This window comes from Phaethon aethereus, assembly GCF_964289735.1.
Source record: "Phaethon aethereus genome assembly, chromosome: 3".
NCBI lineage: Eukaryota > Metazoa > Chordata > Aves > Phaethontiformes > Phaethontidae > Phaethon > Phaethon aethereus.
The window spans coordinates 42,380,818-42,441,765 of record NC_138576.1 but is presented as its reverse complement, the minus strand read 5'-3'; the positions used below and the strand labels follow the sequence as shown (position 1 = coordinate 42,441,765).

The window sequence follows — 60,948 nt, the reverse complement described above, 5'->3', positions numbered from 1 at the left end:
TTGCGGCCATGCAATCCAGGAATAGCTCCTGACAGGCAGGGCCCTGGACAGCCGCTGACCTCCTGAGTGCTGCTGCCTGTCATCTCCACTGCGCTGTGGGCCTGTCAAGATGAAATTGCCTGCCAGAAGCCTTTAGGAGTCCAAGTGTAGTCTACTAGGGTAAGTAAATTTGCTCCAAGCATGTGCTGCAGAAAAAGGTAAATAATACAGGTATTTTGTAAACAAGTCCTTCAGCTCTGTAGTTTTGAAGGAGGGAGGACTACAGCAGGGAGTAGAAAGGAATTAGTGGGAAATGCCTCACTTTATTTTACAGTACAGTTGTTGGCTTCAGAAAAACCTCTAAAATCAGTACTCTGCAGCCAAGTTACTGTCTTAAATTATTGTTCCACTGGCTACCTTGGTAGTGCAGTTCGTATGTGAAGCAGATTAGTTAGTCATAGCCTTTCTGTTTCCCCAGCACTTGTGCAAGCTCAAGAGCCCGTGTGTGACCAGCTGCACAACTCAGTCCTGTGCCAGGAACTTCCGAAATGGTGGGTGCGTGCGTCAGCTAACAAATGGCAGTCCATCCCTGCAGCCTCCTTCAGGACAGACAGTAGACCCCGTTTCCATGTTTCATAGCCACAAACACAAAACATTCGAAGTTGAAGTCCAATTTTCTGCTCCCTCTTCTGAGGCATTTTGTGAGGGCATTTTGTCCATTTTCTCCAGCTAGAAAACATTACACCACAGACTCCCGAGCAATGCAGACTTCTGAGCAACACTTATTTTAATTGCTTGGCAAAACATTCACTTTATCAAGATGATACAAAACTTAAATAGCATGCTTCTGCATTCCTACAGTAGCTTAAACAAAACTGTAAACATATGAAAGTGTCTATATTAGACTACAGAAGTCAGAACAATAAAACTAGTATTTCCATAACAGCAGATACACTTTTCTTGTCTTGATAGTGCATTAATAGGAACTTTAAAAATAGTTATATAATACAATTTTCTCTGCTTTATACATCTGCTAAGAAGATGAAAGCTTAATTACTAATTAGTCAATGGTGTCTTCAATACTGTAAAGTATTCTGTATTGATTTCAGGGCTCCCCAGTACAGAAAAAATTCTCCTTGGCATAACAATACTATCCTCTGTTTGAATTGGTTTTTAACAATTGTTCTATCATGACCTGTTAAGTAAACTTACTTACTTTTCTAACAGAATCTGATGGACCCTTCCCAGAGGTTTAAGGAGGAAACCCTAAAGGGAAGCAGATGCAACGAGGGTAACTGTGCCTCTAGTTTATTCGGAGTCTGTCAGCCTGGACAATGTTGGTCACTGTAAGTTTTGACTTCTAACAAAACACATCTATGAGAACTTTAAAATGTTGTTGAGTTCTATTTTGTGGGACTGCTGGTGAAACCAGTTCTAAGACATGCAGGGTCACCAGGGCCCGGCCTCTCTTTTTAGCAATATAAGGGGAAAAAACAGAGAGAGGAATCATTCAGAGGAACAAAGGAAGACAGTGCGGACAAGATGTCTGGGAGAAAATCCTGACTCTGCAGAAAAAGAAACATTTGAGTACAGGGAACGAAGCTTTCACTTCTTTAGATAAAGGACTTTATCAAGCTTCTTCAGAATTCAGCCATTTGCTGCTTGAAGGAAGAGAGATTTATATAAAAACTATACCTAACCAGTAGAGCATGGTTATGGTAAAATATTTGCCATCCATGCCCCAAACAAAACTTCTCAGTCAGATTATACTAGAGTATAGCTGCAACAACTGTGTAACCACAAGTAGCTTTGCAACTGGGACACCATTTAAGAAAAAAAAGAGACATCTAATTTTGCATTTGTTTTAATAATGTAAAACCAAAAGAAAAGCAAAGTGGCAACTGCAGCCACTGTACCTAATGACTTACCTTAGCATCTCACTTGATAGGAGCCTGGCCTCTCTCAGCTAGAAGCTTGCATCTGTCACCTACGCAGGCTTGTAATTTGAGTTGGTTCTGTAGCTTCTCTCCACTGACTAGAGGGAGGCCATGGGGAGTATCTAAAATAGTATCAGTAGCCCTTAATCACTAAGGAATTTCTGTCAAAAGCTCTCAGACATCCTGGATTTATTCCATTATTACATGTGTTTACATGTAGCATATGGTGGAATCCTCCAGCCACATGTGCCCTATGTGGAAATAAGGAAATTCCCTTTTCAGAAAGCAATTTTGGTTTCTAATGCAGTTTGTTTTCAAGCAGCACCTGGAAATTGAGAGTGCAATATGTAACGGACTTTTGGAAATAACAAAGAAAGGATCTAATCTGCAGCATCTCGTTGTCATCGGTACAGTCTGCATATGAATTCTCCTTGGATCTGGAGTTTCCAAAGTTATTTCTACTCCTGAAAAAAATCATTTTGTTTGGATGTAACAGGCACTACAAATGTATATATCTAACCATACTCCAGATGCCTGTACAGCAGGTTCCAAAGATGGGTCCCATTGTTTGTCTTTACCTGCTCGGTAGATGCTAGCTGTCTTTCTGCACTTTAGTCCTTAATTTGCTGAGCTCCTCTTCTAAGCTTTTAATATGTTCCTTGAGCGCAGCTTTGTCTTGCTGCGCTTTCTGATTAGCTTGGCACCGGGCTTCTTCTATCTTCCGTTCATACCACTTCTCCATCTGTGTGGAAACAGCCTCGAAGAAGTACTGTGTTATCTCCAGGGCCTGGGAGGTGTCTCTGAGTGGAGGGGCAGGCAGCTGTCCCGCGGGCGGGGCGGAGGGCTGCTGCTCCTGGCTCTGATGTGCCCCGGCATGGTGCAGAGCTTTGTGCCTTGACTGCCCGCTTTTGCTGGATTTCTTCGTCTGAGTTCCTTTGTCAATGAAGTAGCTGCTCTGTGGTTCAGTCTTTGCAGGTTCAGTCAGGGGCTGCAAAGCAGCTTGAACCTTAACGTGTCTTAATTTGGATCTCAAAAGTTCAGAGGAGGGCAGCTCCTGCTGGAACCTGTGGAACGTGCTGGCACTAACAGCTTTGTCCTTTGGCCTCACATCTTGAGCAGGGGCTGAAGAAACTGGTCCGCCAGTGATTAACTGTTGCTCTGTACCTACAGAATAAAATATATACATATGTGTTTAGAAAAGCTCTGGGCATTTATTTTAGCATTCAGAAAAGGCATCTTCACAGTCAGGTGGTACAATAAAAAGACATTAAAAGAGAAAAGCTGGCTCAGGCAGAGAGGCACTGCATTGCGGCTGTGGGACTACCGACTGACAATCAAAGGACTTCACCAGAAGAACATGTAACAGACATGGGGCTAGACTGCCAAAGTAGTTTATGTCTGCTGATATTTATTGAACCCTCTTCTTCTACGAGAATTGAAGCCCTACTAATTTTGCAACGGTAACACATTTTGATGCTTCTGAACTGTTCAGTGCAGTATAGCTAACACTTGCGCTGCCACAAGATCTCCTGTGTGGTCTTCTGCCTTTCTAGTCTGACGGGGTATCTGTGACCATGTCTGTTCACTTTGCATAGTGTTTTGGGGGGCATATACAATGTATTTTACAGAAGCACCGGGCTTTGATAGCCCTCTCCTTGGCTGTGGAGACTTAGGCATTCTGCCCATTTCTTTTTTCCGCAAAAGCTTCCCTGGCCAAGCACAGAGAGGTGGCTTGAACCAAGGTCTTCCATATCTTTGGGTGTCCATGATCCCTGAATAGGCTTAGAATCTTCTCAGCTGTTTTGTTCTTGTCAAATGAAGTATTAATTAAACAGACTGTGGTTCAAGGAAAGAGGAAAAGTGAGAGGTTTACTCTAGATCCTTGCAGTCTGAATATTAACAAGGGAAATGAGTATTTTAGGTTCACGTTCTTGCACCCTGCCATTATAGGTTCCGACACATGAAAAGCACTAAATACAATGCACTTTCTTCAGTAGACTTTGGATAATCTGCACACCTTCACGATAGACAATGTGGTGGAAGTAATTCTGACTGGGAAGCTGGAGATATTTCAGAAAACAGAGTTATTCAGACCATCAAAGGACTTGGCTTCAAAGACACAGTGACACGGAAACATCCAGGAGGAGCCACTGGAATTCCACCCAACCATGTCTTACAATATTCCCAGTGGCTGCCTTGAAGTGTGTTCTAATCCCAAGATATGATGCATATGGATAGGGGAAAGCACACAGCCAGAATTATTATCTGTAGTATTAATACAAGTAGCCCTCAGTTCATTAGCTCGCCTTTGAATGAATGCAACATCTGGGTACCTGACAAGGTTGTACCTGACGCACCGTCTTGTTGAATGCAAAAATGTTGCTCAAAGCTCTGTTCTGGCACCTGGACTCTGCTCCTTCCCCCATCTTCCGAGAGGCTCTTTGGGAGCGTGATACAGGAGTGCTGGTGGGAGCCCTCTGACTGCAGCATGGGCTGGTTGGCTTTACCATCCTTGGCACTGTGGGGGTTGTTCTCAGTATCCAGAGTCTCAGTGAGAGATTCACAAGTGGACAAAGTTGATTTTGGTCTTGAAGACCTGGAATCTCCAGAAAGCTTGAGCTCCAGATTCTGAATCTTCAACATGCACCAAGTCTTCAGCTCATCGACCAAGGAAATCTATGAGAAAGAGACTGCAAGTTAGATGAGCCTCTGATTAGATTCCTGTGGTTCCTGGGCTGCTGAGGACATGTGGCAGGGACAAAGAGAAGCAAGCCTGGTAGCAGCTGTGAGCTTAGACTCCCTGTACAGATGCACATGCTGCCACTGGGAATATTTGAAGGCCTGCAGATCAGAAAAGATGAAGAACTATGCAGTAGCTAATGAAAGGCACTTTAGTCCAAAGTCCAAGCTACCACCTCTTAGATTTGAATGTGCTACTTCAAATGCCACTCTATGTCCTCTGATCAAGGCTGACTTGTTTAATCATAGAGTCAGTGGCACTTTCTAAGTGCAAGGAACATCACATGTGGTCAAAGCTGACATTTTTTAAGAGTAAAATTCAAATTAGACACTTCTGGGACACAGCTTTATACCGTTGCCAACCTCTGCTCCTCTGTTCATTTGGTGATAAAAATTAATCCAATATTAAATGCCAAATTACTAACATCTTTCAAAATACAAAGGTGCTTACTAAGTGTCAGCTGCAGAGACATTTGCCAGTTATCATTTAAAATACGAGTAGCTCTTTTACCCTTTGGTTCATATGACATCATGAATGTAGGTCAGGCCTTCCTACACACATGGACATTTAGTCCATACATGTAGTATAGCCCAACTTGGTTTTTCCACTAGTTTCAATTAGATCCAACAGAACAGGAACAGCTGATATGCTTAATGGTAATTTCAGTTCACTTGATGTATCACTCCAGTATCTCATTTCTTTGAGGAAAAGTGTTTTGCAGATGTTAGACTAAAGTATCTTGATCAGTAGTTTATGCTGGGATTATCACAGCTGCCAGTCTTCTAACAGGCATTTGGAACTATCTTACAAAAAGTCACGACCTTTTACTAGGACAAAGTGTATTTCTTCATTTTTAGAATACCAATAATGAGAAAATGAATTGTATTTTAAATTTACCTGTGTGAGTGGAGAAACACAAACTTCTTAGCATGTATTTCTTCATTTTTAGAATACCAATAATGAGAAAATGAATTGTATTTTAAATTTACCTGTGTGAGTGGAGAAACACAAACTTCTTAGCATGTTTTAGTGGTGAGTTTTTGCAGAAGCTAGAAGGGCAAGAGCTGGATCTCTACGGGAACAGTTATTCCTGTAATGCTGGTTAAACAAGCATACAAAAAGAACTTGCCTATTGGCAGTAATACACAGCTTGGAGATGGTGCACCGTGGCCAAAGTCACAGGGAAGAACTGCAGCCTTTTAATACATGGGGGGAAAAAAAGAGATCAGACAGAGAAAAAGGGATAGGTTCCCAGGGCATGCAACCAAATGGATGAGGAGTAAAAGGAACAGCACAGATCTTAGCCTGTGTTACTATTTGCAGATGTTCCTGCAGATGCCCTTTAATGAAGCAAAAGCTGAAAGCACAACTGTTAAAAATTTAGCGGTAGGAATTTTGGCAAAGCACTATGTTAGAAAAAAGGTATTTTGTTATAGATCCCACACTTCAGACCCACCAAATTAAATCATGACAGTGGGACTGGATTTCACATTCCTCATTTCTAATGCAAAAGCTTTGTGAATTTGGTTTAGATATTAAGGTGGTCGATAGGAATAATTTGGTCTTTGAAGCTTTTTTGCCTGTTTCAACAGATGAGATAGATAAATCTCCAATATTCTTTCTGCCTGCTGGAACGAAACTCTTGAGCTGATCTGTCTGAGCTAACAGGGAGTAGCTGTTTCAAGCCCTACCTGCCGTTTCTCCCCCTCATTTTTTTCCAGCTCAGTGTGCTGTTGCAGGCGATGGAGGCACTCTGTTCTCTCTGCGGACAGCCGCTCAGCCATAAGCTTGTCTAAAACACGGAGCTGTGGAAAAAATCCCAGAGTTTAGCTGAGATGATCATGTTAAAAACCAAACAGAACCCCCATCTGTGAACCTGGTAAGTCAAAGTACAGTCTGTCTTTCAATATTCATTTCTAGGAATGCCGCCAACTACAATTAGATGCCAAACCTGGCAAAAAGGTTCAAGCACAAAATTATCCATGAATAACAATTTCATTAAAAATAAAATTTAGAGGATCTTGAATCTCAATGCAAACAGAATTCAGCAAGAGGGATTTTTACCATTATGAACAGACCAGCTGTAGGACTGCCTTCTTGTCGTTAAGCTTCCCTCTTAGGAATAAATCAAGCAGTTTAGATTTATTGTCTAAAGAAGCACCTGAAGCCACTTAACACATTAAATGTGTTTTTCTCAAGACCCTACTTTGTAACATTAGATCTGTGGAATGTCACAGTGCCCTGGTCTTGAGTATTCGATATCAGGTTCGTTTTTACAACACAAGAAGCAATAAATGAATCATGACAGTGAAAATACTCATTAAGCTTAGGATATGTTTCTGATACGTGGGCAAGCAGACCTCCTGGTCATAGTCTTACTTGATGTTGAGTTTTGCTTTCCATCTGGCCCAGCTTAACATTCATCTTATCTTGAACTGTCCCAAACTCAGCTTTCATCTCTTCCACCGTTGCCTCCAGCTGATTCTCCAGTTTATTTATCAGGGGCTCACAACGACATCCATTTATCGGTGCCTGAAAAGAGTAACACATTTTCTTGCTACATCCCACTGTCCTCTTAGTGTACTTGGAACATTATCACAGCCTCCTTGAGACAGTCTTGGGCGCATCTGAACCCTGTACTGTATCTCACTCTGCTGATAACATCAGCAAACAGGCCATTAGCTGGAAAAGCACAGACCAAAAAAGGATTGATCTGATCTATAGGGACACATCCTAACACACAGCAGTGTTGATTTTGCTGGGGCTACAAGCACCAGTGAGCTCAGCTCATGTATGCTGTGGTGCTGTCTGCTGTATGAGGGGCTACTGCGTTCCAGGCCTGTAATTCTGAATGGTAGGAAAAATATGATTTTGTGGACATGTGTATTTTTGTGTACCTTTGTTTTTCAACCTAATGCAAATAACGTGTTCATTTTTTTCCATGTACTGCATGGCAAAGTCTCACTGCTGGCATTCGGCCGACCCTTATCTGCTGTGCACACCACTGCCTTCCTCTGACTTGCATGACACTATCCCAGGGTGCGCTGACCACATTTAAATCTGTCAGGGACATGGTCACCAAAGGCTCCCTTAAGCAACGACAGCTAATACTCATCGGCTTCCTCTGCAGTCCACAGGCAGAACCTGGCTCCTTTGGGGGTGAGCCAGGAGCCCAACGTGCGGCAGCTCTGAATCTGTCTGCAGAGGAGCCTCCCTCTCTCCTTTGGCCCTGCAATGCTGTTTCACAAACTGGGGCTTGTCCCCTTGGCAGGGGGCAGAGGGCTAGTGAAAGTTTCAGTAATACATGTATTTAAGAAATTCTGTTTGCTGTTCAGGGCCTGAGGGCATCAAAGACAACAGACGAGCAAAAAAGAAGCGGAGAGAGGAGTGTTGTGTATTTCAGGAAATGCTATAAGGGAGTCTAGCTGTATTAAGCTAATCTCTGTGAATAGATTAGATTTGTATACAAATCCTATCTGCTCTTTGCACCTCTCTTCCTGCTCCCCATATCCTTCCTACTGGCCTGTCCTCCTATCATCAGATCCTAGGGGCAGGGAGATACTCCTTTAACATAGGAAAGGTCCTCCATCTTTCCTGATGTCTGCCATTAGGATAATCCCATAGTGCCCCTGCCTGGAAATTTTCCAGGCGTCACACAGCGAAATGTTGGAAAATACGGACAGGAAAACCTCTGAAGTCTGACTTGAGCGATCTTCAGAATCTGCTGAATCTCTTAACTACAGCAAGGGACTGAGGAGAGCTGCTGAATGGATGAGAGAAGGTGAGGCAATGGAAGGATTGACCTCCCAGAGGTATGGGAGGGCAATATTAGGAAAACAAGAGTATAGAAGTTCACAATGACTACAGGGCAATTTGCTGCCTGTTTTCATGCTCTTTTATACATGTGTACTATAGTAAATACTTGTGGAATAAACTAAATTGAGTGGAGTAAAATACTAGCCTGTATTGAACAAATGCACATGAGCTGGTCTCTCCTGGTTTAGTTGTGAACCAATTTCTGTACCACTCCTGCCTCCAGTAATCCTAGAATCCCCAAAGACACGTTGCAACAAACAGAATTGAAACAAAACATATTGAGTGTACTCAAGCTCTTGGTTTAGCTAGTAAGCTTCAGTGCTCACACACTGCTTTCGTTTATTTTCATTGCCAAAACTCTTTGCATTTCCTGCTGGAAACTTAATATTTCAGAGTGTATCATAAAAGTGCCAGTGTCATTTCCAATCACTGTTCACCCCTTATTTCAAAAAAGGAAACACTTTGTAGATCAAAACTAGTTACGTATGTCTTCCTTAGCACGCACAAAACCAGCTTATTGTTTACTAGACTTCAGGCCAAAATGCAGCTGAAACCCAAACAAGGAAAACAAATCCACAGCTGTGATTTCATACCCTTGAGAGCGCAATTAGTCAAGTGCATTTTCTACCCAGCAGCTAACTGTGCCCCAACTCCAAGTGCCACTGCGTGTGTCTCCCTCCCCGCGGGCAGCGGCCGGCTCACCTGCATCACCTTCCCGTCCTTGCCTCGATAGAGCGTGTACAGCTGGTAGGCGCGGACCTCGTGGGGAGGGGGTGGAGAGGAGCCATGATGTCTGCTTCTGCGCTTCGGCACGTTTTGCTGCGGCCGAGGGAGTGTCTGCTGATCAGCTGGGGAGATGGGGTCTGAGAGTGCTGAAACCTGCGTAAAATACACACAATGTTTTCCCTATTTATGAGCTCCCGGTAAACTATTCCTGGGGGGGAACTGGACAAATCCATTGTGACAATTACAGCAAAAACCTGATTAAAACACCAATCCAGCTGCAGTGGCTGGCCACAACCTTGGTGTCTGTCAGCACAATAACTGGATTTCTGCACGAACCCGGTTTGTGTGACCCTCAACAGCAGAATTTCCCCACCAGAAACTGGTTTTGTCTGAAGACTGCCTCTGCCCCGTGAGCACAGCAGCAGGGACGCTGAAGGGACACCTCTACTGTTGCTCAACAACTATCCCTTCTCTCTCTGCTGTTTTAAATCTACTGATACCTTTTCCTTTGGCTTTTTCTTTTTGCTCTTCTTCCCTTTGGGATCTGGAGAGGTTGAGCGGGGTTCATCCTTCAGATCGCTCTTCCTCTGCACGGGCTGGTCGCTGCTCGGTGTGTCATCAGCAGCTGAGATGCTGCCCTGCTTGAAGCAAAGACAGGGAGTTCAGAGCAGTTGCAGAGATGGGGAAAAGGTGCCTTTTCTTCAATTTCCCAGTTTTAAGTGGCTCTGCACACATAAGCAGGTAACTCTTTAGCAGCAAAGCACGACAGAATGCCTTAGACAGCTGCCATGGTCATGCACAAGCAATGGCTCCAAACAGATTTAGTCCTGATGGGTTTTATTTATGCTCCCTCCTTGCAGCAGATGTAGCTGGTAATGCTAGGCTGTACCTTGCTCTGTACCACTTCATCCCGGGGTACCGACTGAGCTCGCCTTTCCTCCTTCAGCCTCTCTCTCTTCTTCCGCAGGCTTCTTCCACGGTTAAAGCGTGAGACCTGAAGGCAGACCACACTGTTACTCAGTGATGTCATGCTCGCTCTTACCACAGAAGCCAAGCAACAGAGCAGATCTTTTCCACCTCTACTAAAAAGCAATATATAAAATAAAGTGCACTGACAGATGGCAAGCAATGTGGGTGTTCACAGCTCACTGGTGGTGTGTTTTCACAACTGAGCCCATCAGGGCACTTTGCTGTCCCTTGGAGGGGTGAGAGCCTCCTCCTGTGTCCCCAGGCTGGTTGCCAAACCAAGCCAAGCCAAGCCCTTCTCAAGCAGAGGTGACAAGGAGGAGCAGGGCAGGGATCACACCTGGTCTCATACCAGAATACAGAGCCCTCCCGTGTGCCTTCCAGCCTGAAAAGCATTTCACACACAGCAGCAGAGCACAAACAGGACATTTTGTCCCGATTTCAAAGCATCTTCCAGTGCGAGCAACCACCCTGGGTGTGGGCAAAACCTCAGGCAGGCAGCAGAGGGACACAACCTGGGAGCTTTTGGGTACAGGGGCACCGCAGGGAACAAGTGCCTCTGGCTGCTCCATCCTCTGCCAGTCAGGACAGCCAGGATCTCTGCCAGCGCTTAATACTGAGGCTTAATCTGCACACTTTGCTGGTCTTGGGGGCTGAAAGGCTCCTTGTCAACAGACCTGAGGCCAGCACACGATGCCAGCAGAACGCAGGCACCTTTCACAGCAGGAGGTTAAGGACTAGGGGATGTGGCCCCTCTAGGTTAACTGGCCACAGCTCCATGTGTATGCGTGTGTTGAGGAGAGATTTGTAACGTACCTGTGATGCTTTAGTGAGGAGGAGTGCAACCTCAGGGTTATTGTGCTGTCTGGCAACCTCTAGAGGGGTCTGACCTGCCTGAGAGGAAAAAGAAAATGGCATTTCCTTCAAAACACATGCTGCTGAAAATACGGAATTTCTCCACCTGAGGTTAGCACATGCTCATAGTGACTAACTGCTTTTACCCAGACTTAATTCAATTCTAACACCCAATATTTTTTGCCAACACTAGAGAGAGTGTTGAAGAAAGTCTGCATTGAGAGAAAGAGTTGGGGTTATTTAGCCTGAAGAAGAGAAGGCTCCGGGGAGACCTTATAGCAACCTTCCAGCACTTACAGGGGTCCTACAGGAAAGATAAGGAGGGACACCTTATCAGGGACTGTAGTGATAGAATGAGGGGTAACAGTTTTAAACTGAAAGAGGGTCGATTTAGATTAAATATAAGGAAGAAATACTTTACTGTGAGGGTGGTGAGGCACTGGCACAGGTTGCCCACAGAAGTTGTGGATGCCCCATCCCTGGAAGTGTTCAAGGCCAGCCTGGACAGAGCTTTGAGCAACCTGCTCTAGTGGAAAATGTCCTGGCCCATGGCAGGGGACAGGGACTAGATGAGCTTTAAAGGTCCCTTCCAACCCAAACCATTCTATGATTCTATGAAACTCCACGTCCTACTTACATTGTTGACAACGGATGCATCAGCCCCTGCCTCCAGCAACAGCTTAACCACCTTCCTGTGATTTAGAGCAGCTGCTACATGGAGTGCAGTATCTCCTGCCTGCAAGTTACAAAGCAGAAAGCAACCATGTAACACATGTTCTTGGGTCTCACCCTGCAGATATCACACCTGCCTAAAAGATGCTCAGAGGTCCAAAGACCTATACTTACTGACACAGCATCTAAGCTTAAATAAGGCCTGGTCAATTAAAAAAGGCAGAGTTGTGAGGAAGGGGACAGGAGGGAGCAAGGACCTACTTCAGCCTGGTTTTGAGAAATGCAGCTGGGGCGCTGGTGATCTGGTTTAACTCAGCTGAGTGACACACGACGCAACTTGGAGACAGCCCAGCTCTACAGCCAGCAAATGGATATGACATCTGAGGGCAGCACCGGTCTTCCCACCACAACCTTCTCTTTTTTTTTTTTTTTTTTTTTTGGCAGGTTTCATTATTTGGTGCGCAGGTGGTCACATATTACATTACTCAAAAATAATCAGCTAAGTACCAGCAGAGAGATGGTTGGTGTTCTCTTCATGAGATTCCTCAAGAAAAATAGTTTTTGGACCAAAGCCAGGAGGTGATCTGGGTCCAGCACTAACACACTGCCCTGCCCTTGTCCCGGTGCAGTGAGGTGAGGACGGCTGCGATCAGATTTGGGCACCGGTAACAGAGCCAGCAGCTGTTCAAGGGAGACCGGCCACACGCATATAATAACCTCCTGTCTCCTCTCCCTTGCATTTTGCCTTCAGAAAATTAGATCTCCTCAAGACTAGTGGAAATCTATTGCTTGTTGCTAACTTGGATGAGGCGTCTTCATAAATAAAATCATTATATATGCAAATATGGAACAACTTTGGGTAGTGCTGGGCTACAAAGGAAAGGAGTGTCTCTGTATGCTAGGTACACACCAGTTAATCTTAATATTCAGTAGCTCTTTTTGCAAATCACTTCCAAATAAAATTACATAGTAAATTTAACATGCTGAAACCCATTTTGTTTGCTGTAATATCTTATATCTAAGAAACAAGATTAAATGTACAGATCAGAAAACATCTTTATGGTCCTCAACTACACATGGAAAATTTCCCAGGAACATGAGATAATGTGGTTAAGCACCACATAATCTGCTTATTTAGCAGATTTAACACATTTTAATGTACTAAATCCATCCGCTTCTACCACTCGATCAGGCTATGCTATAGGTACAGCAACCAATTACTTCTCTATAAAACAACTAACTATCCTAGGTTAGACTGATCATTACTTTGAATTTAAAGCATTCTTCTTCACTTTTATGTTTTCTTAATTCGCCCTACTGCAAAATGCAGCAAAGACAAGTATTCCAGAGGAATTCTCACTTCTGTAGCATCTGAACATGAGTGAGTTCTGCTTCACAATGTCTCTGTAATGGTCGTAGGATCATTCAGTTGTAGTTACAAAGGAGAAAACAGGCTCCTATAAAATGACCGAGTGTCTTGTCCAGTCCCATTCTGCACAGAACGGGTAAGGACTCAGGAGCGCCAACCCCTACCCCTACACTACTACCCCTGTCCCAAAGCCCCTTTCTGCACCAACATATGATTGTAGAATCTCGTAAATAGGCAATGTTTTAAAGAAATGATGCAAATGCAACGGCAAAATAATAAACCACCGATAAGCCATTACTTTAAGGCTATTCTTAAAAGCTCAGGCACTTGGTAGCAGTGAAACACAGAGTGAAGTGGGATTACTTGGGTAGGAATCCCTCTTCCCAACAACTAGCCGTAAGCAAAGCGCGCAGAGTCGCAATGAGGTTCATGCACTGACCTGGTTCTTTTCATGGACAGAACAGAAAGCACTGAGCAGCACCCTAACGATGGGCAAGTGATTATAACGAGCAGCCACATGCAGACAGGTATCTCCTGCCTGCAAACAGAAACAAAGCTCTGAGCATGTCATCGCAGTAGGAAAGCTTGCACTTGTCATGGTGTTCAGGGGTGAAATAATGCTATTAAACCAAAAGGAACAGTAAATGCCACACACCTTCACTGAACAGCAAACAGCAATGCTGTCTTCTCTGCTGTACAAAATCTGCTATCATGGGTAGGAAGGTTGAGCAAGAGCTGGGGTCAGGCAAGGTGGGGGTATGAATTCTTTAACCATTGATGGGAAATACTGGAATTCTAAAGTGCTGGTTTACTGCACTTAACACAACCTGATTTACATCTTTACATTAAATCTGTTCTTCTGAATTGCAAACCAGTGTGATCTGGAAACACAACTCTGTGTTGCACATAATGAAGAAAACATGAGGAGTGGGGGCCAGAGCAGCATCCCCACGAGGGGTGGCACATGCGCAGCTGGGACTAGGAGCGGAGCCCCATGGGTTTCCATTTCTGTGTGCCTCTGCCCACCTTGTTATTGAGCAGGGACAAAAACATCTGGCTTCCTTTTGTAGATTTTTTTTTTTTTTTTGTCATGCCAGAATCCTTATAAAATAGGAGGAAAGATGTCTGAAATTGAAGTCACCTTGAATCGACCTCATTTGACAGACTGACACACAGCGTATATTACCTGTCTCAGTGAGGGCAGGTCTCAAGGCTTTCCCTGCTCTGGCACAAAACCCCTTTGAGATTTCCATCTTTCTGAGAGAGGAGCCCTTTTGCAGAATTGCATGACGGTATATGGGTCAGGCCATTGGGACCACAAAAAGCAAAGGACCAGCTGCCTCGGTGTGTGCAACAGCCAAACCCCCTTTTGGCTCCTTTCATCCCCACTCAAGAGATGGGTACAAGTAGTGCATTGCTCAGTCCTATCAAAAGCATTACCGTACATGATGTATACAATGGTTTGTTAGTGTTTTTTTTCTCAACAATAATAAAAATCACAGCTTAAAGAATTTCTGAGTATTTCTACAAGCTAAAGCTATATAGCTAAAACAAAGGCACACAAAAATGAACATGTTCTTTTCAAAACTCACATTATTTTTGAGGTCTGCTCGAGATCCTCCAAGTAACAAAACACGAGTACTCTGGGAATGGCTATTCTGGCAAGCCAGGTGAAGAGGTGTGTTACCTGCCTTAGAGAAATACAGGAAAACATAAAAGCCATATTTAGATATTGGACATAAGCATTAAAAAATAAAACCTCACAGGTCTTCCCACAAGAAGATCCACCCAGGGGTGGGGAAACTGTCAGTTATTTTTCCAAAGATATGAGCTGAATGAACCTGGAGACTGAAATACTCTCTTCATCCTGGAAATTATTGGTCTGGGATATAGTAAAGGCAGAAATTGGACAGTCTAACGATATCTGCATTGCTCAAGTCTGCTTGCAGAAGGCAAAGACTCTAGAAACTGTCTGGTTCCCTAATATCAAACAGCACTATCAAGTATTTCACTTAAGGAAATATAATTCTTGTGTTTTGAGTTTCCCCCATGCACACACATAAAGAAACAGGCTGCCATGGCATGGCATCTCTGATCTCAAGAAAAGCTGTCCGCAGCTGCTGCAGGGTCTTAGGCAGACAAAGGTCACAACGATTTCTGTTTCTTTATGAACGTAACACAAACCAGCTCCAAGTCTGTCTGCATCTGTAGGTGCTCTCACAGGGCAGGATGCAGGTTTTAGGCTATCAGGAAGCTTCAATGTTCATAAAGCACACCAGTCTCCAGCCAAGATGAAAAGGGGGGGAAAAAAAAGCTACCCAAACCCCAGAGAATCACATGCTAAGGTTCCTGAAAGAAGCAAATATGCAGTTTTTATAGACAGAAATTGAAGAAGAGTTTGCTTGTGTTTCTAACACTGTGAAGGATTTTATTGGTCTGACAGGTTTTTCTGACAGCATTTGGCTTTTGTTGGCCTGCAAATGTTTGGGGTTTTTGTCTCTTGGGAGCTAGAAGTGAAATCAGCTCAGGTAAAAACGTTTCCCATGCTTACTTGGCTGCCTGTTCAATTTGATTCTGTCCTTTAATTTGTCCCCCATGCTTTCAAGACACAGATCAAAGCTGCACGGTTTGAATTACAAAAGGCCAGCTTTTAGATGTGGTCTTAGGTCTTCAGTTCCACGTTACAGACTATTTCAGGCCTGAATGTAGTCTCTAAGATGTGGCAGACGTGAACATTTTCTTTCTCAGCTAAATTGCATTGAAGTGTCAATTTTTTCCCTCCTGGGTTTATCTCTGAAAAGCCTCTGCAATGTCTTTATCATTTGCTGTTTGGAAGGTCGGCGCTGGTGGGAAGGCAGTGAGGTCCTATGCAGTAGGTGATGGGCAAGGACCTCGATGCTGGGAGGAGTCATGGTGCTGGTGCTGGGGATCAGGGCTCAAAGAGCAGGCTCATCCGGCTTGTCTCCCATGGGGTGACAAATCTGCCACCAGCTTCTGTGAGAGGGAGAGTGGGTCCAAGTTGTACCGATCTGGGGGTCTTCACTAGTCTGTCTACTGAATCTTCACTGAAATGTATGGACTGATGGAGGGTCTAAAAAGAAGGCTACAACTGATCTCATGGTATGACCTATTACAGTGGAAGAGTTTTTACTTAAGCCAGCTTGACTGAAAATAAACTGCATCTCCAGGGTGATTGCTGCACAGGAGGAATACGACCATCCAGGTGGTTTACCCACATGTTGTCCCATTCCTCAAACGCCTGCCTGACTTGCCTTTAAAATCCCAGGTGTCCTGTCTGGCCTCTGCATTTAATTTAATACAGAAGCCAACTTCAGTTGCATTGCTCTCGTACATACCATGCTTAAGGTGCTGTGCTGCAAGAAGTGCATCCATACAAGCATTCCCCAAGCAGTCCCAGGAGATATTAACCAGGAGTTACAGAAAATACAGAGTCAAACCCCTCCTGTCTTCTGCTGCTTAGCAGGGTTTGGCAAATCTAGCAGCCCATATCTGTTCCATCCAGCTATAATCACACAGTGCCCAGGCGTAAGCCTGCAGCCCGTAGGGTGCTCCTGCATATGGCACTCAGCCCTGGCTGCCAGAAAAGCTGTCAGAAAGATTAGGCCTTGTTGTCAGTAATATAAAAAGTTGAGATACCAGAGAAACCATTTGGGGATTAAGCAGAATTAAGCTCTTCATTTTTCTTGAAGGCAAAAGGGGTAAAAGCACGTGCACGTGTGCAAGCATGCACAATTCCCACATTTTTCAGCAGCTCCTGAGAAAACACCCTGTCCATTAAAAAACACCCAAATGATAAAACGCAAAAGGAGAGGATTGTGTGGGTAAAACATCAAAGACCTGCGCAGGAGCGCAGGAGCTGCTCACGCAGTATTAAAGCCTGCCAGTCACACTTCAGACATCACCCTTGCTGAGCTACTCTGTGCACATACTTTCCAAGAGGACGTCTCCAAACAGTTGACATATGCTGTACGGTAAGCTAAATCTTCTAATACTGTGAGGCATCCAAGCATGCAGGATAACAAGACTTGCATCTTAAGCCCACAGCTTTGTACATAAGTGTATGCATATACACAGCCATAGGGAGTATAATGGTTCACAGGACTATAGAGTCAAGCACTATTGTCCATTATATGTAGGCATGGGGAGTTGTCTAAAGTATCTCCGATACAAAACTAGGTGAGCTTCACAGCAAAAATAATTACAGAAAATAAAAATTGGAAGTTGAAACAATATAAAAGAAGGAATACACACAAAATAGTATCAAAGGTGAGGTAACTACAGATCACAAAATGACCACAATTGCACAAACATATGCACATACGCTGCATATATGCACACATACAGAAACACTATGGCCAGGCAATGTGTCTTTTTACGGGCATTTTTTACTTGGACTTTGGCCACCTGTCTCCCTTCTTCCTTTTCTTTGCTAGTCCCTTCCAGTTGTTGTTTGAGAGACATATTTACCAAAAAAGGCTCAAGAGATCCCATAAAGCCATCCCAGAGCAATCTTGCCTGTAATGAAGGACATGGTGCTAACCGTGTGATCTGACTGACCCAGCACACAGCGGTCCAAACCCTAACTCAGCTCACACCATAGGCTGCCACCGCCATTTCTAGACTATTCCGTTAGCTTTTGAATTAGTGAATTGAAGACAAGTCTCCCACAGGTGAGACTTTAGTCCCACTCCTAATTAATAGAGTGGAACTAAAACCCCCTGCTTTGTTATTCTTTTCTTTAAAATGCTCTCAAGGTATAAATACCAGAAGGAAGATAATCCAGGTTCATTACAAGATTTTGGTAACAGCCTACATGTATTAGGAAGTACTAACAATTTTGGTAAGAGCCGACATGTATGAGGAAAAACTAACAAAAGACACACTATTTTTTCCCCCCTCTGTGGCTTAAATTAATTTGGTTAATTTCTGGAAAAAAAAAAAAAAGCACATTATTTTGAATGCCATTCTCCTATTAGTACGATTAATTTTCATTTTAAATCACACCAATCACAAGGAATCCGCTTGGTATAAAATAGAGCACCGTGGAGCTTTCCGCAGGAATTGCAGTGTTGCTCTGCTATAATTAATGTATCAGTCAATGTGCTATTGCGGTCCTCCTGCATCAGCTGTCAAAATATGAATTTACTAATGCCTGTGAAGGAACCATCCAGGCGTAATAAATGCAAAAAAAAGAAGAAAAAAATAAAATCCCACAAGGAGCAGGTTCCCCACCTGCTGAGAAATGCCATGGCCAGAAACCTCCAGTGCTAAGAATCAGCCACCTTACACCAGAACTGAAAGCTCCTCCTGCACAGGTCTCACCTTATTCTTGGCAAGAACGTTGGCTCCTGCTTTAACGAGCACTTTGGCAGACTGACTGAATCCATGCCAACAAGCTTCATGAAGAGCAGTGTTCCCATCCTGAAGAGCACCCACACAAGAGCAGAAGGTTAGTGCGCTGTGTCCACACGCAGAGTAACGCCGCGTTCAGAACGCGGCAGCGGCACGCCCCATCTACTCACTTAAAAAATAAATCATTTTCCTTTCCTATTAGCTGATTTACTACCCTACTGCCTAATTTTTCTATTTTATTTTTACCAGAGGCAGATATTCACCAGACTAAAACATAAACTAACTTCTATTGACACCTTATGTATTTTTTCCTGTTTACTCTTTCTGTCTTCAACCTCTATCTTTATCTTGTACTTCTTCCCACACCTCCTAGCAAGCAGACAATAGCACTAAAGCTTTTGTTTGAGTCTTGGAATAAGTTATATTTATTTCCAAACTAAATTTACAGCCTGGGATTCTCAGTTTCAGGGATAATCAAGGGAAACTGTGCAGTGTTTTGTGTAGGGCATAGTATGTTTGTACATTTCTTTAATTCCTCCCTTAATGAGCTGAAACCAGACTCAAATCAAAAACTATCAGCCTGATACAAAAAAAATAACAAAACCAGTAATTTATATTTAAAAAGATGGTATAGCTTTTTTTCAGTGTAACTGTTCCAATTACTTTCAAAGCATCAGATACTTACTCAGGAACATAAACCCTAACTTTCTCTCTGAGACCTTAATATTACTGTCTGGCAACGCTGCATCCCACAGGACTTTGCTTTTGCCTGTTACCTTGTCTTGTCTGTCCAAAGCACACCCCTCTTGAATCAGAGTTGCTATAACATCGGTGTTCCCTACGACAGCAGCCCGGTGCAATGCTGTCTGATCACTCTGCAAAAAAGAAGCAAAATTGTAATCAGTGCCATTCCTGCCTCGTTTTGACTCAATGCAAACACATACAACACACACAAAGGCTGCATCTTCAACACACGTACTGTTTAAATCCAAGCTGCCTTTGCAAACAGTCCCTATGAACAACTATTATTAAAGTTTCCAAGATTAATGAAATTATTGAAAGTATCAGAGAGCCACAAACCGACTGTTTACAGAACTTTGCAAGTCATCACAATCCCATTTACAGCACTGAAGCGTTCTAAAAATATGGTAGTATTAGAAGACAGCGAATCTAACACATTTGGCACTAAGTATTTAATGATCAACAATATCTGTAGGGAACTAAAGGGAATTACAGGCTGTCGTAATTCTTCCTAATGATCCTCCAGTACTTACACTAACTGGATGAAGCTCTCCTGTTTTGGCTCTGCTCCATCAGCCCCGCTTAGGATAAGGAGCATGAGCTGAGATCAGCCTCTTCAGCACCTCTCATGAATTTACCAATTAGTGCTAAGAGTGGAGGCAGTTTTATGATGAGGAGCACAACTGCAAGATCACCAACTTATTTAATTCAAGCCACTGAGTGATCTTGAAGTCCAAAAGACTGGCCACTTAGCAGCAACAAACAAGTTTCTTGCATCACTTATTTCCTCTATGGCCAAGTTTCCAAAATAAATGATGCTGATGCAGTCATCTTGTCTGACTGCCCATCTACCTCCCCTCTAACAACCGTTGAACTCATTTGCTGAGCTAGAGAGCCTAAGATGAATTTTCTACAAGCCTTCCAGAAACTGAAGGCTAGGGAGACACAAATTACTGGTCCTGCCCATCAGGGGTTATCTGTGTGTTTTTATGTGCATGTTGGTGAGACTATGATAAAGGAGAGGGAATAGGAGGATTTATGCAGCAGCATGCAGGGATGTAAGACAACAACTGATGGCCAACCCAACTGCAGTAGTTCCACTGCTGCCACAGAAACCGGTCTTGGCTTTCCTTTGAAGTTGCTTTGAACCAGCAATGCTGAAGCAAAGCCTGTGTGTCCAGGCACAAAGACTAGCTTCTGAGGTGCACACAGACTTTTTGGGGGATGAATAGAGTGGGAAACCAATCTGTTTCTGTCATCTAGATAATGGTCACCAAAAACACACAAAGGGCAGAGATATGCAATGCATCTTGAGGAAAAAAAAGCTTGCAGGAAGCTAGTCCTAAATAGATACAAATTTTTTCTGCTACAAATATTTACCAGATAATAGTACATTACATTAAATACTAAAACTAGAGGAATTTCTATATTTTCTGTCCTACAGTCTACAAGTCTTTAGATAACTGAATAATTTGTTCTCAAAGGCAATTAGCAGCTGACCTGAAAATTGCTCTTGGTGGGGCTCTTTTGTGCTAATGACACCAAAATAGTTATTAATCCATAAGGGAAAAATGAGCATTCCCAGCGAAAACCTTTCAGTAACCCCTGTAATGCCAACTCCCACCACCAGTAAGTCCTTAAATTGGCTTATAAACATGAAGTTGATTTTAAAAAATTGTGTTGAAGGCTTTTTCTTTAAATTTGCTATCTATGTTTTGTCTCTAAAGGTTACACACTCTTACGTTTGTTCTTGTCCCTGTTAAGACTGGAAATGTATTTTAAGAGATTTTGAACAAAGACCGTAATGGTTCCAGGAACTGAGACTTTCAGAAAAACACAAAGTACTGGAAAACTGACAGCACTGCAAGTTCTCTGAGCTTGTGTATTTGTTCCAAATTTAAAGATAAGCAAAATGTTATGGAAAATGTCCAAGTTAAACCATCTCACAAGTGCAAGTGTCAGATGGTTTCCAGTAACTATTACTGCATTGAAATCTGCTCGCTAACAAGCCAGGGAGGAACTTAACACCCTTTTTAGATAATGCATGGTACTGATGACTGGCACAGCTACTGCTACTGCAGCAAGGAGTAATGTGGACAGTGCAAAGGTCATTTTATCTGACTAGCATGAAGTGGAAAGTAATCCGTCAACCTATTCCTGCCAATCGGTATTGCTGCACCAGCCAAACTACACAAGGTATTATAATAAAGACTAAAACAAGATGACATCTGCCATTGCAATGGATGGAGCCTGGACAATGAATGGTTGGTTCCTACTTCTTCACAGTCTGGAAAATTGATCATGGAGAAGACCAAATTGGGGGCAGGAATGGATTGTATTGCATTTAGTTTGTAATTAAGGATCATCTCGCTGGGCCAGTTTAAATCAAGGCTGTTCTTGTTGTTAGCCCAACCCCATCTCAGTAATTGCAGTGAGGTCAAAAGCTGTTCAGCTTTTTGTGGTTTGATGATATGACAGCTACTTTCAATGGCATCTCAGTTAAATGAAAAACAAACACATCTGGAAAGCAGGAAGCACACCTCACTGCTGCAGGAGCAGGTTTCCCTTGGGGAGCCCAGCCCATGTGCTGGGGGGCCATTCACCGGGGCTGCTGAGCAGCACTGGGACAGCTTCAGCCATGCCCAGGCTTTGTCCCATACTGTATTCTGGTCCCCGAAATGGAAGCCCAGGTAGGTGAAGGGACACAAATCTCACAGATGGCAGGCTCAGGTGCATTCTGCCCAAGGTGTGGGCTTTGGTGCTGACATCTTCCCTACACAAGCATGGGGAGAGCCAAGCATCTAAGAATAAGGTCCAACCAGGACCCTGACCAGGTAAATAAATACCTCACCCATGTAACAGGGAGTGCCAAAGGATACCTGAAACCTTGCCTCAGCTGAACTGAGGCACCTCCCAGAGAAGAGATGGCAGGTATCAATGTCCTGGTGAAGGTCCCTACCACCCCCAGGCCCCTCAGCCAGCAGGGCAGGACCTGGTCAACCGTTTCCTCAGACCATCAGCACACACATTAACCTTAAACTACTTAAGGTGCTGTGGCAGCTGAACCACCAGACTGCAATGGCCTCTGCATGTGAGTCACTGAACGACTCAGCCACAGATAGCGTAGCCCACCTTTAAATAACACTGCCTGCACCGCTGCATTTCTAACCTGTCTTGCCTCCCCACCAGCGGACGAGCAAACCCCTATCTTGCCTCTTATGGAGTCAGATAAAATAGATGAGTTATATTTTTTTTTCAGTGTGAATTTTCAGACAGTGTAATCACCAACTCATGGATTTTTTTATTAATTGCTAAAATAACTGTCTCTGAAAACAATCATCAGAGTTCTGCCTTTAGCAAGGCATTAGGGGGCTGTTCCAGAGGCTCAGAGAGCAATTACACCAGTAAATGCGTATTAACTGCCCAGGTTATTATGGTGGGCATTATTATGATGCTATTTGTAAGTGTTTTATGCCTTAAGAACAGACCACAGATCAGTAGCAATGGAGAGAGACAACTCCAGTGATGTGTCACGCAAATGTGACCTTGACAGAAACAACAGAGTCTGCCTAAATGCAGATGTGGGCCTGAAGCCAAAAAGACACTTAGGTGCTTAAGTGAGGCTTGGTAGAAGTAAGGCACTTAAGTCTACACTGGTGCATCTTAAATCCCCTTCCTCAGCTGAATCTCAGTGTTCACTGGGCTGGAGAGTGGGAGAGGCTGGGAGACTGGGATAGGAGTCTCCATCCCCCGGTGCAGAGGATGCAGGACTGCAGACCCAGCACCAGCAGGTACATTTCCCAAGGGTGAAACCATGCTTTTTACAGAGAGCTTAAACACCTGCTTTTCAGAGAGGATTACAGGCTGGAAGTCCTGAAGAAAGGCAGATACTGAAATCTTGACCTTCTCCATGGATTCTGGCATTACACTTTTAGCACTTCTGTGTTGGCTAGGCCAGTCACTTGCTCGGTGTCCTGATGTTTGCAATTACCTCCTCGACCTTCCTCATTTGCTGACGAACCTAAAGCAGTGGATGCAACCACTGGGACCAGGCACCTACGAACTCGACAGGCATCTATTTTACATCTGAAGTTCACCCCAAGGGAAAGGAAACAATACAAGCAACTTAATAAAAGGGTTTCAGGTAGATATTAGTACTTCTTCTAGCTCTCCTGGGTTACTGGAGTCTATTATAGACTCTACTGCCCAAATTTATCGAGATTTGGTTTACACTAGTTTGTAATACATGTTACTCTTTCCTTTCTCTGATTTAAAAAATACTATAACCACCATATTTTGTTTTCCTGCACATTGCTATTCTCCAGAGCGTCCATCAGTTGTACAATCTCCTTTAAAGCCCCTCTCCAGTATCATGCTTTGCCTCCTCGCTGTCTTTCTACATTCACAGAAATGACCAAACTGTCTTGCTACGTAAGAATTACACCAAAATAACCAGCAAAACCCCACGCCTTCAATCCCTGATACAAAGTGCTGGATGGTACTTGCAAAGTCTTACACTATGAAATCAAACCACTAAATTCACAGTAGAAAGTTGAAAATATTTTAAGTTAAAATATAACCAAGTGTTAAATACTCGCAGGAGCATATAAGCATACGTGGATATCCTGAAGCAGCTGTACACAAAGGCAACTGAACGTGCCCTAGTGTTTCTCAGTGTCGCTGTGCTGCTCTCCTTCTCCTTTGCCAGAGGAAGGCAGTCATCATGACACACAGTAAAAAGAACTTCACTGAACGATAAATGATGATGCACGACCAGCAGAAGTGATAAAGGCATGAAAAAAATAATCATGAATGAAACAAATTACAGCTTAAATAAGACTGAAATGGGCATAGAGGAATAAGCCACTTTGCATGTTTACATTCAGCTAGAAATTGTTATGAACGCTGGGTTATTGCTCCATTTGAAATTCATTTTCTGCTTCTTAAACTGGAGTTTCCAGAAGGGAAGTTTCGGGACCTCAGGCCTTTGTTTTAAATCAGCTTGTTTTCCCAGTTAGATTTTCAGAGAGCACATACAGGGCAGGAAACCTGATGCAGAGCACCCAGCGCAAAGCCCGCCATGCAATCATGCACCGCACAAGAGCTGGGTCATGCCAGACCGCCAGGCCAAGGTTTCGCAGCATGCAGCCATCGAAGACGTCAAGCTCAAGGCAGGGTTGATGCACAAGGTTTCTAACCTCCTTCTCTCTTTCTGATCTTCTAGGTTCCTTCCTAGCCTTTCTCTTCTGGTTTCTCTTATCTTTTTCGTCCTTGATTTCCTTCACCGGGACAACTTTCTCCTTGACTATTTCTGAGGTGTGTGCTGTATGGATACTCATTGACCATTCAGAGATGGCATTGGGATCCCAGTAAGAGTTTTCAGTATTGGCAGGGAGAAGGAAAGAGTTAGCTCCTGGGGTGGCGTACTCTACAGAGCTGGACTCCACCGGTTGAAATTCATAATAATCCCACTCCAGGCCACTGGAGGTCATTCTTCAACTAATTCTTACAGCTCCTACCATGTTTTAAAGAATGTATCTGTAGAACATGAATTGAGTGTTTTAATCTCTCCACAACATTTGGCAACTTTTAAATTTCTGCTTATCATATGGCAGATGAGAAATTAGTCTGGCATTTGTTCATTAGCTAAAGAAAGTCAACTCAAAAATAAAATGTATTTAGGTTTCTCTTGTTATTTAGAAAAATAAAATATAGCTCATCTTTTTAGAACCTGGAGATTTTTTTGTGTTATCACAACAATGCCACAGACAAAAATCAACTAAGTAATTTACTTTTTAATTAAATATGATAGTCCCCACTCTCACAAGCGTTTTCATCTCTGAACCTAAATCTGTATACCTGAAAAACAGCAAGGAAACTTGTTAAAAGTTGTAAAAAGTTGAAGCTTGTAAACTACAGATATTAATCAACACTTGAAACTAAGATGCCTCCACTGACAAATAAGCACACAGCAAAAGTGATTGAAGGCATAATCAATAGATTGCAACTGAAAGAGAATATAAGCATATTCTGTGAGGCAGAAATAAAGTGTAAAAATAAATTGTACAAGGAGAAACCATAAATAGAGAACCTTCTTTGAAGACCTATGTAAAAGGAAAGCAGAAATATTTTAGTTAATACCTTTCACAAGCAAAAATCTTCACATGGAGTTCTAGCCTTCCTCCACCTCTGAGACAAATCCAAACACACCCTCTGAGACTCAGCAGCTCCTGAGGCTCTCCTCAACCCCAACCAAATTAGTAGTACTAAATACAGAGCTAAAATCAAAACACATTTTAAAGAAACAGTATCTGTGAATCAAGCATGCATTTATTCTCTTCAGATTAGTCACCACATTTAGAAACAGTATACAGTTGTTGTGAACAAAGTACCTGAGAAGCTTGCAAGGCAAGTGAAATAGGTCTTCTACAAGCTGATTATTTCTACAGTGCAAGACTCCGCTAAACTGAAATGATGCTAAACACTGGTTTACTGTTTTTCCATTATGGCTATCATGTTTACACATAAGCAGCCTAGATCTTATTCCTAGAGGATTAAAAAAACACAGATTTGCTCAAAAAACAGAAACCCAATTTGACCAAATCAATGGAAGCTCTTACATTCTTAGAGCAGCAACTTGCTTTTCTCAGGAAAACTGACTGCACTTGCAAAGTATCTGCAATTTTGTCTTAAATACCTGGTGAATCATTTTTGCTGGGAGAAGTTGAAAAACATACTCAGGATACATTTAAATAAACTGATACTCCCATTACACTTGCAGATCTGCTCCATTTCACAGATGGGGGCATAGGGAAAGAATAAAGAGCACAGGAAGGCAAGCTTCTTCCTAGAAAAACAAGTTTTCCAGTAGAAAGCCGGCTGCACCAGTACCCCAGCCCTAAGCTTGTCAGACAAACGGCTCATCTCACAGGGAAGCAGCTACTCATGCACAGAAGGAAACCAGTTTTCCAATTTCAACACATATTTAAGGCTCCCTAGATGCAAACAAATGCCTAAGGAGATTTTCAAAAGGCACCTAGACATTTCCAGTGTCCTTTAATAGTCATAGAGGTGCCTCTACTAACAAACTTTGGACCTCTAGGTCCTTTGAAGAATCTTCACCTTATTTACTACAGGGGAAACAAAAGCAACCCTTCCTCAAACTTGTTCCAGCATGCTATCAGAAGTTAGCAACAAATCTGAAGAAGTCACGGTTATTCAACTGCTGTTGCACATTTCAGCCTACACCTTTGTTCATCAGAATGAGGTAACAAAAACCATATTACTGATCACTCCAATGGCCTTAAAGCCTGGTTCAAGATCAGAACTATTCTTGTGCAAAACTGAGAAATTCCAATAACTTACATCTTCTATTGAATAAAAACAAACTACCACTTGCTAAATTCAAAGCCAGTTTCATTGGGCTGATGCTTCACCACATGACAGCCTCATAGATGCAGCAACCCCCACATTGAGTAGAGCTGCCAACAGGACGATTTCCCTGTGACGCTGCACAGTGCTCCGGGCAGCTGTTCAATACTCTATACGCTGCAGCATACGTCTACACAAAAAGCATCTCCCACGTCAGGCAAACATCACAACAGATTGTGTCCCCCACCTGACATCCTCCAGTGGGTTCCCATGGAGTACAACAAACTCTTATTTCGTTTCTACACCAAGCGGCAGACAATGACCCTCAGCGGTACTCACACCTGCCTAGCGCAACCAGAGCACTTATAAAGCTCTGCAGCTTGAGCAAGAGGACCAAGCTATTTGCTGAAAACCACGACATTTTACATTGTCTCCCATGCAGTTTTGCATCTCCAAATTAGAGGTTACATCTCCAAATTAGAAAATAGAGACACAGATTTTTTCTTCATTTAATCCTACTTCAAAGAAGTGAAGGTCTACTGTTAATTGCAAATTACCTTTTCCCCTCCACCCCAAGCAAGAAGGTTTTATCTACTTACATCATCCTGAATATCCAGGTCACAACCTGCCTTCAACAAAATCTGGACAACGTGGAGATGACCCTTGTGGGCAGCAAGATGCAGGGCGGTCCGGCCATGCTATGAATGAGAAGAAAATAATAACACCTTAAAATGAATTTTTATGCATGGTAGTTGACCAGAATTTTATCTGCTTTTCCTCATTCTTCTGTTCATACCTCGCTCTCTGAAACCTGCAATAGCAGCAACTGACATATATTAGTGTACCAAGGGCTTTATAGAACCATAGAATAGTTTGGGTTGGAAAGGACCCTTTAAGGTCATCTAGTCTAACCCCCCTGCAGCGAGCAGGGACATCTTCAACTAGATCAGGTTGCTCAGAGCCCCGTCCAACCTGACCCTGAATGTTTCCAGGCTGAGGCATCTACCACCTCTCTGGGCAACCTGTGACAGTGTTTCCCGACTTATCTTAGTTTTGTGGATGCTGAAAACTCCTCCCCTTCTGCAACATTTCAGTTTATCCTGACAATACTCTACAAAAGGGATATTATAGTCACGTAAAGATACTGCCTTACAAATTCATATCCAGCTTTGTGTCCATGCGTAAAGAGAATTCATGAGCCTTTTGTTTCTGTCCCCCTGGAGTGCAGAATTGTCAACCACTTTTAACTTCACCCTGTATGACAAAGCTGCAGTAGTGGGCTAATTCATATATTGTAATGAGTACCATCTTTGTGATAGAAATAAAAAGGAAGACTTGTAGTCACTCCAAGTGACTTCACATGTATGACAACGAACCTCATTTTGCCAAAGATCTGTCAAGTTTTTTTAGACAACACTTACTTTTAAAAATTACCAAGCTCTAACCCACATGAAAGTAAGAGTATAAAATAGTCATGAGAAATTCAATCTATAATGTAATCAAGGATGGTTCCCCAATGAACAGAAGGACAGAAAAGCTTTAATTAGTGAGATGGATACATGATGTATAGTTTTATTAGGAAAAAAAACCAAAAAAACAAAGATTGAAATTTGACAGTAAAATCAATTAAAAAAAAAAAAGCATCTCTCCAATAAATGGGTTCCAAAAATCTAAGTGAAATGATGAGAGGAAAACAATAGTTACTTGTAGCTGAGCCCCACTTGATCATCCTTTGACAGAATGTAAAATGAAACATTTCAGGAAAAGGGGAATAGGCTGCCTAATCCTAAAAGAGACATAAGAATCAATGTGAAAAGAGGCTCAAAGAAGGAAGAGATTGTAAGAAGCAGACTGGACAACAGAGGAGGGCTACAACAAATGATTCCCTAAACATTTAACCCATACAACCTGAAAAAGAAAACTTGTAAGGGAGAATCAAGAATTAACTCTTGCTCTAACATGTCCCTGCTCACTGCAGGGGGAGTTGGACTAGATGACCTTTAAAAGTCGCTTCCAACCCAAACTATTCTATCATTCTATGATTCTGTGTGTGTATATATATGTATACATATACATATATAATCTCAAAGCATCAACATGAAAAGTGAGTGAAACACCTTAAGAACTGTTAAACAGCAACACTCTAAAACTGTTCGTTGCAAATTTTATTCAATCGCAATTAAGAAAAGAGGATTCCAGCCATTGCTAAAATCACAGAGTACCTTCACAAAGAATCCCATTTTCTCCACTAGGCATTTTATGAGATAAAGATGAGTTATATAATAGATACAGGTGAAGAGTAATGTTTCTATTTCTTCATTACCACTGCTATTGTCTATTTTTCCACCAATGATATAGCCTGCAAAGGAAGATAAATGGCCCTAATATATTACCTACAGAAGGAGCAAACACCTCAAGAGCTGTCTGACTACTAGTAGTCTGAAGTAAGCAGAAGGCAACCATCAGCTCTCTGAAGTTTTAGCAACTTCTCCAGTGGGAAAGCTACTTCAAGTAAATAAAAAACCAAGCTCAAGACAGGATTGCTTTCACAGAGCAAATCCCATGCCCATGTAGCTGGTAAAGGCTTGGGAATTCAGCCTCTTCAAAGCAAAAAGGAAAACTAGTGATGAAAACCACAGAATGGCTGGGGACAAAATGTCTGTGTCATTACTGATTTGTTGTGCCATGCTTCAAAAACGTTAAATGTTCATTCATTGTCCTACATTATTGATCTGAAGGCCCAGATCTAAGGGAAAAGTCCTCACCCACTCTGACACCTGGGTCTCTCAAAACTCAAATGTTGTCTCCTGTTAGCAGCAGCATCTCGTTCCCCTGTGGGCAACTTCCATTCCTGCCCTGCTGAAGGTGTGGGAAGGGCTCGCCTTCCGCTGTCACCATTGCCCCTGAGAACCATCCAGCCTGCTGCCTGTCAAGCTTCTTGCTTGACCTGGCCGCAGGTCCCTAAATGCCTGCCCCTACTGCAAAGGGTATCAAGCTGCACCAAGCACGCTCCTTTCTCCATCAGCCTGGAGGAAAGCCATGGCCATGTTGCTGTTCCAGGTAATTCAGTAGGAGGAGACATAAAAGTCTCCAGGCAACATGGGGGGAAAAAAAAAGAAAGGAAAAAAAGGAAGAAAAAAAAAAAAGCAGCCAGATTGACAAATCATTCCCAGCTATGAACAATATGTTTGGATTATGAATATGTGCTCCAGCATGTTCAGGTTTATGGGTTCTGACTTTCTACATTACTTAATGGCAATAAGTAAATCACCTAATCCAGTCATCTCGCTTCCCGGCAGGTTACTAATATGTCACGAAAACAATTTATTGCAATCTGTGCATGGAGCAGAAAAAATCCCAAACAAACCCAACTTGAAGCCAGCTCATGTACTGTAAAAGGAAAACAGTGTCAACTACATGAATATATCCCAGCAGGGAAACTTTCTGATAAGATAGCTGCCTCTAACCGCTGAAAAAAATGCTGAGGTGCAGCCAGAGGTACTGTGTTAAAAGTAAACGATGAAAGCAGACTATGAGTTTATCTCAATATGAGGGACATGTTTTCCTCACCCAACACACCTTCCCAGGCAATGGCCACACAGGGGTGTGGTGGCAGGGCGCAAGCACAAGAAAAGGTTGCTAAACCGCAGAAGATCCAGATCACACGACCTTCACCTGCCCGTTTCAGTACCTTAAGGCACATTAAAATAATGCCGCCCCAGGGAACGGGCTTATCTGGAGGAGGTTGCTCTTGCCCCAGGGAGCACCAAGTTCTCCTGGCACTGGGACTAACCCATCCCCTGTTCTCGACAGCTGGGCAGCCTCCCTGTCCTCATGGCCACAGAAGATGGGTGCTGGAGGAGGAGAGGGCACTTGCTGGAAGAGGCCGCTGCAGGGCCAGGGAGAGCTGTGAGCAAGAGTTGCCCTGGACTCAGCGAACAGAGATTCACGTTAACTGTGCATTTCCCCTGCCATCATCCCCAAGTGTTCAAAAACTTCATCCAGGTCCCCAAAACTCAGACTTATGTTTAAAATAATATATATAAATAATTTATAAATTGAGTTATTGAAATGGAAGAATGGAGGGCTATTTTTATTTCAGAGGGCTTGTGTGTTTCGAGATTCTCTATCCAAACATATAGATTCAGAGGCATCCCACCTATTGGAGACCCCTAGAGAGAGACCTTCAAAGACCAGAGCTACTGCACACATGCAGTCCTTGAGCTCTTCCCACTATGAAGGGACACTATAAAGGAAAACTATGACCCTACCTAGAATGGGAGAGCAGGAAGGAGGATCACTTCCAGCACATTACACCCACTAGAGGCTCAGGCTTTTGGAAGATCACTGATCATCTCAAGATTAATCATAACCCTGCAAGAACTGGCAATGCCAGATGTTCTTTTTCTTCCCAGTAACATCAAAATGGGAACAGGGATGGGCGGTGCAGCTGGACAATGTTCCAGTACAGACAATGCAAACACTGGAAGAACACTCCCACCCACCTCCCCACGGAAACATATACATATATACACAGGTATATGTGTACATATGTACACACAGACCAATCCAGAACAAACTATGAGGGACAGACAAGGTGATTTGGGTGCCCCTCATGCTGCAATGACCAACTCAGAGCATCACAATCTTTGGAGAGAAACTTTCAACAGGTCTGTGCCATGGTGGGAAGCCCTGGCAGCAACAGCCAGAGTTGCTCTTGCCTGCCTCTGATCTTCTCCTTCATGTCTCCAAGGCAAACCAACAGCCCTTTACAACGGCTGTGAAGGAGACTGCTGATGGGCTCATAGGACTTTTTTTTTTTTTTAAATAGTTTTTTTCTCTCACAATAATGCATCCTACACAAAATATCTAGGGGGAAAAGAGATGAAGGCATACAGACAGATTTTCCTCTGCTTGTCTCCTCCATAAAGACATCTCGCACTCATCGCTGCAGCACCAAAGAGGGGGCTTACCTAAATACACACATGGGTCCCAGTGGGAAAGGAAACATATACAAACAAGAGTGTCTCCTATAGATGCTCATTGCAAGGAGCCAACACTAAAACCAGGGACTGCTTAACATGCAGATTACCAACTTAAAAGCTGGTGAGCATTTCCAAATATGAACCATAATGGTTTGTGGGTTATTACAGAAATACAAATGACAGACTGCTACAGTTTGGGATTAATGAACAAATAAAGCAGTCATTCATATAAAAAAATATGCAATTTGGACATCAATTCAAATGTAAATAATTGCTTCAGCAGGCAACAAATCATACAAATCCTCCCATGTCATGGGCTTATTGACAAAATAAATGGGACCTATTGCACTAAGGCTGCAACTTCCAACAACCGTGACACATTGCTATAGCTATGGGGCGTATCAGGTTGCAGCCAAGCACAGTAAACAGCCACATGAATTTCAGCAGTAAAATGCAGGGGTAGGGTTTTTGTTTGTATTTAATCTATTCTAATAGTTAATTCTAACTTCCAGACATTGACAGGCAGCTGGCGATACATACGGTTTAAAAGCAGAATTTTCTTAGAGCAGCTGCCAATGTACACACTCTGCCACCAAATCCATACAGGGCGGCCTTGGCACTATGAGCCGCATGATCTTTCCTTGTGTTTACGTATTTGTAGATACTTTTACGCAGGTACATTCAGTTCTCCATCTCACCTTACTCTTGCGCTGCACAAGGACTGTTATTTATTCATCCATTCTGCATTTACACAAAAACATGCCTATCCACATTTTATTAGAAAGCTGGAAAGCAAAAACCAAGTCTTGTCACATTGTTCACACTGATGATTTGTTAGACTGTTCTCCATGAACAACCTGCTCACTCAAGTCAGCAGAAAGTTTCTCATTGCCCTCAATAGGCATTCAGCAAGTCCCTAAATGTTTGCTAGTCCCCTTTCATTTATTTTTATTTATTGTTTAAAACAGACACAAGTAGTTTTTCAAACTGAAGGAGCAAAAAAATATGAAAGCATGAAAATATATTTCTTTTTTTGTTTCTGTCTGAACTTAAAACGGAAAAAAAAAAAAGATTGTTTTAAAGAGCTCAACATACTCTGAAGTTGAAATCCTGATGACAAGATTACAAGTAACCCAGCATCATGACAGTGTTGCCATATAGCAGGTTCATAATACTAGTTCAAAAATTAAATCAAACAAACAGAATTACTGAATCAAAACAAAGCACTACCTTTTTCATTTCTATGTTTTTTTCCAAATTATCATCACTTCTCCGCAGAATTCAATTTTATAGCTGTAATCTTAATGGTATACTCTGCAGAAAAGCTTCTGCTTCCCTTTGAAAAGATATTCATAAAACCCATAGCGCTATACAAATGACATTAAAACTGCCTGTACTTACCTTTATGACTTCCTCTGGCAATCTTTTTCATGTGTAACAGAGAAGTGGCACACTCCTCTGTGCGTGCTTGCTAATACACAGCTTTTTCTGGCCCTATTAATTCTCACTATTGAATACTACACACTGCTGCAATGTCCCAGTGAAACCCAACATCCAGTAACACTTTGTTTTGGGAAGCTGTAGTGCTCAGACCTGGAAATTTCATCTCTGGGCACGAAGCAAGCCCACATTAAGAGCTGCTGTCCCCCGGAAGCACCTTGTTTCAGCCAGACATCCTTGGGATACACCAGAAGTTGATGCCTGGGAGGTGAAATCCTGCTTCTCTCCATCCTCCAGGCACCGTTCTGGGGACAAGAACAAGAGGAGCCAACTTGATCTGAGATGTTACTACTGCTGTTACTCCTGGGACACTCCTCATGGTTCTCAGCCCTTTCCCTAGCCTACCTCAACTCAGAAAAGCCAAAGAAAAATAATCCAGGAAAAGGAAAACAACATCCTAGGAGGACAGCAAGGCAGAGCAGCTCAGCAAAAGTCCCAACGCTTTACTGTCAAAGATGCAGCTGTCAATAACTTTACTGAAAGAAAGCTCTTACTACAAAAGGTCTGAAAGATGGGACCAGCTTTCTCACTTAGAAGAAAAGACTTAGTTATACCAGGCTCAGTTCTTAATTGTCCAGCTTTCGCAGCATATTCACCAAAATACTTTATAAAGGCACCTGCTTGTTGGGTCAGCCAATATTTACAATTAATTGGGGTATTTTTTGCCCTCTTCATAAAGAAAACAGCCATAAATTTCACGCCTGTGAAGAACATCAGACAAAAAGGCATAAAAATGGAAATTATCTCTTTGTCCTCCCAGGCAAAGCAGCAACAGAGCACCCTAGTTGAGAAGATGCCCTTTGAGAAGAGCTGAGCTATGAAGTCTCTGCTGAGCGCCAGAGAGCCAGACCGTCTCTCAGCTGCCGCTCTGCACAGTTGGTGGCAGAGAACCCAGCACCAGGATGAGCACTTGACGTAAATGCAATGTAGGGCCACCAGCCCTCTCCCACTCCGGACTCTCTGGTATCAGACTGTCAACAGCACTGTGACTTACTGGCCATCAGCTCTTCTTCACGTATTTTAAAAGCCCCCAAACCTGAAAGAGCCCCAGTGTCCCTCACTGGAGTGAGGGAAGATGCTGGAGTGTACACGTCCGTACTGACTTCACCTGCACAGGTGACTTGCTAGTAATGCTGTCAAAATGAAACAAGTGCAACCCCAAGTAAACGCTGAAGTAAGCACCTCGACATACGGATTCTCCATTGAATTTTGTTTCTTTCATATTCTTCTTCTGAAATCATCTACTTAGAAGTGACAAAAATGAAATACTATTTTGCACCTGAATCGTTGCTTACTGAAGCAACAATTAACCACATTATAAGACCTTCCATATACAGAATAAAAAAAAGAACCGGACGAGCTTGCCAGCTATTCAGCACTTAATAGTACTTGGCTTGTTACAGAAAATACGCTTCATTTTTCTTAAACCATGCTCAATTAATCCTGTTTGAATAAAGAACTCTGTAGCATTTAGCATTAGATCCTGGTCACTTCAAGCTGTGGCTCTGCATGGTATTTTTCACAAGAATTGGTCTGCGCTTATAGATGCGTATCAGAAATACATTTAAGGCCTAAAGTGATGTGTGAACTTTTTCTCTCCCTCCAAGAGCTTTGTCTCTGCATGTCTTCTTCCAATAAAACTCCAATAGAGGTCAGCAGGAATTTTGGCTGACAAGTACAACACCAACACCCCCCCCCCCTTTTTTTTTTTCCTTTGGAGCATATCCTTCCAAAGGGATTAATTTAAAATTAATTTGACATAACAAACTGAAAACTACAAATAAAAGAAGACATACAGGTAAAAGAGAACTAAGGCATGCAAGTGAATAAATTTAATTTTATGCTTCATTTTGCAACAAGTTTTATCTTGGCGAGGGGAAAGGGCTCTGGGTTTCAGTTTATCTGAAAGCTTGATCAGTATTTCTCCGCTACAACAAGCATGCTATCTAATTTCCATCCTAAAATTAACAACCCTCTCCTGAAAGTAGTTATTTTGCATCTGTTCTGCTTATTGAAAGACTGCACAAGAACCTGGCTCTTTGATGGCTAAAAAATCCCTTCAAATTTCCAGTTTAAATATACTTGAGGCTAATTTATACATGCTTGCTCCTGTGACAACCTTGTCCTTAATTTTAAACAGCTCTTTCTCCTTCCAGCCTTTGTGTGACACCAGATTAGCAAGCCAAGCCAAGCTCTTTCAGTGTATGTTTATACAGCCTTTCACAGGCAAATATGCCCATGCTCTCCCTGTGCAGCTAGCTGGCTGGGTAGGAGCCAGATGCAAACTGGATGCTGTATAGACCTGGATGGGACATTACTGAGCCTGAACTGACAGGCTTTGATGATGCCAGCAACTTGGTCTCATGCCTCTTGGTTCACATTGAGCTCACCTCCATCTGGCTCGCAGCACAGGAGGAGTAAGTGCGTGTGTGCCTCCAAAACAACCCCCCCAACGTAGCCTCTCGGCTCCTCTGTGCACTCCTCCAGAGTCTTGCTGATCTAACTTCGTCTCTTCTGAGCAGGGCTCATCAGCAGGCTACCCAAGTACCTCGTCTGTGCTGTCTGCTGATGCGCCAGGATGCATCCAGAAAGACAAGAGGGACAGCTTTTGTCACCACCACTCCCAGGCTCCCTGGGGATGACCCACGAGGAAAGAATAGCTGCAATCCTGTAGTACCAGGTCAGCTACAGGGATGGCTTCACAGCTCACCAGCGAGCACAGCTTTCCAGTGGAAACACCAACACTCTGCACCTGGGCGCAGTTTTGCCGCCAAATGAGCTTTGCTTTGATTTTCCACGCAAGGGTTGAACAACAAAGCAAGTGCAAGAAGCAGGAAGCCACCTGTATTGTATCGGAAAGAAAAACTTGTCAACTCTAGCAAATCTGCATTTTATCAAATTAACCTGATGTTGTACTTGAAAGTCAGATCTACACAATTTGCTTCTTATTGTAGTTAACAGAAGGCATTGATACTTGCATAATAAACAACCTTAACAATGAGAAAGTGTCAATTTTGCATTTGAATTGTGGATTATGACAACTAATTCCATGAAACCGTTAAATCAGTGGCATGATTATTCTGGCAATCATTACAAAGGCCAGCACATTTTATGTTCAAATGGTGTGGAAGCTGGATTTGAAATTACATTAATGCACAGATTTGTACAAAGCATAGCATCCTTTCAGTAATTTGAGTATTTTCAGGTAGGTCCCTCAGCGGTCTCAATGCTCATGATCTTAAAAGAAAAACAACCACAAAACCCCAGGCTACCATTGAGATACCTGTAAGTCAGTATTTCCTTATCTATTATTGACTACATTTAATAGCTGTTCATCAGCTACAGAGCTGCTTGGACAACAGAGCCAAATAGGTATCTACCAACAAGAGAACCACTTAGTTTTGGCAAACAAAACTTACAAACACCGTTTGTCCAGTTTTCAAAATAAATACTATCTACAATTCAAACATTGCAAAAGGATTGAAAACAACTGCCACTGACAGATAAAAAGAGAAAAAGACAGATTACTTATCAAATGTACTCACATTTGCTTTCTATCTGTAAACACTAGCTCCCATACATATACAAAGTTCAAAACCAATATGGAAATACAAATAAAACTAAATACAATGGAGAACAATAGTTCATCAAAACAGGACATCCCAAATTTTATATTACAGCTCTAAAGATCTAACTTACGCAATTCTTTTTTGGTAAAAAACCCTTCAAAAGGGTTGTTGCTGATCAAACCTTCTCTGCAACAGCCAATTCTAGCTCATCTTTTATATGCTAGTATTATTTATAACATGTGGGGAGTTAGGGATAGGTGAGTATCAGTTTGAACTCTCTTAATATCTAAGCAGAAATGCTTTGATGCTGACCTTATCTTGAAGGTGCGGTGAACACAGTTTGTAACCCCCAAGTTTGGAGCTGACTGGGGATTACACAGCACGAATGAATGAAGATGTCAGGTATAATCGAGGCTGCTGTGCCAAGAGACTTCAGCAGCAAGAAACACTTTCTGCGTACCTTTACCCTACCGCAACAGGTAGCTTTCCCCCATCCCTTCACCCAGAAGGATGGGTGCTCTGAACCGCCTTCCCTCGACAGTGATGAATCGCTCCATTCATCAGTTCACACAGTGTTCAAAAGTCAATGCACACTTTGAAAAAGGCCGCTGCCCCTCCGTCGACATACTACGTTTCTAAGGACTCGGCGTTCACCACAGCTGCGTCCACTGGGAAGTGTATAAGTACAAGACATGCATTATATTGTAAACTCACGCGAGCTATTAAGAATAAACTTTAAGGAAATCTAAACACTAACCTCAGTCACCTTCAGACTGATAAAGCTAGGAGGGCATTTTCACAGACAATGGTCTAGGAGTTATGTTAGTTCCCAGGGATTTCGCAAAGCGTTTTTCTCCTGTTACCTTGGTAACTGCTACCTTGGCACCCTTGTTGATAAGCTGCACCACATTCTCCACTTGGCCTTTGTAGGCAGCTACAAGCAGGCGTTCTGAAAGCACGGCGACCACATCCCGCTGGCTCATGAATTAGGAGAGAAAGGTTTTCAGGTTTCTTCAGTCCAAAAACAAAGGCTTGGGATCGGTTCTCGGTTCAAGCATGCAGGAAGGCGAGGAAGGACCCCAACTCCCTGGACAGTGACGTTATTGCTATTGCCATCCTCTGGACCTGTGGATCAGAAAACAACACTGCCGTCAGCAAGGTTTCAGAGATGGCAGCGCTGCAGCAGCTCCTCCCCAAGTGTTCGTCCTCACATCGCTTTGGGAGGGGGTCACAAAAAACCCTCAGAGCCTCCTGAAGACATTGCACTTTTGGGGCAGTGCAGAGGGATGTAGACAGTAGCACATTTTCAATGTGCCCTCTCACTCCCCTAGTTTGGGACAAAAATCCTTAAACTTTCTGAGAGCTTAACTCTCTTTTGGCCTAACCTGTAATTGTGTGGTTAATCACACAAATTAATAATACACACAATAAAATCCCTTTCATTCTCTCCGTCCCCCCAGACTTCAATTAGCCAAGGACGGGTTAAATACCTCCACTGCTAATAGTAGCTCAGCCTGTGCTGGCCAAGGGAACAAGAATAGGTTATAGTTACTGGCTGCTCATATAAATATATGAACCTCTGCCCTGGAAGGACTGAGCGCAGTCAGCAATTAAATGCAGCTGACTGTTTCCTCCTGAGTATAAAATGCTTCACAGCTGCCTCCGAACCATCCCAAGGACACCTTTGGGAGGGATCACAACCTGCAACTGGGAAACACTCATCTTTGCTGTCAGCAAGAAATGATGTTCCCCCCGCAGTGCTGACATCACACGCCACTGACCCCAGAAACAGTTCAGATTTAGCACTCGTCATGCAAACTTGTGAGCATGTTCTTCCTGGGCTCCACTGACCCATCGAATGAGCCACTGGAGCTGAAAAGAGATTTCTGACATAATTCCAGAAAATGCATCTGCAGATCACTTTGAGCTGTAGGATCCAGAATGTGCCCAGTTTGGGAGGATTTCAGCTTTACCTGTGCTATTCACACTTTGGTATTTAATTGTTTCAGCACAGGAAAACCACCTTCAGGATAGCCAGTGTGTTCACAGATCATCTATCTTTCTCTCGAAATATCACTGCACTGCTCCTTATCAGCTACCAGTATTACAGGCTTTGCATAGTCTAAGGGTAATTGGCACAGGCACTAGATGATCTTGGAGATTGATAGTGGAATACAGTGTCTTTCACCCTTACGTTATCCCTTTGAATCCATCTCAAAACAGCAATAACTAAAAGCTACTACTGCTTAATGGCTTCACTGCCCCGCTAAATTGATTTGTTTGCCTCAGTTTAGCTGGTAGTACAAAACCCTCCCCATCATAATCCCACCACTCCGAGTACTGACATTTTTGCTAACAGCTTCAGCAGGGAGATCATTGCCAGAAGAGCAGAAAGATTTTATTTCCATCCTCATACCAGGAAGACGCTCCCAGCAGCAAGGAGAAAAAGCATGGGTGGTGGTGGCACATGAAATTCCCGTCTTCTAAATATTGGGGGCAAGACCTTTTAATGAACATCACTCCAATGTTACAAGATCGTATCCGCCAGTACACCTCTGCAACAAAAAGATGCTGTACCCCTGTTTAATTGAATGATTAATAGAGTATTGTCATCCTCTGTGTCACCAAAGTGGTATCCAAAGTCCCTGGACCCTGCAGAATCACTGGTCTACGCTAAACATTTTGATCACATATATTAAAACCATGTTGGTTAATTTGTAGTAGTAGAGGATACTAGCAGAATTTAATTTGCACTCCTAATTTGTATTTTGTATTTGTAATTTGTATTAATGAATCTTAAAAGGCTTTATGAGCATTACTTCTTATAACACCCTTTGAGGTGAATAATATGCTCAAGAATATTACATGCATTTCAGAAAAAGGCCGTTCAAAGCAAAGGAAAGTTATTGGTTTCTCCAAGGGTAATAGAAAAGTTACGTCAAAGCCAGGAAATAACTCCAGATAACTTACTCTTGATTTCTAAGTATAAGCATTAGATAATACTATTTCCAGGTATATATTCAGGTTATTATATATATAATAATATATATATTCAGGTTAGCTTTTCCTCACCTTCCTCTTGCTGTCTAAGTGCAAACATGTTTGGAGCAACATGGAAATAGCTGCACATTTATTCAGAGAAACAAGACAAAAACTTTCTGGGCCCCAAAGGCAGCACAAGAAGGGACAAGAGAGAAGCGGTGCTGTACCCTGTGCCACCGGACCGGTCTCACCCACACCCTCAATGTGAAGGATACAGTTTGGACGCCCCAGTAACATGGAAAAGATGGAAGAAAGAAGAACCTCCCCCGTGTCCTTCACCAGCATGGTACACATTGTACCCTGCCCCCCCGGCACAGCGATATGCCCAGTATAGTACAAACCACGTAAAAAAGCCAAGAAATACAGATGGCCTACACTTAATAATTTCATTTGTGAAAAGCAACACCAGTTTCAATCTCACTTCCCTAAGCATTTGCTTTCCAGTGACCCACATTACCGAAGCAAGCTTACACCTAACCTGGCTGCCCATACACTGACAACCAGCTCTGTGCACCCTAAAACATCTGTGGCCAGACCCTGTTTGGTTTTCTTACCCTTTAAATTCAGAAAAAGCAATAGCACCATTGACACTGAGAGATTTTCATATTCACTACAAAAAGTGCAATGCAAACACTTTTCTGACACGTTCACATTTCTGAGAAAATTCGCAGAAAGAGCAGAGGCTCGTTATGCCTTAGCCACACACACTAACACCTCAGATGACTCGCAACAGTGCTAAGTCTAGTGCTGCCGGGGAGAAGTCCAGTTAACAGGTATGTACCTACGCAAAGTAAATGCTGGAAATGGTACTCACTTCCTGCTTTGATTTTTCTCCCTCTCTCTCGCTGCCTTCCCATTACTGCAGCACGTTCTCCCCCGTGAGCCTCCTCAGCCTGCCATGCCCTGCCACGCTGGAGTGACGGACCGCGATGGCATCGCTGTTACCACGTAGATTGCCTTCTCGCCTCTTCCACCAACAGGATCACATATAAAAACATATTAAGGAGTCGATTCAGCTACCGGTCTTTTACAGATCTCTCTCATGCTGTCCAAGTCTCTGGCAGCCAGCGGTCCCCTTTCCAAGAGGGCAGTCATGTTACAAGCTTGGCTCCCGCTTCGGGCTGTTTCGCAGATGGGCACTCGCACAACAGGTCGCATTCCCCACGCTGGCTGCTTTGCATCTCCTCAGCTGGGATTATTTGCAGCTCAGAAAAGCGTGTCCAATTAGGATAGGAAGCCTAGACCAACTTTTCTTTTCTCCTGAGCTGGTAGGAAAAGGAGATGGGTGACCAGTGGCAGTGAGAGGGGGAACAACCTTCTCGTTCCCCTCACGACAGACCCTTCCCCAGGGCAGAAGCCCCATCTCAGCTCAAGAGGCAGCAGAATTGCTCCCCGCCAGCTTTAACTCTCTACGTGCCTCAGACACACAGAGCATCTTTCCTTGAACACATCTGCACCTGCAGCAGGTGGAGGAAGGTATCAGATGCCCAAGGACTACAATTAAAAGCTCGACCGCCCCTTTCACACTCAGGTGGTGCAAAATGAAGCCGACAACACGATTACAGGTGCCACATCGCGTCCCTGCTGCCAGTGACTGCTGCCCAGAATTAAATCCCTCATTATCACCCACAAATCTGGGAGCTCGGGAGGGAAGCACAGAGCATGGGAATATTCAAATCTTCTGCTTCAATACACAAAAGAAAAAGGTTTTACTTTAACATATTTTTAAATAAGAAACAGCCCTCACTGTATTTCTTTGTTCAAGATCAGAGTACTTACCTAGGGCAGGTTGGGAAAGCAACACCTAGTTCCCAAGCCTCCCCTCTCTGGGTAAGCCAGGCAGGTGTGATGATGCCCACAGGTTCACTTGCTTCACCATGGGGCAATTCCTTCTGAGAATAACCTGCTCACCCCATCAGCAGAGCATGGAAAAGGACAGGTCGACTGTGGATGAATATTCCCAACTGGCAGCAGTAAGACACCATCCCCAGATGCTGAGATCCAGCCACATCCCCACGGATGATGCCCGCGGCTCAATGAGTCACGCTGCCCTATGGATGCTATAGGAGATGCTTGGCCAGGAATGGCACAGCACGGCGCAAGTGGGCAGCTGGCTGCTCGGTGGCCGGGTTGTAAAGCTCGCAGCTCCGGCCTCTCTCCCGTGCAACCGGCAGAGCGAGCGAAAAACGCTCTACACACCTTCCCCCTCCCATCTCCCTCCCCTCCAAACTGCTGCCAGGCTGCTTCAGCGGCCCTATCGCCTACACGTGCGTAACAAAAAAGTACAGGAATGATGATTTTTGAAAGCCAAAGCGAAGTGCAGGACACAGCAAACATCACGGATACTGAAAGCCTAGGTGATAGCCTCTCCTAAATTCACAGAAAGGATTAAAAAACCCAGCTTCCTCTCTGAGGGAAGAGGAAAAAGCTGAAAACTATGAAACATTTAAGAGATATGAGCTAATCAGCTTTATAAAGTCCCCTGCGCTAAATGGAAAGGATGCAATGCCAGAGCACAGGTCACTCTCAGTTAGTACAATCACCAAGTTAAATTAGTATCTGAATAAAAGAATGCTTTTATTAGCTAACAAAAAGCTAGCTAGCTAACAAAAGGTTTCCATGTGTACCAAGGTACAAGATGGAATAAAAAAGAAAAAGGGACCACACTTTTCTACACGGGACCTCAAATTCTCTTTTCTAGTTTATCACCAGAAATTATGCTGAATAGTTCAAGAAAAACTCTCAGCACCTGGTAGCTTTGTTTTATGCCACATAAATAATGGAAGAAAATTATTCTAAATTATTTTCGAATAGCCCAGTGTAAGATACAGAGTCAGACCATTTTGTTATGGGAATGTACATAATAGCTACTATTTTCTACTAATCAAAAATCTTTCTAAGAAAAATTCCTATGCCTAAATACCGCCCATCTCTTCTTTGCTCTGCTCTCAGAGCAAAATGGCTTCTTTGCTTATTAGTACATAACAGTATATTAAAATTTATAAAATGTTCCTCTTCTTGTCCACCCTCTTTGTGAAGCAGTTTGTCATATTTAAAGTAATACACAAACACAAAGATTGTACTCGCTTTAGAACAACAGCATTTTTCAGCAGAGTGGATTATTGCATTAGGAAGAGTGAGTTTCCTGGAATCAAACTCATTTTATCATTTACTGCAGGATGCAGATCTACCTGCCATTTCTCTCTACTGACTGTAAGAGGGTTTTTCTAAGACCTGAGGCACTGTTTTCCTTGCAGTGATTTTTCTCCAGTTCCCTCATGGATTTAGTATAAAGTACTGGGGGAAAATGTATGTATTTTGCTAAAGGGAGGACTCTGACTTTCACCCCTTCCTGCACCAAAAGACAGTTAAAAACCAGTCAAAAGTGTCATTGTGAAACCCACAGCAGCAGCACCAAAGCTGCACCAAGTCAAGAACATGATTTTGATTCATACTTTTATTTACAATGACACCAGTATTATTTCTGGAGATAGGTTTTATACCAATCAATATTTTGAACTGGACACCTACATAAAAGTCTGGTAGCTTATACATTGGTCTCTGCTTTTTTCCCCTTTTGTTTTCATTGCATATTTTATCATACCAAATAAGATTATTCAGTTTTCATAAGGACAGTTGTGTGATTCATCACCCTAAGTATCAGCATGGTCTGGGACATCTGAGAATGTTTTCTGTTGTTTGGGTTTTTTTTTTTTTTTTTTTGTTTTGTTTTGTTTGTTCACTTGTTGCTATTAATTACTTCAACAATGACTATCTACCAACTTCCCAGGGAGCATCTGCATGACAGCTGCTCATCATGCTTTCCAACACAACCAGATCGGACTGATTGATGTCACTGCTCCATCGCAGCTGGTGGCCGCCTGAAGCCAGACCAATAGCCAACCCCACAGGTGACGAATGTGGGGAGACAGCTTCCCCAGCTGCTTCGTCCAGTGTGGCTCTGTCGTCCGACTTCCACCGTTGGCTTCACTGCAAAACCTCAGCTGCCCAGCAGCTCTCGGGCGATGCCGTGTTACTACCATAACCAACCTCCAAAAGTTGCACCTGCTGAGCAGAACTCTTTTTGGAGAGGGGCACGGACACATGGAGACCAACGGTGAAGATAAAAGAGGCAGTTTCGAGTCATTGGTTATACATCACTAATCTTGTACGAGGAACAACTGTTTTTCTTGCCCTCCTACTTATCTTTGCCATGTAGCCCCAGCCCGCCTTTATCCACTATGCACATTATATACTTACCACTGCTCATATAACATAATATTTTTTTTTAATTTGCCTTATCTCATTGAAGTTTCACAACTCCATTACTCTCCCCGCTCTCTCTCTCAACACCTGGGTGCACACACATGTCACAACCATTCAGTACAAGCGAGCTCAACTCTCAGCAAGCCCTGCTCAGTTGAGCACTATTTACATGACAAAACAGTAGCTATTGTTTGATAGGGGACAGTGCCTGTGTGCAAACAGACATGCATGAGATGTCTCACTCCCATTTGCATAAAACCAGTTAGGAGGTCTTTCCAGCTCACTGCTGTTTAACAGAAGTGCTGGAGCCCAACCCTGGGAACGAAGCAGGCACGCGGTTGTGCTCGTGGGAGAGCGGAGTTTTAATGTTTCGCTCACACACAGTGGGGCTTCTGGATGGGAGAACTGCCTCTCACCATCATCTTCTGTGCAGGATCCACTTGCCAATCAATTAAAAGGCCACAAAGATCCCACCCAAGCTGACTGCAGAGCCTCAATGGGAGCAGAAGGTGCCAAAATCCTTTCTATAACGAACTCCCTTTCCGCCTCTGCTGCTCTCCATTCCTTTCTTACTCCCAAGGCTACGTCCTCCACCGCCAGGAAAATCCTTCCAACCACCATGCTCCACCTCCGCACTGGAAAGATGGTTTTAGAGACATCGCTTTTCAAATTTCATATAGCACAGGCAGTACCTGCCATTCAGTTTGGGGACCCTGCTGCCCCCATATCAGTGTGGGAGCGCAGAGGTCTCCTCCTCCTTGCCTTTGCTCTGAACCCTGCTCCCTGCCAGCATAAGCAATCCCACACTCTCCCAGCCAGCGCACAATGGCAACTCAGGTAAATATTGCAACAGACACACTGGAAAATTTCAAGAAAAAAAACAATTCCTGCATTTATAGATTTTTTTCAAGGTCAGAGAACATCACTACGATAATCTAATGCCAGCCAGCACCAAGCCACAAACTTCTATTTGAGATACAGCCAATCTTCTATAAACACAAGCAAAGATGTGCAGTCAGGCAGCAATCAGAAAATGCTCTGACTGACAGAGCAGGGAAGAAGAAAACACACATTTACCAGCTTCGAAATATTTTCTATCTGACAAAAGAGCATTGGAGATGTTCTTCCTCTTCAAGAAAAACACGCCTTAGGAGCTGCCAGCAGCAATGACACAGTCCCTCCTGCACTGTCACAGCTGACTTGGGAGTCAGGAGAGAGGGGAGTGTTGGGAGACGACTGGGAGATGAGGTGAGGTAGCTGGACTGGTGCCCCCCAGATCAGCACAGAATCACAGAGACACCGTGAGTACCCGAGATCTTACCGTATTAGCACAATATTCCTCAATATCACTAGGAGTTGCATCCGACATGAGTGCAAGGGTCTGGCAGGCAGTGTGTCAACTAAAAGCTTAATGAGGGTCAAGCTGAAAGTCAGTGGATAAAATCCTAGGGATGGAACGGCCAGCGAGGGAGAGAGACCACAGGCTCAATATTCATATATTCAGACAAGCATGGGTGGAAATGCTGAGTATGTCACCCATGGAGCGGTGTGTGCCCTGGTTATGGTGCATGCTGTTACCGTCAAGGGAAGGTAATTTTTCCAGTTGTGTCCTATCATGGGGTACTGCAACAACAAGAGGAAGCACAGATGTCCAGGGATCTGGCACACCCTGGAAAACAGGCAAGTGAGAGAAACTGAGTGCAGTGGAGAAGCAAAAGCAGAAGTCGCATGGGGCACAGTATTGCTCCACCAGTCAGCACAGCTGGGACGGTAATTCTCACTTCCTAAACCCACGCGCTGTTCCCACAGCACCACCTTGAGAAGCTGGCTGTTAACACCCCAGCAAAACCATTATCAATGGGTTAAAACTAGCTGCACCTAATTCACACAGGCAACCACTTTAGGGAAGATGCCAAACTTGCTAAGCCTGTCTGAGGGCTCCCTCTGTCCTCAGCAGACTTTGGAAGAGCCCTGAAAATGGTCTCCAAATACTGGGAAGCAACTTAAAAGCATCTCTTGAGATCCTAGCAAGGAGAGAGCCCAGCTTTAATGATTACAAAGCCTGCTGAAAAAGTGCGGGTTTAGGGACTTTACCCTACCCTAGCCTATGTGTGAGTTTGGGTCAAAGGTAGCCAAGACTCTCTGATGTTGTGCACGAAGCCTCCATGCTGCACACTTCTCATGGTGCCCAGTGTTTAGGGTTACACAGCAACAGATGACGGGGATGAAGATTCTCTCCCCAGACCACAGGCTCAATTCTGTGCCAGGTTTGGTCAGCTACCAAAGCTGCTGTTTCATGGCTGCACAGGACCCTACATGACACCCACAGAAGGTGTCTACTCCAATTCTAGTGCAAAGATGTTCATAAATTACAAAAATATTGCAACACATATTAAATGATACATTTGACAGCAGTCTCAGCAAATAGACTGGACTTCCACGTCATTTCTTACACATGGAGGTATATAATGGCACAGAAATGAGGGCAAATAAACAGAGATTTCAAGGCTGCAATACTGACAGTGTTGTATACCAAACAATTACTATACTCACTTCTTTTCCCTGCAAAATAAACCATTTGATCAAAATTACTCCTAATCTTTTTCTAACATTAAATAATATATTACTATTCGTGATTTCCATTATTGAAGCATGGAAGATCACTGCCCTTGGATGGGGATCCTTGTCTCCCCCGCTTCTTGATGTCCTTCATTGCTTTCTATTCTAGATTAAAACACACTGAAGTTCTTCTGTCCCTTCCTCCTAGGTCATGTTTCCCAGCTCTCTGCTTGTTCATACTCTACCGTATTTCTTTTGAGGCTTGGTACTCAAAACCACACACAGTATTTGCAGAGGACTCTTGATGTGAGCAACCCTAAAGGTGACCTGGTTACAAGGGGACGAATACTGAACAGAAGAAGATGTCTGCTGAAATACCGACAGAGAAAATGCCTGCCGGCCTGTGGCCCTGGGAAGTGCCAGCCTGGGAAGCAGCAGCATTCTTGAGAAGTGCAGCTGGCATCTTTGAAGTGCAGCTGGGTACCTAGAAACCAGAGGCATCCTGAGATACCACCAATAAGCATAAAAACAAGGGACTGTAACAGCAACTTATCATCTGAAAAAGGTGAGAAATAGTCTGGAAAAAGGGGAGAACATCCTGAGAAGGTAAGGATTAGAACTGTCATTGGCTCTTCTAAGAGCAAGAACAGGAAAACAATCTGGAAAATAAAAATTGGTCTGAGAGAACAGAAATCATCATCATCATCTATTTGCTCTCCCAAATGAAAAATAGAAATTAACAGCATCTACTAGCTGCTTGAAGGGGCGGTGACCCACACCCTCTTATGTCTCTGTGATATAGAAAGGACTTAATTTTTACCCAAAATGGAGCTTTTCCCTCTGAGAGCTTCCCATGCTGCATGTAGTTTTTCTTTTCCTAAACAGGTTGAGCTCCCCACATGAACTTTCTACAAGATCTCCTAGACAAGCTCTTGGACCCTCACCAGGGATGCCTGGCTGACTCCCAACTTCATGACAAGGATCATCACTGAAGTGAGTCTCTGCCTGTTACTCTACTGGTGTCTCCCCCGGGCCCACTTCTGAGGTCAGTTCAGTTTGTCCTCCCACTTCTGGGATGGTTTAGACCCCTTCTGGGACTGCTTTGATGCACTTGGTATCAGCAATATGACAAACATACTTATACATGCATGTAAGTAATCTACCATAAGTATATCTGCTGTTATCAATAATTTAACTAAGGATAAGTTTGGAGAAACCTGTAATATTATGTATATACTAGTTGCTGCTATTACTGATTGCTGCTAATAATTTGTAGTAGCTTGATATATGTATGTATTTTTGCTGTATTGATCAGGGGTGTACTTGCTAGTGGTGAATTTTTTGTTATTTTTGGTAACCTTAATAAAGCAGCAAAGTTTAGAGGATGAAGCCTCCGTGTCCTTGCATGTTACAGAATCCTGCAAACCCACTGTCACAGTCTCCTTACTCCTGCAAGCCAAGTAACCCTTCAGGTCGTGACAACTCGCCAGTTAGTAATTCTCTCTGGTTTCCTCCACAGCTCCATTTCTGCATCCCAGAGCCAAACTTGCCTTTCCTTGCAACTGCATCAGACAGATCAAACTCACCTCCCAGCCCACTCCAAACTCTCAGACCTGTTTCTGCAGTCTGATCAGTCATTCCCTGTCCTGTAGGAAGCAGAGACCGGTTTTTACAGCCAAGCAAGGGTGGTCCTTGGCACTCACCTCTGCAGAATTTCACCCTCTTGATTTTGGACACAGCAGAGCCAAATCCTTGCAGATTTCCTCTCCTTCTTAAGTTCCTGCATCTCCTCCCCACTCCCCTGTCCCGCAGCGCTTGTGGGTCTTTTCTTTCCTGCCACTCCATTTGTGAGCTAAAGGTTAAGCACTGTTTCCATTTTTCAGAAACAAGGGTCACCAAGAAAAACACATTTAAGTAAATGTGAGGAGCCTGACAGACCTGTTTTAACATCCATTTCTGTGCAGTTACACAAGCAGGAAGGACAGAAGCAGTAATAACATGCAAAGCCAAACCCCACATACATTTCAAGCAGCAACAGAAAGAGTATCTATTTGGACACCCTTTTTTTATTGTGTTAAAGGAGTGTTATGTGATATTTTACAACATGTTGCAGTTCTCTTAGGACTGAAGTAACTACTTTCATTAGCAGCACCCCACAGCTGCTAATCAATCCGAAATAACTAGATAAGTCAAATTTACTTTTATATTTTTATATATATATTACATATTAAATATATTCATATGTAGTATATATTTATACACAATTATATACTATATACTATATATAATCATATATATTATGATTATGTTGTATAACTGTTACATTAAATATTTATATTTTGTATTATATATTGATATATATTATTTCTATTAAAATATTTTATATTAAATATAATATAAATAATATATAAATATATTTTTATATTAAATATATTTTATATAAATGTATATTTATATATAAAAATATATAAATTTACTGTGCTATTAACCCTAAGATCTTTTAATGCTGATGGCATGGATGATCTTGATTCCATGTCGCCTTGCAAGGGTGATAGGAGACAGTTGGCAAGACCAGAAGGTGCACTGGTGGAAGCATGTTAGTGAGGGAGGCTTTATGGGGCAAAAGACCCTCCTTAGACACTGACAGTTAATATTTTTTCCCCAGTAACTCACACACAGGCCTTGGACCAAAGGCCTCTATCATGGAAGCTGAGAACAGGGAGACCAAAGTGCCACAAAGGAATGATGCCTACTGAGCTTTCACATTATTTGTCCTCCTCCCAAAATGAACCTGTAGTACCAAAAGTTTACTTTTTTTCCTTTGAAAACAACTTCAAGGGATGCCTTCTTATGAGTTACAAAGGTATACCTTCCATAGGTAAAACATGTATTGACTGGCTTCCACAGTCCCTTTTAATCTGCACTTTCCCAAATCACAGCTTCCTATCCACCTCTGTAGCTCACAGAGGAGACTGAGTTACTTGAAGTCTTTTTAGACACCAATAAATATATTTGTGCTGTGGGATAAAAGAGAATTTTCTCTTCGTGTAGATGTCATCCTGCCTATCACCATGTACAGTGTCCCTGACTTTAATGTTTGCGTTAGCAGGCAGTAAAATGAGCACTGAATATCGTCAGGGCTTGGCCCCTTGATGACAACATCCATCCATGACAATACATACAGAACAAACAGTGAAGGATATGCAAGTATTACTTGCTTCATAAATCTATCTGCAAGTTATGAAAAATCAATCATTATGGGCTAAATATATTTTTGTCAAAGAGGATCACAAATCAATTCAGAAGCTTTCTGCAGATGTCTTGATTTCTCGTCCAGTTGCTACACCTGAAGGGGCTGGACCGAAGAAGGCTGACATTACTGCTTCAAATAGTTGGGCACAAAATTATATATAATTATCAGTATCTTTTAAAAATACCATGACTACCATGCTGTTAACCACCTTGTGAATCTCTAGGTCTGTCTAGTAGCAGAATTTCAGTATTACACAGATGAAGACTTTCACCACCAAGAGGAAACATATTTTAAAACAACAGCTTAACTGCACAATTAATTCTTCATGTAAAATGCTCACACCAGTGAGTACTGTGTTATTCTGGTTGCAGTAAATGTAATAGATCTAACGTACCTGCTCTGCTTCACTGATAATTAGTGTAAGTAGGGCCATTACAAATTTATGGATCAGGTGCCCTGACTGCATATATGATCTGTCAAAGGAAGTTTTAACTGTCTTCACCATCTGATCCAACGTCGTAACACAAAGGTGTCACTGGGTTAATATTTCCTAAGTATCCAGCCACATTTTCAGTGTTTTCTGGGGGCCTGCTACTAAGCAGATGTTTAGTACCCTTGCCAGGAGCCTCAAACAGCCTTGTGAGAATTCCTGAGAAGGCTAGCAACAGTTTGTGACAGTCAGCCAGTTCTACCTAAGTCACAGAATGACAGACTGGCTGAGGTTGGCAGGGATCTCTGGAGATCATCTGGTTCAACCCCCTTGCTCAAGCAGGGCCACCTAGACATGGTCGCCCAGGACCATGCCCAGATGGCTTTTGAATATCTCCAAGGATGGAGACTCCACAACCTCATTAGCCAACCTGTGAAAAGGTGCTTCCTGATGTTCTGAGGCAACCTCCCGTGTTTCAGCTTGCACCCATTGCCTCTGGTTCTGTCACTGGATGCCACTGAGAAGAGCCTGGCTCCATCTTCTTTGCATCCTCCCTTCACGTATTTCTGTACATTGATGAGATCCCCCTAAGTCAGGCACAGCCAGCTGAATATGAGTCGGCAGTGTGCCCAGGTGGCCAAGAAGACCAACAGCGTCCTGGCCTGTACCAGAAATAGTGTGGCCAGCAGGAGTAGGGAAGTGATTGTACCCCTGCACTTGGCACTAGTGAGGCTGCACCTCGAATACTGTGTTCAGTTTTGGGACTCTCACTATAAGAAGGATGTTGAGGTGCTGGAGCATGTCCAGAGAAGGGCAACAAAGCTGGTGAGGGGTCTGGAGCACAAGTCTAATGAGGAGAGGCTGGGGTTGTTCAGTCTGGAGAAGAGGAGGCTGAGGGGAGACATTATTGCTCTCTACAACTACCTGAAAGGGGTTGTGGTGAGGTGGGTGTTGGTCTCCTCTCCCAAGTAACTAGTGATAGGATGAAAGGAAATGGCCTCAAGTTGTGCCAGGGGAGGTTTAGATTAGATATTAGGAAAAATTTCTTTATGGAGAGAGTGGTCAAGCATTGGAACAGGCTGCCCAGGGAGGTGGTGGAGTCACCATCACTAGAAGTGTTCAAAAAACATGTGGACGTGGCGCTTCGGGACATGGTTTAGGGGACATGGTGGTGTTGGGTTAATGGTTGGACTTGATGATCTTGAAGGTCTTTTCCAACCTTAATGATTCTGTGATTCTGTAAATCTTCTCTTATCCAGGCTGAACAGTCACAGCTCTCTTAGCCTTTGCTCGTAAGAGAGATGCTCCAGTCCCTTCGTGGCCCTTTGCTGGAAAATTTATTAAGCCATAGTCACCTGAAGCCATTGAAATGAACCACGTTTAAAACTGCACACATGCTCATTGGGTTAAGGTTTACACCGCAGAAGAGGAAGCTACTTCTTCATCCAGAGAACAGGGAAGGCTATAAAACAGCAGGCTATGCACTACTCACAGAATAATTTGCACAGCAAACAGATTAATTCATTATGCTTGCAATCTAAATGGTTTCTCCTGGAATGAGATTAGGAAAGCTAGAGATTTTCACCAGTGGGACTCAAACAGCAGGAAAGCATCCCTAGTGCAAGCTTGCTTCTGCAGTACACCACCCTGGACCACACTCATGCTTCTTCTCAGCACTACCGGCATTCTTGTCTACTGTCTCCGTCCTACCTTCTTTGTTGTCTTCTGTTTCTTTTCACGTGCACAGAGCTCCAAAACCAATATACAGACCATGTCCACCACCAATGTGGCCAGTTCGTGCTCAGCCCTGTGTGCTGCACGTTTGGATATCTCTCTTACGTTCCCTCCTCCATCTCTTCTACACAAGAAGGTTTTTCCAAATAACTGTAAGAAACAACCAGGTTCACTCTAGCTTCAGTGAAATTTGAAACATCTTCACAAAAGGATTAAAAGCCAGAAACATCAGAATTCCTCTGTCATCCATCCAACAACCAGAGCTGTATTTTCGTAAGTTCTTATTTTAGAGGTTGTATGGCATGGACTACACTTTCAAGACACGAGTTCACGTGCAAGCTTTACCATAGAGCTATGATTCACAGTAACAGTTCAAAAATTATTACTTCCATTCTATTTCATGATGTTCCTCCCAAGACAGGCATTGATGACTAACACCAAATCTCAGATTCATGAGAGAAAAGAAAACCAAACCGATTGCGAGGAAGTGTTTGGCACCACCTTTGCTCTGTCTGCTCTGACCACAGATGACTGAACGCAAATTTTCAGGACTCTCCAAAATTCAGGGGCTCTCTGCACAGCACTGTGACACCAGATACAAAGAAAAGGTTCACTGGGCAGTCCAGACATCTACCACTGACTTACTCAGCTAGGCTCCCTTTGTGGTCAACAAAGGACACGATCCATGTCATCCTAAAGTACATTTCAACTATTAGATGAATCACACTCTAAAATAATTTGCCTCATTAAACATCATCTCGGATACTGCACTATAAACATCCAAAGTTAGATTAAATGAATCCTATCCACAGTATCTGTGAGAAACACTCAGCATTCTGCAATTTGCTGGAGCTTTTATCTGCCTGACTTCACCATGACATCTCCTGTCAATGGTAAATCACTGTGATTTATTTGGAATTAAAACACTCAGACTGGAAAAGAAATGCAAAGAACAACTGGTGCAGAAAGTATCAGCAAATCTCAGTAATGACTTGTCTTCTGCATGGACTTTAGAGATCACGCCACACTCTCAGGTTTTATTTTCTAAACCCTAAGCTACTTCTGGCGATGATCCCACAAGCCCGGCTCATCCTCCAGCATCGAGACTGCCTTATTTCCCAGAAACAAGAAAAGAGCTTAGCATATGAAAAGCCCCTCCTTGCACAGAGGATGGGGCTTTCTAGGGGGACAGTCTCTGACTTTCTCTTGAAAACCCAATCATCATCACAAACCTTATTCCGGCAGGTGCACCGTGCCCTACTGCAACATGCTGTATACAACCAGGCTGGGAACAAATACATTATATGACATCAAACATGTACCTTATTCAAAATCGTCAGAGTTCTCCAAATGCAACTTCCCCTCACATGAAGTAGGCTAACCAGAAAAAGCTAAGTTATTTGTTCTCTCTGCATATATCACATTCACTTATATGCACAAGCACGTGTACATGTATGTGACAGACCTGCAGCGCATTTCTATATCCATCAGCAATTTAACAGTTAAAGAATATTACAGAATTACTACATCCTTAGTCATTCTGAGTCCAGTGAAACACTGCTCCATTTCCCTATCCAGTCACATACATTTTCTACATGTAGCTGAGAGGATGAAAATACCATTTTACACATACATACCTACATGTGGATGCACAGCCATACAAGCATGTAAAAATATAGATCTCATTTCTAAAGCACTATGTGCATTCTTACAAAGTGTTTGGGCTTTTAACATTGAGAACTCCATAGGCTAAAGATTTTAAGGAACTGTGTCTCCAGATTTTGGTCTTTCATCTTCCTCTCCATCCAGCAGTACAGTCCTGGTTTGCATACCAGGGAAGTGGTAGGCATTGTACACATATCCATGTAAGCTGTCAAAAACACAGCCTTCCAGAGAAAGCATCACAGGTTCCACCCATCTGAAAATTCAGTATCTCAAAATGCTTTCCTGTACTTGAGCATTTATTCTGCTGAAGTATTCATATGCCTGTGATTCCTTTTTAAGTAAAAAATGGAATAAATAAAACAAGTAATTGCAATCTATGTTTCTAACAACTTGCTCAGTCTGCCATTGTTTTAATTATGGGATTTTTGGCAAAGATTGGTTTGGGTTTTTTAATTCTTTCATGTATATCAGAATTGTAGGTGCCTTATATGTCAAGCAGCACTATTTCATCTTAACATATTTGGTGTTAAGATAGCCTCAGAAGACATGCAGCTTGCTTTCACTCAAGGTTCAGGAAACAGCATTGCTGTACCCTGCATAAAAAGTTAATAACCAATACTGTATACACCTTAAACAAATATCCCAGCTGGCCAAGCACTCCACAAAAGGAAACACCCCAGACTGTTCTGAGGGAAACCAGCCAGTGAATCTCAAGCATCTTCTTCCAGTCGGATCTGGGCAGAGCACAGGTGATATGTCTCAAGGGATGGGCTCCACTGGCAGACCTCTTTCAGCTGTGGAAAGGCAGGAGTGGTACTTGGGTTCAAATGCCTGGGCAAGGCCTGGACACTGGAGTCACCTCCCTTCAACTTCCCCAGCTGCTGTCTCATAGTCTGTAGTATCTGAGTGAAGTGATCCTTTGGGTCTACAAGTTCATCTTTTAAAGTCTAGAGCTTAAACCTACACAACACCTGAGAATGTGCTTTGCAGTGGGTTTCTGAACACAGTCATTCACTATTCAAAAGTGAAAGGCAACTAAAATCACTAAGAAAACAGCAGGCATCCTGAAAATGTTCTCTCTCTCTGCCATTGGAATGTGCTGTCCACCTGTATCCTGGAGAAGGTAAGCCAGGATGCCGTCCTCTTCATTCCTGTGTGGCTGCCCTGCTTGCGCAGGTGAACATGGCCCACAAAACAGGACATCTCCTTTCCTAATATAGCTATCCAGGTGTTTTCCCATGCAGTCTTCATATCAGCCCCAGGAGCTGGTGCCTCCCAGTTGATCTTTTCCCTGACAAAGCAGTTCTCCTTCCTAGGAGCCAGCCTCTTGCTTAGGGAAATCACATATCAATCAGGCACTTCGACACTTTTCTTCACTAGCCTTGAGCCACCAGTCCTTGGAAATGCAGTTCAACAGGGGTGTACACAGACAGGTGAGGAACTACATACTCCAAAAGACAGAGCTGTGTGACACAAATACCATAACCCGGCTCCATGGGTAAAACTCTGAGCTCTTCTCAATCCCTTTTTACCCAGGAACTTTAATGTATTTCCAAATGCATTTCTGCATGGCATTATTTTTATACATTTTTAACAAAAAATTTTACAAAGTTAGATTTGCATTTTACTCACTCTTGAGGATCTACCATTCAGTTTTTTCTGATGAACATTTCACAGCTGTGTCTTGCAGGGCAACCTCTGGCTGCGGACAATGGGGATGCCAGCTTCAGTCTTTTTCAGTGCTGACAGTAACAGCGAATCTCTGTACCACGCTATGGTACGCTGCTCCTGCATGAGGAGAAACACACCATAAATGGAGCATCAAAGCAGACCAAGGAGTACAGAAATTTAACACCAGTGCTTTCTGCAGTGCTCGGCTGGCTGAATACACCTGGGCAAACCCAGCCATTTCCTCCTGAGATTTTCACAGCCGCTTCCTGCTATAAGAAAAACAAGTTCAAATCATGGCCCTCCAGTTTGGTTCCCACTAACTGACCTCTGAAAATGCAAAGCAGTGAGAGCTGCACAATTATACGAACAAGGAAAATGAGAGAGACACCTTTGTATCTTCCAGAAATCACATGACAAATCAATAAAATCAGGAAAAGGACCTGTTCTGCTTCTCACTCTAGTACATTTCCCATCACATCTTGCTGTCACCCCAGCCCAGGTATCCTGTTTCAGCCATGGCACCTAGCCATGGTAGACGCGTGGACATGAGCGAGTAGATTTTTCTCTGGTTATGAGAATGTATTAGGCATATTTGCTAAGGTTTCCATTCTCAGCCTGTGATCTCTCTCTTGTTCTCTTTACACAAATACTCCTACTGGCTCCCCTTCCTTGCTGCTTTTCCAGGTTTATTTGTTGCTGTAACTGTCATTACATCCTTTCTGAAGCCAGTGTATCCCCTCTAAACTCCAGACAGACTACCGTGTTAGCAGTATTAGTGAGTAGATGAGAAGACTTACAGGTCTGCATTGCCAAAACAAGGAGGTGTCTATTATTCCCGGGTTGTAAATTCAACCCTTGAAGTATGCAGGGGGCTCATGGTGGTCTCCTTTCTCAAGGTAAAATGGCAGGTCTGTACTTCTGTAGAGAAGCAAGTCACAGAAGCTTCCACAAGGCAGAGGCAGTGCAAGCAGCTGCCACTTTAACAAGTAGAAAATGGACTTTTACTCTCCTCCTAAAATTCTTGCGGTAGATGCAAAGGATCTGACAGAGACTGGGCTGATGGTAAAACAGAGCAAGCCGTAAAAGTAAACAATGTGCTCAATTATTGCCTCGAAACAGCAATCATAGAATCATAGACTTATAGAATCATTTATGTTGGAAAGGACCTTTAAGATCACCAAGTCCAACCGTTAACCTACCACTGCCAAGTCCACCACTAAACCATGTCCCTAAGTGCCACATCTACAGGTCTTTTAAATACCTCCAGGGATGGTGACTCAACCACTCCCCTGGGAAGACCACGCTGGGGAGAAAGGTGACTCCCTTCTCTTTCTGAAGCCCATTGACACAGTACAGAAACACAGCTGACGATGACAAGCTTCCATGCCCCACCTCTTACACCCAGCAAGGATAAGAAATATTTCACATAAAAACTGCTAGCAAATGGGGGGAGTATTCTAGCAAAGTATTACTTCATGCTTGCCCACTTCTTGCATGCTTCACTACATGTCTGCTTCAGGCCAGTGCTGAGAGATGGACTTGTGGACTAGCCATGTTTCACCATTCTCACGTACAGGTGAAAGAAATGCTGCAAAAGAGCATACGACCTCAATGCTGAGCATGTGCTTCAGTAAACTCACATGCATCTTATAAAAAGTTAATACCTGTGTAGGGTGGTAATTTTTCTTTCTTCTTTTTTTTTGAAAGCGATGTCTTTTCAAATGAACCTTTTTGTTAAGCAAAACTGGAACTGCAGTCATCTCCTCCCCTTACAGCTAGAGAGGAGACCAAACAGACTGCCTGGGAGTGTCTGGCTCCACAGGTTAGAAATAAACCCTCCGGCCTCAGTCCAATGTCACTGCCTGTTCAACGGTGTTCACAAATGAGGGAAGTCACTCAGCCTGCTTGAACTTCTGAGAGCTGCAGACAGAAACCTGCTAAGAATAAATAATCCCTCTTGATCTCTGAAGCAGAAATCATTGCTGAAATGCCAGTTCAGTGACTTCAATTAGAAAATGCTGTTGGAAGACCTTACCGTCCCTCTTTCCTACTAATTAACATCTCTGCATAACTCTGCTGCTTTTCCTATCCTTCTTAATGCATTTAGATCAGCAGATGTGTTTATGTGCAAAAACCTACTGACAGATAATTCAGCCTGTGGCCAAATGGTGACAGCCTGAGGTATTCAACCTCTTTTTCTCTTTGGTCTTCATAGGCAACGCCTGCTGCCAGACCCCTGCGTACTAGCACAGTTGGGGAAGGACAGCAGCAACCAACAGCAGGGAAGCAACAAGACAAGGACTTACTTACAGAAGCTGAATTATTCAAATCCATGGGGTTGGATGGGAATCACCTGCTCTGAAAGAGCTGGTTGACCATTTCTGTATCATCACAGAAAATTATGGTGAAGTCGAAGAAGTCTCTTATAATTGGAAAAAGCTAACGTTATACTCATGTTCAGATGGGACACATGGGAAGGAAAACCCAGGGAAATACAGGCCTGTTAGGTTACCTCAGTCCCTGGAAACATCGTGGAGCACATCCTTGTGGAACGCACATCCCAGCATGTGCAGGATGAGAAAGTAAATAACGAACAGCCAGCCTATCCATGCTCAACAAATCAATGAGCTATTGGTTAGTATAAATGTCCCCAATGATGGCACTGAATGCACCTTTGGCATATCTGTGAATGACACTAAATTGGAGGAATGGCTGACATGCTAGAAAGTAGCATTGATCCATTGAGCTTGACAAACTTCAGGACTGAGCCAATGGAAACCTCCAGGGAGAAGCATGAAGTTCTGCACCAGGGCAGAATAGGCCCATGGACCAGTACAAGCTGGGAACTGACCAGATGAGCAATAGCCCTGCTAATGAACCCAGATGTTAGAGTGGGCACTGCACTTAATATAAGCCAACAGTGTGTTTCCACTGTGATTAAGGCAAACTACACTGCACTATATTGGTAGGGAACACGACCAGCAGATCAGGGGAAGCTATTTATCCATCACTTTTGAGGCCACACCTGGGACACTGTGCCCCATTTTGCACCCCCCAGTTCAAGAAGCGGGTTGAGAAACCGGAAGGGATCCAGGAGAGGGCTACCAACATGGTCATGAACCTAGGGTATGTTCTGCAAGGATAGGCTGAGAGAGCACAGCTCATTCAATCTGGCAAAGAGGAGGCTAGGGGTTGATCTAACAGCAGCCTACAACTGCTTGAGCAGTAACTTGGGTGATTATGAAGATAACAGTGCCAAATGTTTTGCAATAGTGGAAAATGATATAACAAGGGACAACGGGAGCAAGCTGAAGTTTAGGAGATCCACAACAGAAATTAGAAAGAAATTCTTTACTAGGAAGGTATTGCAGTGCTGGAACAGGCGGAAGAGACACAGTGGAATCTCCACCCTTGGAAATACCCAAGACCTGGTAAGACAGTGCTAGGACAGACCTGATCTGGTGCAGTGACAGGTCTTCTTCAAGCAAGAGCTAGATTAGATGATCTCACAAGGTCCCTTCCAACCAACATTCTATGAATCTACTGTAGATTAAGCCACCTTGAGCTAGTGATGACTTATGCATGCAGAAAGAAACATTATTGCAAAATGCAATCACAAGTACTCTGCCTCTTAAAATCAAATATATCTTAATTTTTTTTAAAAGGTACCAAATATAATCAAGATTGCATATCTCTGTGTAGTATTTCTTTTGACTTTTATTTCCTACAATTTTTGACCATTCTGCTAAGACTTGGTATTTTGCAAGGTCAGTGCATCTGTATTAAGAAATGTCACAACACAGGGGATGTAACTGTGATCACATAGGCTCACGCTATTACTGCATACATGTAATTCCCCCTCCTCACCCTACTTTTTCTAAGTGCTAAGGTATGCTGAGAACAGCCATTTTGGTAAAAGTGTTCAGAATACGTTTATATTATAGCTCCCTTCACCACCACCTAGATATTTCAAATGAGGCCGATTTCTCAATTTGGTAACCCCCAATGTTGAACACCATGAGAAGGTACTACTGTTCAATTAATTTCTGTTTTTTGTAGTTACTTCCTGGGAAAACTTATACACTACTTAGGAACAAATGGCATACTCTGAAAACAGATTCCCAAAATGTCTCAGAGGGTGTACAAGGAGCACAGGTTATACGCTATGACAATTGCATTTGGGAGCTGGAAAAATAGCAAGTTCCTTTCTTTAAAAGAAAAAAACAACAACCAAATTAGAAACATTAGTGCTGTACAGCTAATTAAGCCTAGTCTAATTTAATGTTGATTAGGTATATCGTTCTGTTCACCTCACCATGTTCAGCAGGAACACAGCTAGTGATTTCACTTGGGTATCTTATTTCTTACCTGTACTCCTTGGAAACTGTATACTAACAAGTAATTTTACTTCTACAGAAATAGTTCATCTGGCAATTAATATCTAGAATGCAGACTGCAACTGATGAAATTACCACAATGTGCTGCTAATTTACAGATTATTTGTTAAAGACTACTTATAATCTTAAACTTGACTCACAGAAAAGGGTCTGGAGGGTGAAACAGGTCTCAATGAACCTGTTTTAAACCCGTTCAAATTAAAAATAAAGTTAACAGTTTTTCTAATAGCTTTTTGAACAGCAAATACACCTGCAATGCAAAGGTCATTTCCTCCCCACTTTTTTCTACCACTACAGTCTCTGTTTTTTCAGTGCCTTTTCCTCACAATTGCAGCTTCCCTAAAAAACATGCTACAGATGCATACACCAGCACAGTTTCTACAGTATTTTGCAATAGTTAGAAAGAATTTGAAGTCAATTAATTTCTGTGGTACAGTATGACTCCAACATCAGAAAGACATCAGCTCTGCAGGACAAAGAGGATGGTACCTTTGCACTTTTTGCAGGGCATAGCTGCATGTTAAAATAAGCTCAACTCTGTTTTTACAAGAAAACATCCATCTTTTCAGTTCTTCTGTGATAACTCTGGAACAAAGTGTTGGAAACAGATACAAGGATTAAAAGTGAATAATTTGTGATACTAATAAAATGCGAGCTCTTATAATGGTCACTCAGCATTATCAGCTCTCAAGGTAGTCTTAAAATAACTCTGTATTTCTATCGCAGCATTTACCAATGACCACCAACAACTGAAAAAATAAGTATTTTCTCAGCACAGTAAATAAAGCCAAAATGCTGAACAAATCCACCTGCTCAGTCCCGCCCAGTACCAGGAAAAACCCCACTATTAAAAGCAGGTCTAATACCGTCACTTTTTCCAGGTTCAAAAAGCAGCTTACTGTAAACTCCAACAGTTCCTCCTCTGAAGTTCAAGCAAAGTGGCTACAAAACTTTTCAAATTATATTAAATCTACAGCAGGAGCTGATGCTGGTACACAGAAAATTAAAACATGTAGCTGATGATTAACATTTTAGTGTCTTCTACAGGATAATATACACAGAATATGTTATTTTACAGATCGCCTTTGAGCCCGACTCCTACATGAACAGCTATTTAGTTTCTTCAAGCGCTTCACTAGTTTGCTCAGAGAAGTTCTGGAGCTAAAATCACTGCAAACAATTTGGAGATATGCCCTGTTTGTTAGATAAATCTAACAGAGAAGTAATGGAACTAGTATCGGTAGGGACTGTTAACGCCTCTCCCAAGGATGTGCAAAATGCCAGAATTCATTCAAGTTATGGGTGGATCCCTTGCTCAGTAAATCATTTCTT

At 43.0% G+C, this 60,948-nt stretch overlaps 1 protein-coding gene across 1 annotated transcript; it reads right to left on the bottom strand.

Annotated features, from left to right (window-relative positions):
* Positions 1-2,508: 2,508 nt before the first annotated feature.
* On the bottom strand, positions 2,509-37,582 carry ANKRD6 (ankyrin repeat domain 6; the record flags this gene model as incomplete). Its single annotated transcript, XM_081997701.1, has 15 exons — positions 2,509-3,080; positions 4,250-4,592; positions 6,348-6,461; positions 7,036-7,188; positions 9,175-9,351; positions 9,699-9,839; positions 10,088-10,192; positions 10,981-11,058; positions 11,657-11,755; positions 13,500-13,598; positions 14,653-14,751; positions 18,404-18,502; positions 19,210-19,308; positions 27,145-27,243; positions 37,463-37,582. 15 exons carry the CDS (start codon positions 37,580-37,582, stop codon positions 2,509-2,511), a joined length of 2,397 nt encoding a protein of 798 aa, XP_081853827.1.
* Positions 37,583-60,948: the final 23,366 nt, after the last annotated feature.